Below are 52,733 nucleotides of genomic sequence, written 5' to 3' on the forward strand. Positions count from 1 at the left end.
TTCCACTCAACTATGACTTATGGTGGTATTCTGTGGGGCAATTCGCAGACGCTGACAGGGTAATGCGTATACAAAATCGAGCGTTACGAACTATGGTTGGCATAACCCAGAGGCAATCCTGCAAGGCGCTGTTTGGTGTACAACGAATAATGACTCTCACTCTCACTACTCGCAATATGTTTTTGAGGTCATTATGTCCACGCGGAAACAGTTAGCGCAGTTGGGGCGAGTGGAGGTGATGGGTGGGTGCCTCGGTCCGATCAGTACCGCGTCGTACTGCACTTCACGAAAAAAACCCGCTGGTTATAGGACCGATCTACTAAGAGCACCTACAGGCCAAACTAAACAACGAATGAAGAACCTTTTATTGGAAAACCCCCTATACTCAGTGTCAAAGTACCTACTTAATAAATAATTAAATTATCATATTTATTAATGAATTTAACATTTCACCGTATTATTATACTGTAGTATAGATTGATTAGTTATTAAGAATCCATATTGACATTTCCTGTATTCACTTGACTTTGTTAGTTTTTTTTATTTATTGTATTAATTAATTACGTTGATTTTGTATATGTACACTATTGTGTACTTATGACTCACTATTACATAATTATTTCTTCATTATTTTGTAACGGCGCTGACGCTCACTTTTCGAAGAGTATAATAAAATGACATGTAATTGTATTTGTATGAAATTGTAATGTTGAGAGAAATAAACTAAACTAAACTAAACATTTTTATACCCTACGAAATTCCTCTTTGGCGTCTTGGGGTTTCATTCTTTAGAAGTAAGACGCAATTACGGCCTACGGACTTTTGCTGATTATTAATTTGATAATACTATCTTTGTAATAAATTATCTGAGGGCGTGATTATGTACACTATTACAAGTAGAGTACTTAAAAAAGTTAACGTTGCGAGTACAAAAATTAAACTAAACCAAGTTTTGTTACGTGTGCGGACAGCATGTTGTCAAGTCGTAAGGAATAAAAGTATCCGAACAATTACGAAACGCGTATTTGGATTATTTTGGACATATTATACATTAAATAGTCCTGGACTCGGTAACTGTTTTACATATCGTGCTGTGCTACTATTTTGTCTAGGCTAGGAGAAGAAATAGAACTCACCCCTTTTGCAGTAACCGATACTGTGGCGTGAACGCAATAATTACTACGACATCATCAGTTCTTCTAACATACAGCTGTATCCCAATACCAATACTTATTATATTCTCAAATTTCAATGTACGGTTTGTGCTGACAAGTTGATGACGGAGCCCGGCGGTGTGGTTCATTGCCTCTGCGGTGGGATCACGGAAATTGGCTATTCTAGACTAGTTGAAAAGAGATCTTCGTGGCCTTGCTCTAAGAACAAGCAGGCCGGAAATCGTACGCCCTCCCCGAGTACTACACCAGCATGATTGCAAAACAAACAGCCATCTGCAGCCAATAGAACAGAATAGGAAACCATTTACTCTGTATAGACACAACAACACATATTATATTACAAAAAAATACATTACAGTTTGCGAACTCAGAATCAGATACAAAGCAAGATTGAAAGCACAGTATAACTTATTATTACAAACTATTTAACAATTTACGAAAATGAAAGAAAACAAGTCGTCAACCTCCTTCTAATACCTACTGACCAAACTGTTACACCGGGTGGGGACTCCACCATATTGACAGAAATAGCGCAATTAGCAGATAAAATTGCACCTCTTGAAAATTTATCACACGCGCTTAAGTCACGAAGAGAGAAGAAGACTAGCATAAAATCATCTGTGCTTGAGTTCACCAACACCATAAAGGAGTTCAAAGTTAGGATCGAGGGGGTCGAGCCACAATTCACCAGAGTAGAACAGTCAGTGGAGCAAATCTCTGACATGTGGCGGAAATTAGACGTGCTCGATTAAGAACAATGGTCGCGAATGAACAATGTCGAATTAAAATGAGGAATGAAAACCTAGTCCAATTGGTTACTATGTTGGGTTCAAAAATTGCAGCACTGGGACCGACCGCTTATTATACGAGAAGTATATATATGTAAAGAAATACCGGCAGTTGAAAATGCTTACTACATTACAAAAAAAATTGTAAAGCAGTGCAATTATTTAAAATATATTCGGAAATGCAAACAAATTGACTTCTGCCTTCACATACTTACTTAACATAGCCTACTAAATCTACTACAAAATCGAAATTCGGAAATAGCATATTCGTGTTAGTTAGTTGGTGATCGGTTACCCTGAAATATCGTACACAATATGTCCTCTCGAAGAGCCGGATTACATCCTCCTTTACGTTAAAAAACCATATATAGTACATCCACTAGGGTGGGAATTAAGTACGTCTTTTATTACGAAAACAACACACGAACATATTCTTAATACGAAAGAAAATGTATCAACAGGATAGCATTACGTTCTCTCTGACAATAAAACAACATATATAAAAAACCGATTACGAAATAAGGCCAGTGGTTTGAAATGGGGTTCATTCCAATATCGCTGCTTAGACGTGCGGGATCGGAGCCTGTATCGGAGAGGGCTTGCGCACAACGCCACGAATTTATCGAAAAGGTTCTTATATAAAATATTATAGACTAACGTACCGTTCTTAAACAGGCACTTTGTAGGTATTGCTCGGGACTGATTTCGTACGTACCTACCTGCCGTTCCTACTCAGGAATTGGTTTGTTCAATAAGAGTATTTCACTGTGTACTAGTATTTGTGTTCTTGAAATTGCTATTTGTGTAATAAACTGACGCGGAGCCTCCGCTGGTAAATGGCGCTTGTTCCGTTGCGTCATTGTCGCGCTATTATCCGTGTACCACGTCGCAGGCCTGTCACTCCGTGAGACGAGGAGGGTATCGACAAAGGAGCCGTTATTGTGTGCCGAAACACGTACTCGCTTCTCTTAGAACGGACTCTACAACTTTCCTCCAATCACTTGTACGATCAAAGAAGCCGTCCATCGATCCCGGCATACCCCTGTGACATAATTATCTGGAACTGTTGGCGAGAGCGCAGGGGTCCCGCAAGTCAATAAAATCTATGTTTAAATGTGGCGAGATTGCGTTACCCTTTCGTCATTTAGCCCAGTGGACCGACAAATAGAATGTTAACCGACCGCCCCCGCCGCCGCAGTCGCCGCCCGCGCGCCTCACACCCGCTTAATAAGGTGAACGGGTGCTTGGAGTAGGTTCCGCTGTGATATGTAAATGCAAGCGCTTTATAGTTCCGCCGCCATAAAACGGCCGTTCGCTGATGCCGATGACGCGTTTCGCATAACGTTTACAGCGCTTCAGCCATTCCCATCTTTACGACACCCATTCGCACAATAAGACTTTATTCCACATATAAAATCACATAATGCGCTCGTATCGCGTGCTCGTTGCAATATATGGCAAAGCCCATCAAGTATGTAGGAAAAAAGGAGTCACGCGCGGGACGGAAGTTGGCAAAACATTCCGAAACGCGATTAGCGAGCCGGCAGCGGTGGCGGGCCCTCGCCGCGAGGCCACTTGTTGCGCCTGCCGGGCGGTTGCGGGCGGGCGTGGGCGGGCGGTGCGCCCTCGGCCGGCTTGGCCGCTCCGCGCCTGAGGCTAGTGTGACCCGCAACTAGCCCTCTGTAGGCTGACTTCGTGTAGTCTCATCTAGAACCACGATGACGCGGAGTTTAATCCAACATGTCTGTCGTCTCTATGCATGCTACGACTATTAATATAGGTACCAGAATACCACACGGAAAAGCAATCAAATATTGAGTAGACACTTAGACTGAAACAACTGAACCATTGCTAGAATTGTGTATGGTCGTTAAAGTGCAACAATGTACCTACTCATTTACAGATTTTAATATCTTATCTAAAATAATGAGTATGAACTTCCGAATTTCGTCGTCTATTCTTGGGAAATCATTCGAATTTAATCAAAGTTCTCAGTCTTTGTTGCTATCGAGAACAAGTTGTGCGAAGAGCGAAAAGTCTCAAATTAAGTCGGAAAACGCGCACGACTGAGGCAAGTTCGACAATTAATGTCTGAAAGTGCTTCAGCCGTGATAGTCTCAAGGAAGACATCGTAATATGATTGCTAGCAGGCGCGGGGTGGTGAGGCGCGGGGTGGGGTAGCCCCACCCGTAACGTATGAGATATTAATGCGGCTCGTTCAATGTAATTACTGCATCTTGTTTTGTTCCATCGCGTCTGCCAGCAGCACTCTCCCCGCCCACCCCGCAACGAGCGCCGCACCCGCGATCTAAGCAATTCCTTCGGAGAAGCAACCTTGCCTACTGGCAAGTGCGAATGATTGTTTTTTACCTTCGCTTGTTTTAGACCAAGGATCGTAAACCTTCCACCGCCGATACCTTCGCCAAGTGATTGAACGCTTCCATTGTGACCGTAATATTTTTCACATAATACGGTACATTCAGCGGCCTTTGCAATTTTTTATTGTTAATAGCTTTTATTAGTAGCCGTTAACGGTACAGTTGCAGTATTTAGTGATTGAAATGATATTTTTTTACTAGATAGCAGATCGAAAATGCCGACTAATTAACGCTTGGCTTGATTCTGATGAAAATCGGTCTTATAATTCCAATACCAATACCAGTCATATAATATGGCATAGGTTTAGATAATAATTCTCTATACATGGTTTTAGAAAAAAGAATTGTTGTTATAGACTTATTTCACTCAAGTCACAATTTTAAAAGCTTCTTAATTCCAAACAACATAATTAAGTGTGATCTTAAGATTTACTCAAATAGTCCTTATTTTAAGTTCATCTGTAGATCAACTGATTATTTTTTAGTAATATTGTTTTATACACATCCGGTAAAATCCATTAATACTCTAAAGTAGTGTTCTTAAGTTCTAGATATATTTCATTTATAGACCTTCTGTAATGGTTATACTTATTGACAAACACTTTATAGCGCGTCTTCATTAGATTTTTTTTTAAATACTATAATTAGGGTTTTTACTCTGTACGACGTTGTAAGAGTCCATGTAAACTGGATAAAGTAAAGCATATTAAAAGATCTGGTGGAGGTGGTGAACCTTGGATATTATGTCACATCATACGTACATTAGTCAGTAATTAGCGCGCGAGCCGGGTATGATACATTTTTGTTTGTTGAACATTGTGAAGTAATTCCGTGTTCTGAAGTGATAAAAACAATTGAAATGAGCGCGTAAACTATTGTACTTCAATGTTGTGTATGTGTATTGTACCGTCTATCAATAGAATACAGTGAAATCATTGTGTGGAATGTGGTTGGCGTGAAGAAATAACCTCAATTTTCAAATGAAAATTTTATCACTTCCAACATAAGCTAGGTATGTCATTGAAGTATACCTTATCTGATAGGGAATTTATCCACATTTCTAGACATATATAACACATTCCATATGTGTTGTAAATGTATTGACAAAAATTTATTTCCTTTTTAAAAAGTAAATCTAAGTTGAAATTTTTGTTTTGTTTTGTGAGTTATTTTGTATATTTAAGCTTTCTATAAATATTTAAAACCGAAAATCGATAACTGTTTTTATTGTTTATATTTATACATAAATATTTAAAATACAGCGAGCGCATTAGTTTTATGACAGGTTTTTCATTACTTTTCACAATGTATTTAATTTCGTCACGTCACTACGTCAACTCGCGGTTTCTAAATGATTAAACATTGCGTGAAAAAGTCAGAAGTGTTATACCTAATTTCGCCACGTTGCAATTTTAATAATTTATATTTTGTAAGCCATTAAACTTGAAATTTATTTGTATTAAGGGAATTGCGTCTTATGTTTGTAACGCTTTAGTATTTTGGTTTTAAAATAGCATTACTAAGAAAACTATCATAGACTATAAATTATCTAAAAATTGTCTACAAGACTATCCTCCTAATAATCCTGTTCTACAAATGGTCTTGTAGCATTCTAGAAGGGTTACTTGAGAATAAAAATACGAATCACTCTTGTCACTACCTACAGATAATTTCTCAAAGTACTCTTGTGTTCTACTAATAAAGTTGTGTCCATTATCATTCAGACATACGACGCCCACTGCTGGGCATAGGTCTCCCACAACGATCTCCAACGAACGGTCCTTCTACGACGATTCAACGATTGGTCCCGCATCCATCGACTTCCGGCGACCTCCACCAGATCGTCGGTCCACCTGGTGGGATGCCTACCCACTGGGCGTCATCCGGTGCGCGGTCGCCATTGAAGAACCTTTCCGCCCCAACGGCCATCGGTTCTCCCCGGTCGGTTGTGCCCCGCCCACTGCCACTTCAGCTGAGCAATTCTTCGAGGTATGTCGGTTACCTTAGTTCTCCTACGATTCCTCATTTCTGATTCTGTCACGTAGGGAAATACCGAGTATCGCTCTCCCCATTGCCCGCTGAGTCACCTTGAGTTTTCTTATGAGGCCCATAGTGAGGGACCACGTTCCTGATCCATATGCGATCACTGGGAACACACACTGGTCAAAGACTTTCGTCTTGAGACATTGAGGTAATTTGGACGCAAAGATTTTTTTGTAGTTTCCCGAACACTGCCCATCCGAGCTGGATTCGACGAGAGATCTCTTTCTCAAAGTTGGACTTACCTAACTGGACTGTCTGCCCCAGGTGTACGTAATGGTCAACAACTTCGAGTGTAATGCTCCCAATTTTAACTGGAGCGGGTACAACATGGACATTCGACATGATCTTCGTCTTGTTCATGTTCATCTTAAGACCCACTCTTTGGGAAACACTACTGAGATCTTCGAGGATTGTGTTTAGGTCTCCCAAGGTCTCAGCCATAAGAACTATACCATCGGCAAATCGAAGGTGTGTTAGGTACTCGCCATTGATGTTGATGCCAAGTCCTTTCCAGTCCAGAAGCTTGAAAATATCCTCTAACGCAGCAGTGAACATTTTCGAAGATTTCACATCTCCCTGTCTCACGCCTCGTTTTTTTTTTTTTTTTTTTATTGTGACTCGGCAAAATGACTGCACCGCGCCTGATGGAAAGTGCGAATACAGTCCAGAGATGAGAGTAACGGATGGAAAACACAAATATCTTCACTCCGTCACTATCATTTTGCCGGTCTGGCCAAATGCTTCTTCGTTGCAGTTGGATAGGATTAGAGCTCTGATCCTGTAATCGGACTGACATAGGCGTTTTTGTATAAGTACCTTAACACCTCTATATACCTATAGTCTACTTGGCACCTTTGGAGATACTGCAGCACCGCCCAGGTCTCAATCGAATCAAAGGCCTTCTCATAGTCCACAAACGCTAAGCAAAGTGGCTGGTTATAGTCCTCGATCTTCTGTATAACCTGCCGCAGCGTATGGATGTGGTCTATGGTACTAAAACCCTTTCGGAAACCGGCTTGTTCGGGAGGTTGGAAGTCGTCAAACCTGCGAGCGAGACGAATTGTGATAACTCTCGAAAACAACTTATAGATATGGCTCAGAAGCGAGATTGGCCGATAGTTCTTCAACAGTGTTTTATCACCTCTCACTATTTTATAGCCTCTTTAATACGCTCTGTATTAAATTGGCATATGTCGCTAGTCGAAGACTTCGATATCTGCCTATTTAGCCGCTTATAGTGTCTTGCATCCTCTGAGTTCTGTAGCCTCACTTCATTACTATGTTCCATGAGTTGGAGTTTTTTGTCGGAGAGTTTCTTTATTCTGATATGGTGGGTTTTGAAAAACTTGGATCCAACCGTACGGACAGTATCCACCACCATGTTGTTTAGATCGTCCACATTTATGCAGTTTTCTGGCGTTCCGTTGTCCAACTCCAAATTGCCCCACTCTCAGCTCATCACCGCAACGCTTTCCCAATTTTGCATTGAAGTCCCCCATCACAACCGTGTAGTGGGTTTTGTAGCTATGCATGACTTTTGAGATCTCCTCATACATAGCCTCCACTTCGTCATCTGGGTGTGTCAAGGTCGGAGCATAAACCTGAATGACATTCAATGAATATCGTTTTGATATTCTGAGCAACAGGTATGCCACTCTGGTCGACACACTTCCGATGAAAATCACGTTGTTAACAAGGGATTTGTGGACACTAAACCCGACACCGCCAAGGGACTGTTGGTCGCCCTCCCGGTAGTACAGTAAGTGGCCGGAATTAAGGATTATCGAGTCCTCCCCCTCTCTTCGGACTTCAGATAGCCCAATGATATGCCAGCGTAACTTACTAATAGCTTCTTCCAATTCTGTGAGCTTTGCGTCGGTCCTCAATGTGCGCGTGTTGTAGGTTGCCAGGTCCAGTCGTCGTCGTTGATGGTAGCCGAGTCTCCCCCATGCCCTGTTTCCAAAGCCGCTACCGTGACTAGGAAGACCAGGACTGCCGGGGACTAGGGGCCAAGTCTTTGTGTGTACCATAGAGGGGGTTGTGCCATAATCGCCACGCTTGGCAGGCGGGCTGGCGATCGCAGTTCTGGCCAAGATGGGTAGAAGACGCTGCTGCCCGTCTTCTTCTGACAATTTTCCTTTAGTCGCCGTTTACGACACCCACAGGATGAGAAGGGGGTGGTGCTATTCTAGAATAGCACCACCCCCTGCTGGCACCACAAAGTTGTGTCCACTTTTACTTTAAATTATCTAGAAACTTTCTTCGAGATATCTTGAGGGAGTTTGAACTCTTAAAATGTACAATCGAATTAAATTCTATTAGATATTATATTATACTATATACATATTAAGGTGTAGATGTACTGCTTGGGGTGTTATCGGAACCTTGATGCTTAATTTGAGATAAAACAATTGCTCCATGTTTAATTTTTTTCATTTTGGTATGTTTTAGATTTTTCATTAAACAACTAAATGTTAGTTTATTACAGGTGTATCGTTATCTCAAACGCACAATTCTTTTAAATCCAAACTTCAAGTTGCTCAGGTCAGAACTTCGATAGTCACTAGCCGCTTGAAAAAAGCGGGAATATTATAGTGAAAATAAATTAAAACGTCAATAATTTTGTCATCATTGTTATGTTGTGAAGGAACAGTCACCCAAAGGAAAATTCACTTTAAAACCTACCGTATTATGAATAATAAAACATAATATACCCTACGCCAATTACATATTTAAACAACGCTTACCGTTTAAAAGTGAAAGTTTTAGTTTTGGTTAGTGGTTTAGTTGTAGAGCTCAGCTTGGGGTTGTAACACATTTTCTGGTAGATCACCATAAATTAAATTGAAATCATATTTCTCTTCCATCAATCGTAGTTTTTTTATAAATATTTACAAAATGTCACTTCGACATTGAAGAAATCAGTAATTTGTTTAAACAACACAAATCTGGTGGTGAACATAAGTAATAAAATTGCCACAGACATTAGGTAGTGAACACAAGTCCGAGAATGACCGAATTCCATCACTCGGTAAAATACTCTTACAGTTTTATGGGTACACAATTATAAGGTTACCTTGTGTACACTTAGGGCTAGGACACTGCACTAAGAGTTTCTGACAGTACATGAGTGGCACAAGGATATTGCACCTATACGTCACTGACCTGAATGTTACTGGATGCACAATTTAGATTGCAGCTAACCTCCTACGGGAACAGCGCTGGTCCATATGGGTGCCAACCACCCGCTGAGCATACGACACGATGTCGACCACAGTCGAACAAAAGTTGTGAAGTTTTACGTTTTCGCTATTTATTGAATGGTGAAACTTGAAGCCGAAGACTTTATGAAATTTCTTATGCAGGAACCACTTCACTCGACGTCGCAGAGCAGAAAGAAGGCGCCGAAATCCCTAATTTTGATTGCCTCTCCCGATCGGAAACTGTGTCTCTTCCGAGTCTGCCAATCGGAAACTTTTGACATTTCTAATCGGAACAATAGTTGATTTAAATAACAAATTTGAAAGATGTAGTAGGAATCAGGTTTATCTTCTCGCTCGGAAACCTATCCGAGTCTCGAAATCGCACGGGTTTCCAGCTTTAATAAAAATGAAGCAAACGAGGGTAAATTCTCGCCGACGCCGCCTGCGCCCGCTGCCGTACTGAGTGATCGGGCTGCCAGGGCTTTGGCGCGCAGTTTCCGTCGAGTCACCGCACCGCCGCGGAATCTCATGATTAAGGATCACGAATTGGTTCGAAACATGTCGAGCAAAAATTCGACTTAAATACGTGAGTTATTCGTTATTTTTAGTTACTATTGTTATTATTATAAAATGCTCCTGTGTACTGTGTTTCAAGGAATAAATGATTTCTATTTCTATTAGTTAAAATGTCTGCTTGGCATTGTTCATCAGAGGAAATACTGGATCAGAAACTGGTGGTACTCAGAAATATCTTCCCTGTTAAATAATAATATTAATAAAAGTGAATAAATCATTTATTTAACATCCAAGGCCCACTTGTTAGTAAATGCAGACATTTTTAAACTTACGACTATTCATAGTGAACACAGAGACATCGCTGGAGGCGCCGCCGACTACCCCATCACCTCATCGTAACCTGCACGCATCGGCGCATCGACCTTAGCCGCAAACGTTTCCAGGACGCTGTTAGGACTAGAACGCAGTCGATCACATCGAAATCACGTCGCATCACAGCAAAAAGTCGCTAGAGCACACATCGATGATGCACTACAATGTAAAATGTTAGCATATTTTTGTACGTGTATTGATGTAATTAAGTTGGTTGTTGTGTAATTTGATGGGACATGTAGTGTATTGACATAATGTACCATGAACAATAGAGAATGCAAGTCACATTGCGTTCCAGGCTGTTCCCGCCAGCATGACACGAGACAGTGGCGTGAGCGCGCGTGTATCGCACGTGTACGTGAAACAAACAAACGTTGTTTCATTGAGCTATCCCTGTACTAAGTCGTGTGGCCGCTGCAATGGCGACTGACGAATGGCGAGATTCAGTTTTGATTCAAAACAGAAAAGAGAAAAAAGAAATGGAGATACATTATGTATCACGATTTCAAATGATCAGAATCTATTTCACTTAGGCATACAAACGTAATATCTGCATATGGGAAGTATGTGTTATGATTTCAAATGATTTAAGTCTATTTAAATAACATATAAACATATCATCCGCTCATCATCGTGTACTGCACTCGTGTCGTATTTTATTAGCTCGAGAAATGAAAAAAACGAACTGAAACCGTCGTCGAAACTATTAAAAACACAAGTGCCTCCTGCTAATACTTACCAAAATAAATATTCACGCTGGTGTGTGTGTTACTCTTAAAATGACTTAATTTACTTGCATTGTAAATTAAGTCACTTTAAAAACTACAAATTAAGTAGGTACAGTCAAGAGCACGTCAAGCTTGACACTTTGTACTTTGGACCGTTCTTATCGTAGCGGCATAGAGTTGGATTTGTCTTAAATGTCAAACTTGACGTGCTCTTGACCCTGTACTATGTTTGCCTACGACTACACATAATATGTGAGTGACCGTACAGGAAAATTGATAATCAGAGTAGATTTGTTGCTTAAAATTTAAGCAAAATAGATCTAAAAAATATATTTAAAAAAAGTAACAAAGTCGAATATATATTGACCAACTTTGTGAATGCAGCGGGGCACACCCTTTCTTTGCCAAGTAGACATGAACTGCAAACCGCATTTTTGTGTAAGCACAACTCACATTTATTTAACATCTAAGTAAAATTTCGGACTAAGTTGAAATGGCTACCAATCCGACTTCGCCGAGATATGCACGTTCTTTGTCTCCTTTACAAAATTTTACATTACCCCCAGCTTCCTCATTATCTATGTTCCCGTTTTTCTCCCTTATCCCCCAGTTCCCGCCCAAAACGTACCTGTGGCACTAGATCACTAATAAATCCTCAATCCAACTCGAAATTCTTCCACAACTCTTTCACGGTAAGTGCAACTCGTATGTGGAATAAACTGCCTGCTGGCATTCGTGACAGTCCATCGGTGGCATCTTTCAAACATAAATTAAAAGAGCACTACCTGTCGAACGCGTTAGATAGTTAATAGGTGACATATATTATAAGTACTAATTTGTTTAGATTATAATATATATTCTGCTTATGTTTGTATTTATGTATATAAAGTTCATGTACGTGTGTATGTCTGTCATATGTACATATATTATCTCATATCATATCATATCATCATCCTTTATATGTATATATATTATTTTTATATATATATATTATTAAATTTTTTTTTTTTACTCACATTTAAATTTTAATTTTATTGTACAATAATTAGTCCCGCAGACTTCATTTTTCACCTAGGCTAGGGTTGGCTGGAAGAGATCTCTTCTAGAGATAAGCTCACCTTTGTATATGTCCTTTATAACTTGTGTTTCATGTATCTTTTCTTTGTGCAATAAAGAGTTATTATAAAAATTTTTTCTCACTATATTAAAATACTAATTACATACCTACTATTGAATGAGTGGTTTAGTTTGTCCTTTATAAAACTGATTCCAGCGTTGTTGACAATAATACGATTATCATTAAGTCGTGATGTTGGCAATAATAAAGTACAACCTACAATATCTAGAAATAAAAATGTTTACAACTGTAGTGTATAGACATAATGTACCATAGACAATTGTCAATATAATTATGTCACACTGCGGCCCGCCGTTCCCGCCATGATGACTCGAGACAGCGGCATGAGCGGGTGAGTATCGCAAAAAAAAAAAAGGTGTACGTGAAGCAACAAACGTTGTTTTATTGAGCTAACCCCCAACAAACGCCACAATGGCGCCCCTGCCAAAGAACGTGAGTAAAATTAATAATATTTGACACACCTCACCTCACACCCACGTCAAACACGTCACTTTGAACTATTTGCACTGCGTATAATTTTCGTAATTTATATGTTATACTTTGTTTACGGCTATAATTTTGGTACTACAGTGATTACAAAGCTTGTGGAAGTTGGTGGTGTTGTTATTTTACTGGAGATCAAAGTAAAACAAGTGAAATTTGCGATTGTTTGCTAGCTAAACCACCAAAAAATATTTTTCTACCCTCATTATTGACAGATGACAAATCGACCATAGACAAAAGTGTCGCCATAGGAAAAAAGTACTTCTGATTTGGAAGAATAAATTCTTGACTCCAATATGAGCCCAAAGAATCTTGTGAGTGTTACATGTGGTGGATGTCGAAATAAAATAACCGAAAAAGAGCAAATGAAATGTTGTACCTGTTCTCTAACATATGATATATTATGTGCCGGCTTATCTCTTATGCAATACAGTCGCATGACTAAGGACGAGAGGGGTGCATGGGAGTGCATTGAATGTGTGAGCAAAAAGCCGAAGCTTGACAACCAGGATACTCCGGTTCGTTCTATGCAACGTGGTGGTCAGTCGAAAAAAGAGAGCCCCGAAATAAGTTACGTAAACACTTCACGCTCTCGGCACATAAGAACAGCTTCTTCTCCGCTGTCCCCACCTGCCGAATTGTCACAAAAAACCTGTGGCTGTGTTTCGGAGGAAAGACTTCGATCAATTATAAAGCAAGAAGTTACTGATATCCTCAACATTGCAATTGACCGTGCAGTTAAGGATAAGCTTACTTCAATTCAAAAGGATTTGTCGACACTCCAGGACTCAATAAGTTTTGTGAGTAAAGATTATGAAGACATGAAAGTACTTATGGAGCAAAAGTCTGCAATCATAACTAAATTGGAAGCCGAGAGTGCCAGGACGTCTTCAATTATTGCAGATCTTTCTCGAAGGCTTGCTATGGCGGAACAACATCAGCGGGACAATAATATTGAAATCAACGGCATCCCCGAACATAGGTCAGAGAATATGTGTAACGTTTTAAAACAATTGGCGAATACTGTTGGTAATCCACTAGAAGACAGTGATATAATGCATGTCACTCGAGTTGCTAAAATTTCCAATGATAATAATCGCCCTCGTGCTGTAGTAGCAAAGCTTAGAAGTCCTCGTTTACGCGATACTCTCCTTGCTGCAGTGGCTGTTTTTAATAGGAAAAATTCAGAAGATAAACTTAGTTCTAAACATCTTGGTATAGCTGGTGGTCGTGTGCCCATCTTTGTGGCTGAACATCTAACACCAACCAATAAGGCAATTCATGCTGCGGCGCGCATTAAGGCTAAAGAGCATGTTTATAAATTCATTTGGGTTCGTAATGGCAGAATCTTTGTACGTAAAGATGAAAAGTCCCCAGCTATTCAGATACGCAACAACGAAAGTCTCAAATTAATTACGTAAATTAAATTTCCTTTTTTTTTTTTTTTAGCTTCATATTATGTCAATGCTGTGGTGATGTTTCTGTACTCAATGGCTTTGTTAGATATTTACTACCAGAATGTGCGTGGACTGAGAACCAAAACAAATGATGTGTATAATAATATTATTCAATCAAATTTTAAAGTGATAGCCTTAACGGAAACTTGGTTAAATTGTAATATACGTAGTTCTGAAATAATGGACTCTCGTTATGTAGTGTACCGTAAAGACAGAGTTATTACTGCTACCTCGAAACAAGATGGGGGAGGAGTTCTGATCGCTGTCTCTAGAGATGTTAAGTCTGGGCGAGTAGAGAACTGGGAAAGTTCTGGAGAGGATCTATGGGTCACGATCGACGTAGATATGAAGGGTAGACTTGTGAGGCTTGCTTTGTGCGTTGTTTACCTACCGCCTACATCTAACATGGGAGTTAAGTTGCAGGCCATGTCTGGTTTTCTTGACCGTGTGAGTCACGTTTTAATGCAAATAGAGAATGTTATTATATGCGGTGATTTCAACTTGAGTTCCATTGGTTGGGAACCAGATGGAGATGGTTTGCAGTTTTTGCCTGTTATTCATAGTGGTACTATTGGTTATACTTTCGTTGATTTCATGTTTTCGAGTGGCTTGAGTCAGATGAATGGTGTTCGAAATTCTGATGGTAAAATTCTTGATCTGGTTCTAACCAATGTGTCTGGGATTACGGTGGCACAGTCTCCAGATTTGTTGAGCAGATTAGATCCCTTACATCCGAGCTTAGACATATTTACTAGTTTTTCATCTGTAGATTTTGTGCCATCTGGATTGAGTGAGTGTTATAATTTCGGCAAGGCAAACTATGAGAACATACACCGGCTCTTGAATGGAATCGACTGGCAGGAAAAATTTAATCAATGCGATAATGTTGATGATATGACCTCGGCTCTCTATGCTGAGTTACACACTACCATAGATGCACATGTCCCTAAGAAAAAAGTTAATGAATCTCGATCTGATCCTCCCTGGTATACTAAAAACCTTAAAAAAATACTTGCGGAAAAGAAAAAGTTGAGAAAACGACATGCCAAGTATAATAATCCAAGAGACCGATTAGAGTATAAAATTATGAGAGGCCGTTGCCACAATTTGAATAAACTGTGTCTTGCCCAGTACAAAAGTCACATTGAAACGAAGATCCAGAAACAACCTAAAGATTTTTGGCGGTATGTTTCTGAGAAGCGCGGTAATGGAACTTCCATTCCGTCGGTGATGCACCTAGATAGTGCGTCGGCGGATTCAGGACCATCCATTACACAATTGTTTGCAAATCACTTTTCAGCAACTTACACGGATATACAGCCTATCGCAACGGTGGCAGAATCTTCTTCTAAACTACAATATTCAGAGTTATCATTTGGTAACTTGTCAAGAGTACATATCTCTGACAAGGTAGTTGAGAAAGGCTTAAAATCATTGGATGGTTCAAAGGCTGCCGGCCCTGATGGAATACCACCTGTATTTTTTAAATTGTGTGCACCTGTTTTGGCTCTACCTTTAATGCTGATTTATAATAGGTCTCTTCAGGATGGTAGATTTCCCCAAGAGTGGAAAAAGGCTAGGATAGTTCCTGTTCACAAAAAAGGAGATATTAGTGATGTAAAAAATTATCGACCCATTTCTATTCTGTCTTGCCTCGCAAAGCTTTTTGAACAGTTGTTACGTCCTATAGTGACAAACTTTGTAAATCCCTATATTTCTGTACATCAGCATGGTTTCAGGACTGGTCGTTCAACTCTTACGAACTTAGTTGAGTTTGTGAATGATGTGATGACTGAGGTTGATGGAGGTCTCGAAGTGGATGCCGTGTATACGGACTTTAGTTGTGCCTTTGACAAAGTCAGTCACAAATTATTGGTATTGAAGTTGCAACACATAGGTATACATGGCAATCTGTTACAATGGTTTGGCTCTTATTTAACGGATAGACAACAAGTAGTTAATATTAGGGGACATGTATCAAATTATTACTGTGCAAAGTCAGGGGTTCCTCAGGGATCAATCCTGGGACCGATTCTTTTTTTACTGTGTTTGTAAATGATATTACTCAAGAAATACGACATTCGAGATTCTCCTTGTATGCCGATGATTTAAAACTTTACAAAACAGTAGATACTCTAGAAGACGCTGAGTTGATGCAAAACGATTTAAGCAGAATTAAACGCTGGTGTGACGCTAATTGCATGGTGCTTAATGCAACCAAATGTCAGCACATAAAATTTACTAGGAAAAGAGTTTCTGTTGCCACTAGTTATCATATTGATGGTACTATGTTGCAAAGAGTCACACAAATACAGGATCTTGGAGTTGTCATTGACAGCAGATTGAAATTTGATATACATGTTGACAGTATTGCCCGTAAAGCAGCAAGGATGTTGGGTTTTATAAAAAGGAATGCTAGAGATTTTAGATTTCCGCGAACCAAGCTACTATTGTATGACTGTTTGGTTCGTAGTATCTTGGAATATGCGAGTGTGGTTTGGAATCCGGTATATACCGTTCACTCTCAGAGGCTTGAAGGAATTCAGAGAGCCTTCACTAGGTATCTGGCCTTCATGTCTCCGGGAATTTCGTGTAGATGTCCTTACAACCAGCGATTGGCTCATTTTAATTTAATTAGCTTAAGGGAAAGACGTAAATTGCATGATCTTGTATTTCTCTATAAAATTGTAAATGCTTCTACTGACTCCGCGCAAATTTTAAGACGAGTAAATATCTCAGTTCCTTATAATATTCCTCGCAAGCCTTTGTCTAACCTTTTTAAAACATCGTGTAGCCGAACTAATTTAGGTACTCATTCTCCTGTGAATAGAATCAGTACCGCATATGGGGAGCTTTGTAGTAGATTTCCAAATGTTGACATTTTCAGTGACTCCTTGCCCTTGTTTAGACGTAGTGTATTGCAGTCGCTTCATTAAGTAGCAATAAATAATTAATGATACATTGTGTCGCAGTATTGTGTATCGTTATGTAGTATTATGTGTTAAATTATTGTATAAAACCTTATTATATATCCCTAATTTTTAAATGAATATTGATCATGATTCTTATTCTAATTATTTCAATTTGATATTGTTTTTAAATATAATGTGACATATAATTTGCGAATGTTGTGTACTCCTTAATGGAATATGTATTAGAAATTAAAATAAGTATTTAAGGTTTTAAGAAAGTGTAATATGTATTCTGTGGATGTACCTTATTAAATAAATAAATAAATATTTCACGGTGTAGTCGCGTTATAAGCTTTGGTTAAAATTTGTTTCAAAAGAAAAAAGAAATGGAGATATGTACTACGATTTCAAATGATTAGAATCCATTTCATTAAAGCATATGAATGTAATATCTGCATATTGGAAGTATGTGTTATGATTTCAAGTGATTTAAGTCTATTTAGACAACATATACACAAACATATTATCCGTATATCACCGTGTACTACAACCTTGACATATTCTATTAGCTCGAGAAATGATAGAAACGAACTGACACCGTTGGCGAAACTAGTAACACACACACACACACTATAACACTATAACACAAAATATATAAAGTAAAAATACAAGTGCCTACTAATACTTACCAAAATAAATATTCTAGCTGTTGTGTAGTCGGTACTGCCTTTACTGAAATTGCTGACTTGCATTGTAAATTAAATCATTTTAAGAACTACAAATTACCTTGCTTACCTACGACTACACATAATGTGTGAGTAACGGTACACGAAAATTGATAATCAGAGTAGATTTGTTGCTTTAAGCAAAAGAAAGTTTAAGCAAAATAGATCTTGAAAATATATTAAAAAATAATAATAATTTAAAATCGAACATACGTTTATGATGAGTAACTTTACATTATTAGTGCAGCAAAGCAAACCTTTATTCTTTATTGGAAAAGAAGGGTGGACATGGTCTGCAAATCGCATTTTTGTGTAAGCAGCAGCTCACATTTGGGTTATTTTAAGTAAATATTGTTCTCACTATACTAAAATACTAATTACATACCTAACTAACTTCACCTAAAGAGTGGGTATTCTGTCCTTTCTAAATCTGTAATATGATTATCATTAAGTCGTGGTGTTGGAAATAATAAAGTACAACCTACATCATCTAGAAGTAAAAATGTTTCCAACAAACACAATATTGGTAAATCCGCCTACACAACAACAAATAGCGCCTGTATATATTAGGTAATTAGAACAACAAATATGAAGGAGTGAAAACTGTATGAGTGCCACGTAAAGTGGAAATTACAACTGGTGTCAACTTAGGCTATCGATATGCAAAAGCAAGAAGGACCGAAATGTCTTTGACTTACTCATAGGCAGTGATTAAACCTGTTTATGAAATTCGGCGTTCGATCCTATGTGGTTCTATCCGATGTATGTGGTTTGTACTAACAGAACACTCACTTCATTATAATATTTATTATAAAAACTACATGTTACAAGAGTATACAACAGAGTTCGTCATCATTCGATAAGCGACTGCATACATCTAAGTATGAAGTGCTTACGTACATACATGTACATGTACATAACATACGTAATATATTGTTGCAATTAACATGAGTATAAAATTTATATAAAAATATGTGCCAGGTCGCAAATAAAATTGTATGTACTTATGACAATATGGTATTTAGACAGTTATATTTATTGCAGTAATCTTAGTCAATATAAACCATTACTTAGTGTTGTTTTACAAAAACCTATTGCGTGCAATTAAGTACATTTTCATATTGTATGATTATGATTACACAGTATGCGTTCAAATAACTTGGAAGCAGATTACAAACGTATACGCTTACTCCACTTTCATGTAGCAAAACAAAATCCCGGTTATTTTCTCTTTGATCAGTACCTACCTGTAGGAGGCACGCCGTGCACCTATGTATGTATGTATGTATGTATGTAAACACTTTATTGTACAACACAAACAAATTACAAATGTTTAACAAAGAAATAGAACGTTACTGCACAAAGGCGAGCCTATCCCATAAAGGGATTTCTTCCAGCTAACCTTTGAATAATTGAAAGGAAAGTTGGCTCCTGAGTCGGCAATAAAATCTAACAAATCATGAAATTGAATGCTACATAAAGAATAAATTTATTATCTCAAATGTACACACGAATACGTAATATAAAAGAAATGATGATACACTAATACATGTAAAATATATAATAAAATAAATGTATAAAATAACACTATAGCTAAATATGTGAAGTATAAATAAATATTTCGTAAGCTCTAACATGAGGAGTCTGAATAATCCCAAGTTTTCATAAGGGCACCTCTGAAAGTATAGTCACCTGCATAATATAAACTTGTACTTAGGTGCAAACAAATATGTTATCTCAATGTTTGTTCTTATCGACAAATAGAAATGACACACCTGAGATTGCCAATCGGTAAATGAAAACTGCCAATAATTATTACCTGGCTAGTTGTTGTTGACAGTTTATCGCAGTAAGCGATTTGAGATGAATAGTGTCATATTTTTTGGTGTTATGCAGTTAAGGTAATTCGAAATAATTATAAGTTTTTCATTAATTTCACTATGTAATGTATATATAGTGTAGCCACTTTATTTTACATATGGATTGTAGTGGTAGTACGCAGAGAAAGATTTGAAAAGGAAATGGTAAAAGTATATTGGCATAAAATAAAGGTGGTATGGTGGCAAATCTTTCCTTGATGGAGTGTATCGGTGAACAGTTGGTAACGTACTACGTCTAGATAGACTGTAAATTACATGTTTAAATAAAAGTGTGGCACGTATTAAAGTAGATCGCCACGTGCGCAGGGTTATCCCGAAGAATATATGAAACCATACATTATATTTACATAGTAATATATGTATATTAAAATAAATAAACAAAAAAAGGCTACTGTTGTCTAACAAATATTAAGGTCCAACAACTGTTGAGGTAGCACAACACAAGAGATTAGTTAGGTTTACCAAACAGTAACTGGAATAATAAAAATAATAAAAAATCAAACAAACCTTATAAATGTTAGTTTGACTAAATATTGAACGGTATCAGAAATATATTGTATTAAAGGTAGGTTAGAGAAATCTGAACGGTACCTACAAGGGGAACTTTCATTACAGGTAACCCCAACAAAATGTCGCAAATAACTCCGTTGGAGTCTTTGTGCCAACTTCAATTAATCTAAAACAGCACAAGGATATCTTAGCCCAAAGTCCGTATTAAAGTTAATCTTGTTCATGAAAACTGGCTGATCAAGTCATATTTTAACTCACATGATGATACCTTCAAGTGTTTTAATTCACATAATCATTTCATATTTCGGTGTGAAGTGACATGTAATAATGTACCTAAATAAGATCGAATAGAAATAGAAATAGAAATATACACCATTTATTGTAACGCCACATTATAAAAAAAAACACAAAAACAAAGACTATACATAATATAACTAAAACAGAAATAACACAAAGAACAGCGTAAAAACGTTTCAACAACAAGTTAGATAATACTATACTCCCATCCCATTCAGCTAAAGTCACAACCAAGGCTAGGTTGTGACGCTGGTTTTCAATGGGCCCTAGTCGAGTGAGTGAGAGTGACGGACGTATGCGTCCCGGAACAGATAATAAAATAAAATAAACTACGTAAATACTTAATCATGAGTGTGTATAGTGTTATTGCAGTGTGTACTCTTATATCGAATAAATACTTACATAATCTTTGCAATATATGTATATGTACATACAGGTATAAGTGTGTGTAGTGTGAAAACAAATTAATAAGATATTTAATACATATTTAAAGTACATTACTTCAAATATATTAAACAAGATTATCTATTTTCGTAAAATAAAAATTCTTTGCCTTCAACATTAAACAACTCTTGTTCTTACGCAGTTACTATTTCGAATATTGCTATGTGAATTAACATGTTAAAAAGTTTATGATTTTTAAGTTAAATAAAAATATACAATTAAAATAACGTATCACTGTTTTAAATATCATTCCATTATCATATTTTATTAGAAGTAATTCAATTGACTCTAAAAAAATAAAAATAAAAGACGAGCGCAAAATCCGCCATATTTGACACTAGTAATAAGATGTTGTGAACTTGTGATCAAGAAGGAAATATTAACATGGATGTTTTTATTGTGCTTTGAAGTGTAATTTACTAATTTATTAACAAAACTACGAGTCGTAACATGTTTTGTTCATGAATCTTTTAGCTGTACGGGCGCCGAACGAGTTACGGGAGACGCGCGGTGAGGGGTCCCTACTACTTTACAAGTAGCTAGGTATCCCTCATCGCTTAAACTAGCTTTTCTTGATAGTCGTCTTCACAAAGTCAAACAATCATTTAAGGGTCAATGTATACGCTTCTATAACAAGATTCCGGTTGATATACAAAATTTGCCTTTCACGAGGTTTAAAACTATAGTGAAACAAAAACTTTATACTAAAGGTTATTATACAACTTCTGCGTACTTGGATGACAAAAATCCGTGGTAGTAACCCGTTTAGCTCATGGAGGTAGTCTCAATCTGATGTTTCAAATAAAAAAATATTGTAAATGTTATTTACAAAGAGCAACCCCTAGAGTTTCTTGCTCATTCTTCTCAGGGGAATCTGCCTTACGAATGAGCGGTAGAGTTTAACCATTGTGACGATTTCAAGTGTAATAATGCTTACCTATGAAATAAAGATTATTTTGAATTTGAATTTGAATTTGAATCGGATCAGGTCGTGACCATGTCGTGACATATCCAATATTGAAAATTTACTTAGTTAGCTGTTTAGAAGAAAATGTAAAAGCTACTACTGTCATTCCAATAGATGATACTTATTTACCAGACATAGAGAATATGATAAAAAATGCTGAAGTTCAACCATTCAAAGGCACGTTACGAGTCCACCAAATTGCATGGCATAGAAGTGAACCTCGAATCCTACACGCCAGGAGTTGAGTTGTGTAGCTTGTCCAGCCAACGTTGTGTGCTCTTTATGAAATAGGACACATTTCTATAAAATCTGCTCACTACGAATCGAATGTTGAAGATGTTTTAGATGTGGCATCCCAAGGAAAACATAAAAAAATATGGAGGTACGAAGATATCTATTCTCCTTCTGATTCTTTTGAGGAAAATGTTCCCTGGGCAAAATTGGCTCAAGTTTATGATTCTGACGATGATCTGAAAATGTTTAGTTAAGAAATTGACCACCGAAAATGTATTTTTGGTGATCCTCAAAATAAAAGCTCTTCTTTACATAAAAAAATAATATTTTTCTTAATAAACTAGTTGATTTATATGATAAGTTTATTACAAAGTTGCTTTATAATTAATATATCGTTAAAAGTTGTTCCCGTTGGTTTGTTTTGAAACTTTGTTCTTTTTAGTGGTCAAGACAATATTTTCGGTGGCCCTCAAAAACATATTGTTGTTCCTAATTACGTAAGATTGATCTCATTTCTTATCTCTTAAGATAAATTATTAAAGTACCAATTAGAAAAATAATAAAACTTACACAAATTGAGAACTGTTTAATTTGAATCGCACAATCGCTTCGGCCACAAAATGACAATCGCCCGTTTAGTTGAATTTTGGTCGCACTTTGACAACCCAAATTGACCCCCCATTAAGACCGGCAATAGCAACAGACGCCGTTCGCTTTGTTTGTGGTGAATTGGCACGAGTTCTATCGACCCGGTCCCGGTTCTATTGACTGTCGACACGTGAGATCTAAATTGGCTCAGTAGCCACCTACTCACTTAAACTAAAACAAGCCATCTTCATTTGGTATGGAAATTAACTTAATCACATTTAAATTATGACGAACTTTACTTAGGAAAACCAAGAATATGCGAACTTTTTCACTCTTTTTTTGTTTATGATATCAAGTGACGGGACTGGTACGTCATGGGCCTGGTGGTAAGCGACACGCCTGTCTATAACAGTTGCAGTGCCACTCAGTGCTACAAATCGCAAAGAACCGAAGGGCACCCTGAGATTACCAGTTTTTATTTATTTATTCAATTTCAAACATTACAAAAAACGACAATTTTTTATCGCTAGGTAAAAAACTTAATGGTTTAACCACCTAGCGATGAGCTAATAAGCTCCACACTTAAATTAACTTAATTTACTATAATATTAATTAATTCTAGAGTATAGGCCTTCATTTACATAAGTACTATAGATAATATGCTACACACCAAGATAGTGTCTCTTTATCACAATTATCAAGTCAGTGCCTATAATTTCACCAGCAACCTTGTCCTTCCTGTGTACCGGACACTCGGACAGTAACACTTGCAACTTCTGCTTAGCAGCAGGAATAGTACCTATTCAATGAGTCTTTGAAATATATTTATAACAACACCTATACGAGATAATATTTATTCCGCATTACTTAATACTTGGACTATGAGAAAATAAAATATGTATATTCAATCAAATAAACGACTGGATTCACGCCATCGTCATTTCCTTCTTCCTTTTTATAAAAAAATTCATATCGTATCGCGTACAAAACACGGGAGCAGAAAAAAATTATGTAGTACTTTATCATGCCGAGATCCTCATTTTAAGTGGCTATTTGTAATATGCCAGATCCTAAAAAGTGACACTTCTACCCTTAGGACTAAAAACGACGTTTGTCTTATACGAGTTTGTATAAGACAAACATCGCGAGTTTAGGAGTGTACACTACTTCAAACGGCTTTCGTTGAATCCGCATAACAGTGAAAGTGTGGAATCAACCACTTTGGAAAAAATATGTAGTAAAATCGAGGATATGCGCTGATATTATACAATATAATGATATTATACTTGTACACAATGCTCACTGCTACACGGTGTGAAAACACGATTCTTAAAAATTTTCACGATAGGAAAAAACACACATACTTGAAATTTTACAAGAAAACCGCTGTATCCAAAAAGTAGGTACTTTATATATCGACTGTCCCTACGTAAACAACCGAAACTTAAAAAATACACTTTTTTTACTAGCCTAACCTGCATTTAATAGTTTTATCTTTCGATTGAGAAAACAATAAAACAAAAATTTTTATTAGTTCATTTTAGCAACACGTAAAGTATCAAATGTCCGCCGCTGCTCCCTTCTAAACTCGCGTATTTCGTTTACGCGGGAACTGAAAGCGCGCGTGAGTGACGCGGATGCAACTAGGACTATCGATTATTTACGCAGCCCGCGCCGTGCCGTGCGTCCGCGCGACAGTGACTCGGCATTTATTTGTTGTGAATGCGCTAAAATAATGATTATGCGTTACATATTTAAAGTAAATAGGTGTAACTACTATCTCAAGATGCATAAAGGACATACAAGATCATCCAACATATATAATTTTGTCAAAAATGAAAGTAATTCCAACCAAATCCAAGCACAAAACACTGTTCCAGGTAAGTTTTGTAGATTTAATTTGATTATAATTAAAATGAAAACCCAGTATGGGTATTTATATTACGCGTGTATTAAGTAAGACAAAGCTATACGCACTAGATTTGTGAGAGTTTGTATTTTCATGTAATAATGTTTGAATTCTCTTTTTTACGTATTAACCGAGTAAACCATCGAAGCCCGAAGTTTCTATTTTATACAATGGAGTTCTGCCAATAAGTTATATCGCAAGTCGTAGTTTCAATACTTTACTATGAAAACCCTTTTAATGTTTTAATCGAAACTGTTTGTTTCGGTTATTCACATTGCAACATTTTTTTGCATCATTTTTTCATCATCGGAAGTGATTGTTTCGATTATTTACGTAGATAAAAATGTTTAAAACATCACCAGAAATACCAGTTTCGGTACTTAATGTTGGTGAAAACGTATACAATTTTGTAGGTACACAAAAAAAGTTTGCGATCACTTCGAAAAACTGAAATCTTTTTTGTTACTGTAGATTATATTATGTTTTTTTCTTCTTTTTAGATTCTTTATTTAAAAATAAATTAGAACATAAAACAATGACCCCGTTCAATTGTTTTTTCATATAAAAAGGCTTTCAGTCCTAGCTTACGCTCATTCAGAAATCTGATTTAGTCAATTATAAGCGATTCAAGATATTTTTCGCGGAAAGTTGTGATTGAAAAAATGCCAAGAGGATTATCAGAGGTTTTACGAGCTAGAATAGTAACTTTGAGGGAAGAAGGATACACCACGAGAGTAATAGCACGCAGACTTGCTATATCCCAATCCTGTGTCGTGGCTACGTTGCAGAGGTATCACGGAATGGGGAATTTAGCTGACCGACCCCGCAGCGGTCGCCCAACTGTTTTGACAGCTGCCCAAAAGCGCTATATTAGATTGCTGGCAGCCCGTGATCCAACAATCAACGCCACTAAAATAAAAGCAGAAGTCAGGGCCGCCTCTGGGCTTGAAGTTAGCACGCAGACCGTTCGCAATTGCTTGCACCAGGCTGGATTACGAACACGGAGGTCTTGGCGAGCTCCGCTCAATTCCCGGCAACGTCAACAACGAAGATTGCAGTGGGCTAGACTTCGGCAAAATGAAGAAGGTGAGGACGAAAACGTTTGGCAAAACTGTCTCTTCGTTGACGAATCCCGAATCAGTACTCATCCAGATAACCGACGTGTCCGTGTCTGGAGAAGACCAGGCGACCGTGAAAGACAAAGAACTGCCACTGGAACAGTTCAGCAAGGCGGAAAATCGGTGTCCTTTTGGGGTGGCATTATGATTGGAGCTAGAACGCCTTTGATCCCGTATCGGGGCTTCATGACAGCAGACAAGTACAAAGCAGTTGCTATTGATGATATCGTCAGACCATTCCGAGTAAACCATGGGCACCAATTTGTACTGGTCGATGATAATGCGCCCGCACATCGAGCTCAACGAGTCAATGCTGCTCTTCAAGAATACGATATCACACGATTAGACTGGCCTGCCGGCTCGCCCGACTTAAACCCAATAGAGCACGCGTGGGATGCTCTTAAACGAGCAGTATGGAACCGTGAGCCACGTCCCCAGACAGTTCCAGAGCTCAGGGAAGCCGCTATTGAAGAATGGGATAGGTTACCCCAGGAAATGCTGGATAACTTGATCCTCAGCATGCCCAGGAGGATCTTCGCATGTATTCGAGCCAGGGGAGGAGTTATTTTATATTGAATTCACACCTTTTAATAATAAATTGTTGTTTAAGTTTAATTAAACAGTCTTTTTCTTTCTATGAAATTTCTATCACTATTACATTATGATTAATGGCTCAATTTTTTAAAATAAATAATAAAAAATAGTTTTATATTTTAATTTCAAACAGGCTATTCCTATTTAAAGAAAGCATACAACATAGATTTTTCTTGATAAAGTTAAATTTAAAGAATTATAGGAGCTTATGCTATTGATCGCAAACTTTTTTTGATGTGTGTACTAGTAGATTCTTCACTAAATTTTTTGTTTTAAATTTAATATATTTTTTAAACAATATAATTTATACAAATAAACCATAGGAGATACCTACAAGGAAACTTCTTAGGAACCATTAACTGCCTCTGTGGCCGAACGGTTACCATGCCGGACTGCCACGCAGAGGTCCCAGGTTCGATTCCCGGGCCGGCAGAAATATTTGTATGGCCTACATTTATTTCTCCCGCGAGTTTTGATGTAATTTGTGGTTGTCTATGTGTGTGTCCATGGCACCCGCGACACAGGGTTTGCCTAGTGCGGTGTTATGTCGTGAATGTGTGCGTTATTATATTTTTTTTTAGTAAGAACAATTTTGGCATAGTAAATCTTTTGGTAAAGCGTGAGTTCATTTTTTTAAATTTTGAACGACTCAGGTTTTTGTAAGGATCATTTAATTGTACCGGAAGGAAAAATCGTGACTGCAGAAGCGACCAATTTGAAATGAAATGGTCTTCACAGGAAAAAGAGTACACTTTATATTACATACTTCTAATTCTGATTCATCAGTACGAACTCCGCGAGAGGGCGCTGTGCATGTAAACAACAGCTCCGTGCTTCATACAAATTAATAAATAGTAAACAATAACGATCTTTAAATTACATTCGATAAAAGTTAATAACTTGAAAGTGAAATGATAAAAACCAGGGCTGAGGAAAATACATGCTACATCTTAATTGAAATACAAATTACAAAATACTTCCTTAAATGTATTTAAAATACAAAATACCAAATACTTTCTTGAGGTGTATTTGAAATACAAAATACAAAATACTTTATTAGTATACCTGTCGCGACATGTGGAAACCAAGAATTTCCTTCAAAGCTTTTTCCTTCCACAATACATATCTTGAAAAAGAAGTTTTAAATATTCAGTTTTATCAGACACAATCTGTTCAAAACCAATCAATACAACCATACTACAGAGCACGAAGTACGTGTAATTATTATTAATATTCCCATACGTGACGAATACTGTATATACGTGTAAATGCCGTTCATAACACGTTCACAACACAAATGAGGCGCGCACGCGACACGCTATCCCCATCTAATCGGGCCGTACGAGTAAAGGATGCAAATGTGCAATTTAAACCAACCGCAAAATGGCGACTATCTGGTTTCGCAAATTAGAGGAAAGTATTCAGTTTAAAAACAAGTTTTTATAAATAAAAAATATTATTCTGCATTGCTAAATAAATACCCTCCGTACTAGCAATTAAAACATCTCAAATAAAATGCAGTAATACACCGCAAATCCTGCTTTTAAAAAGCACAAATGAAATTTTTGGTGTACTTGGATAAATATGGTAATATTCCGTTTGAGTGGTTCTAACGTTTACCATGAAATTACTCCTTAAAGTATAGTTTATAAACATTTATATTCAGAGTAAACTTATGACTATTCCTCGAAAAATAACACAAAAATACGATGGAAAAATATTACATCATTTTGACATTTCACAAAGACGTGATCATTCCCTTGTATGTATGATAATTAATATTTCGTGATTTCGTACCTTTTTACTAGAAATATTAACAACAGTAGTAACAAGCTATCTAACCTACCTATCAGACACTAACACAATATGAATAGATTTAAATACCTGAAAATCAGCTTTCAAAATGACTTAACTCCCTTTATCACTAGTGTATCAACGACGTCACATTTTTATTTCACATCGCACCCACATACACCATCACTTAGATTTTTGCGTTAATCGAAAGTTTATGAATTATGCGTACAATTACATATGTAAGTTCTAAAGTAACACTTAATAATTATATTTTAATTTCGTAATAAAAACCGGCACGCGTCAGCTGTTTACAAGAAATCGCGCTACTAAAGTTGCAACCAGCCATTTGCAGTCTTACTACAAAAGATTTAATAATCACCGTTTTAACATGCGTTTACTTAGTCAGTGACTAAGTCTTTAAACATTGTTTAAAACAGTGTTTAACGTGTCGTACCACAAAACCATGTTTAACGCCAGTCTTTGTAGACAAAGTATAAACACAGAAATAATATTCATCTATGGCAGCACTAGAATTCATTCATTCAATCATTCGCCGTTTGTCCCCATCTTTTCTATTTTACGCAGATCCAACAGTGGTTTATTAATAATTTTAAAATAACTAGCAATGTTTTGTCATAAAATAATATAAAATAATTTGCAAGTTGTACAATACAATGCAAGAATTTGTTAAAATGTATTTTTTTTATTTTACCTTATAGCCTGTTTTGTTAATGGGTAAAGCGTAACGGAACGTAGTTTTTACCTGAACCTAAAAGAGGACTGATAGTGCGTGTAGTGTTAGTGATCGTTGGTTTCTTTTAAAAAACTTTCGCCTTTTCTCGTGCGTTTCGTATTTAAATCGGTAAATAGTATCAAAACTGGATAAAAACGCGAGTGTGGTGATAACTCGATTCAAGACGAAAAATTTTGTAGTGTCATCCTACACATGGGAATTAAATACCACGAAATTATGAAAGTAAGTTCCCTTTTGGAAATTTTCGCCCTGATAAAATACATAGAAATTGCATATCAATGCACTCTAAGACGACATCATAAATAGTTAAATATTGCTACGGATTCTAGTAAGTTGTAATTAGCTCTCGGTTCTCTTTTGTTCAATTAGGACTCGGTTGAACAAATAGATAAACCAGCATTTGTTGAATAAGTATTTGTTACTAAATAAATGATGAGGAGGTAATGCAGTTGTACTATTTTTTAGCTACAGATTTTTATTTCGGCATTTAAAATAATAATTCGTAAATATTCCGGAATGGCACGTAAACTACTACCCAAACGTCTTATTAACAATATAGCACAAAAACAAAGCATGCCATAGAAAGGAGGAAGTAAAAAATGCAAAGTTGAGAGAGTAATTCGTAAATATCTTATTTTATGTTTGCACATAATTTACTATACTTAAAAAAGTTCTGCCTATTTATTTCAGATTAACCCAAAAAGTACTATTTTACAAACAAACAATGAAGTTAAAGAACCAAAACACCGAAATTATGGGAGAAGGAGTACAAATTGAAAATAAAATACCAAACTAAAGAATTGTGTCACTAGGATGTAAGACACAAGCTACTAACTGAAGTATTGATGATCGAAAAAGAAATAAAGAAAAAAAAGTTGGAGAAAAAGGAATTTGAAATATTATTGTTGAATGATGAAAAAATGGCATAATTTTGTCCAAATTTTATTAATAAATTTGTTATATCAAAAATGTTATTGTATGAAATTTCTTCTTGCAATATTTCCTATTAATGTAGAAGGCACCTGTCAACTCTGCATTCGTGGACGTCTATATTCTACAAAATCGAAACTTTCTTTCATGTTCACTTTCTTTCTTTCTTTACAATCACTATGTTATGGTCCGAAGATTGAACCTTTTCCGAAATTTCTTTTCATCGTAATACTCAAATGGATTAATTCGCTCACGATGTATTCTGTCTCGAAACATATCCATATAATCCACGTCGCCCATGTCAATAGAATCAATAAAATTGAAGACATCCATAATAATCACCACAAATAAACGAAAAGAGAAATAAAACACAACAGTAAACGGTAGCTTGCAATGACCCTTGAGTATTGGTGATCTGTAGCAATGGCTAAAACACGCGTTAAACTAACATCTGGCAGTGGTTTAAATTTAAACAATGTCCAACCGCTGTCCATCCCAAAACAATGGTTAGGCGCGAATTTATGGTACAACTTTTTCTAAACATCTGGTGAACAACTGCTTAAACGTTTTTGTGGTAAGACTGTGATGTTTAGGCGCTCCGCAAACAAATTTTAAGTATTGCTAAGGGGCGCCCTCTGGGGATTAAAGTATGTGTGTGTTGTGTATTTGCTGTGTATATATATATCTGTTTGTGTATGTGTAATAAATTAAATTAAATAAATTAATTTAGATAAATTAAAATATACCATAAAATTATTATATTTGTTGTAAAGAAGAACGTAACTACAATACGTAATCATAATAGGTAGGTACTAAAGTAACACAATCTTAACATGCTTAATGGTGACATGCCAAACACAATTTTGTACTAACCGCTAATAAATCACGAATTGTACAAATTCAGAATTTGAACAGATGGCGACGTTTTCCGAGTACACTGAATACTTCTGAGAAACTTTCATAGTATTTTACGTTTTAACTCTTAACCACTTTATATATTCATTATATTAAGAAACAAAATATATTTAAAGGTGACGAGCATTTAAATACCTATCGATTAATACTAGAATCATATGAAAATATGTTTTTACTATGTTTAAAATAAATTAAAAACACTCGCGGGTAGTGGCGGAATTCGCGGAAAATGTAACGTTACGTTTACGAAAATGTAATAAAATGTGAAACAAGTGCAGGTCGCGAGGAAGAAAATTGACGAATCCTACCAAAATTCACAATGTAACAACCTAAAAATGGTTTTAATACAACTTATATTCAATAGTTTTGTTTGAGTGATATTTTACTTACAAAATTAATTTAAGTACATTAAATAGGTCGATTTTTCATCAGCTTTGTCTGGAAATGTGTGAAAGTCTTTGATCATAAGCACTGTTTGTTCGACGGTAGTAGGTATACCAAGCAATGGATGAAGTGAGAATAGGTGAGGTAAATAATCAAGACAAGCAATACAGTAGCACCATTCAGTACCAACACATTTATTACAACCACTATTCTGCCCTGCTAAGCTGAAAGGCGCTATCTCTGAGATATGCCTTTTTTTAAGTTAACAGTGCGTTATTTTCAAACTTACATAACGGATTACAACCCGTCGCTTAAAACCTATATATGGACTTTGTACCCTAGGCGCCATTCAGCTCCCACAGTTTATACGTAACGCCATCTAGTGAGGAGTAGCTGTGACATCCAAAATAATGATTCGAAAGTCATCAAAAGTTCAAAATATTACCGCAAGATGGAGTGTGCGAGATGTAAATCTATTATTCCAGACAGACAATTCCTTACATGTTTATATTGCGAAGACTAATATGATTTGATATGCGCAAACGTTTCAAAAAAACGATTTTACAATACCATGACAGCAGACCACAAACGTAACGAGCAGTGTCAAGCCTGCAGGTGTAAAATCCCCATACAAGATAATACAAATACTCCAGTGCGAGCTTATACTGAGAAACAAGATGACAACATCACTATTAGAAGAAAAGCATCACCAGCTCAAGACAAACATAATGTGATTAATTTTCATACGTCTGTTGACGATCAAAAACAAAAAGATATTAGTATAACGGGCGATACGGTGTACCTGTGTAAACCTTCCCCAGAGAGACATCTGACTAATACCATGAATTATGAACAATTACGTGAGCGTTTATTTCAAAAACTCGATAGTAATAAACAATCAATAATACATGAAATAAAATGCACTGTCCAACAAGAGATAACAAACGCTATCTCAAAATGCAAATCAGAATTTAGTAAGCGAACAGATACATTAACTTTTGAACACAAGGAAATACAAAACAAAATTACAAATATTAATGGAAAAATAGCACATCTCGAAACGCAACTGAAAGAACTCCAAAATAGGTCCTCCCAAACTACTGTTACCGAGAATGCACATACAGGTACCATTAAAACTGAAAATGATATAAACGATAATAGTAAAAAGATTGTACTGCATGGCCTGGAAGAATATTATGAAGAAACGGAGGACTGCGTACATAATCGCGTAATTCAAATTTTCCATAACATATTAAATGTTAACCTAGTAGGCTACATAGAAGACTTGAAAAGAATAGGAAGGAACAGAGAGCACAGGCCATTAGAAATAGAGCTACTGAGTAAAAAAATGACTAGATACATATTACAAAATAGGCAATATTTCAGAAATTCCAAGTGTATAGTCACTGAATAACTAGATAAAAATGAAATGAATAAACGAAAAGAGCTAATCAAAGTGCTTCGAGTCGAGAGGAAAAATGGAAATCATGCGGTTCTACGAAACAATAGATTATATATCAACGGAAGAGAATACACAGAATATGTAGGTACAGAAGATGGAAATAAAAAGCAAATGTCGTACAGCACCAGCGTACTAAGCAACACACGGGAAAGCTCGTGCGCTTGTAACAAGCCAAAGGAACAACCTGTGCTGCAGCCGACCGTTGATAGCAAACAAACCTAAAGTACTAAAAACCTTTTTTCGAGAATTTCAACATACTAACCCAAAACATGTGAAGCCTCAAAAACAAAATGGATACTTTTTTAATACAGTGAATAGTGACATCTCTCGCCAGGACTGGTAGCTGTAAAGGTACTAACTGGGTGATAAATCTGTCACAGATTTCTCATACATGGCGCTACGACTAAAAAGTCGTTGAAAGACCAAGTACAAAGACACGACGCAAGCACATAGAAAAATTCGTGAGGTCCGTTGGTTCGTTCCGTGGCTTAGTTGGTATAGCGTCGGCACGGTATGCAAGAAGACGTCGGTTCGAATCCGACCGGATCGAAGGAATTTTTCTGAGTGTTTTTTCTGAGTGTTCGATCTTTGTATGAATAATTATAACAAACTAGTGGAGTAATTTCATAAAAAATAATTGAATATCAATTCAATAAAAATTTAATTAATAAAATGGATACTATTGAACTAACTCTACAAGACCACAACTTTGACGCAATCTGTATATCTGAAACCTGGATAAAACCGGATCAAAAGGACTACATACGTGTCAGTAACTATTCTTTTGCTGCTGCTTATTACAAAAGGCAACGAAGTGCAGGAGGACTGGCAATATTGTTGAAGGAAGATATTTCCTACACAGAAATTTATGAAATTAAAAACTTGTCCGTGGATAGCATAGTAGAGTGTTGTGCCCTAGAATTAAAGTTGAATATTATAATAATAACAATTTATAGAGCGGACCGTGAGATTAATACGTTCTTTGATTTCCTAGACAAACTATTACAAAAATTGAAATATAAAAATAATAAACATATAACTGGGGATTTTAACATAGACAAATTACGAAACTCTAAAAATTACCAAATATTTATAAATAAAATGTTGGAATATGGTCTGCATCAGATAGTGGATAGCCCCACTAGGATTACTTCTACTAGTTCAACATATATAGATCTCTTATTTACAAATAGGAAAAATATTGATGTCACCATTAAAGATCTCGGGCTGTCAGATCATCATGGTTTAATAAGTAAGCTCGAAATAACGGGACAAAATAAATATAATAAGCAATTTTATAAACGAATTTTTAACAAAACAAATATCAATCGATTTAAACAAGTAATATGTAAAATAAACTGGAATAATTACATACCTCATTTTAATAATAATAGTGCAAATGAAAATTTAACAAATTCACGATAAACTGCTTGAAACTCTAAACGAATGTATGCCAATAAAATTATTGAAAAGCAGAGTAAATCATAGTAAAACAGCTTGGTTAACAAATGGTATAAAAACTTCTTGCAAAAACAAAAGATTATTGCAAATATTGGTAAATCAGTCAAGTTATGAAATAATCCAAAACCACTATAAGTCATATGTTAAAATATTTAAAAAATGCGTTAAACGATCGAAAAATCGGAGTTACATAAAAAAAATGAATGAATCACAAAATAAAACCAATGGTATGTGGACTGTGATAAAGCACGTAACTAAAAACAAATGCACCAATAGTCATCATAAAAATGTACATTCAAAATCTGGCGATATCCCAATAACGTGTCCACATTTAGTAGCAAACGAATTCAAAAGGTTTTTTGCTTCAGTAGGTAACCCACTACGTAAAAACCAAGTGGACCAAGGACTTGCAGTACTTGAACCTACAACAAATTCAATATTCCTGAAGCCAATAACAGAAAAAGAAATGAATGGCTTTATCAGAAAACAGCTATAAATACAGCTACGGGAGCGACGAAATATTAGGGGTTAAAGTATGAAATTGCCGTTTTATTGCAATAAGTTCTTTGAATTTTCATAGAATCTTCATGGTTTGAGGTTTTCGAATGAAACTTTTTTCAAACGGTTTCTGTGATTTTTTTTTTAAATTTGAAACATTTGAATATCGACTTTCAATTGTTTTTGTTATTCAATTTAGACAAGAAAGATGGATACTGCGAAAATTTGAGTGATTTTTGAATACGAGTTCCGACGCGGAACTAACGCGGCAGAAACAGCCCGCAATATCAATGCTGCGTTTGGAAAGGGGTCTACTAATGAACGCACCGTGCGATTTTGGTTTAAACGCTTTCGTGATGGAAATTTCGACTTAAAGAACGAGTCACGAGGAAGACCGCCCACACAGGTGAATAACGATGAATTAAGAGAGATAGTGGAAGCCGATCCTAGTCAAACTACCCAGGAATTAGCGGCATGGTTTAACGTTACCTTACCCACAATATTGACTCACTTGCGTCAAATCAATAAAATAAAAAAATACGAAAAATGGGTGCCTCATGATTTGACTGATCTGCCGAAAGAAACGCGTGTTGAAACTTGTGTTGCCTTGTTGAACCGGTACAGAAATGAAGGAATATTGGATCGAATTGTAACATGTGATGAAAAGTGGATTCTTTATGATAACCGGAAAAGAAAAATGCAATGGCTGACCCCAGGTCAAATGCCACAACAGTGTCCTAAAGCAAAACTTACCAATAAAAAGGTAATGGTAACTGTTTGGTGGTCTCAGCATGGTGTTATTCACTATAGTTTTCTCCGATCTGGTCAAGCAATAACGGCAGATGTCTATTGTGCCGAACTCCGAACCATGTTGACAAAACTAGCAGTAAAACAGCCCCGACTCATGAATCGATCTTCACCATTATTGCTCCACGACAACGCGAGACCTCACACAGCACGAGAAACCATTTTGACCCTTCAGGAACTGCAGTTAGAAACCATTCGTCGTCCTCCGTATTCACCAGACCTTGCTCCTACGGACTACCATTTATTTCGTGATTTGGACAATTATCTACGTGACAAGAAGTTTTCTTCCCAGGAGGCAGTACAAAATGCTTTCACACAGTTTGTGCAGTCTAGATCGTCGGAGTTCTATCGCAAAGGCATTAATAACCATCCCATTAGATGGCAGCATAGATAATAATGGCAACTATTTTGATTAAATAAATTTGTTAAAAATTTAAAAAATAAACAATTTAGATTTTCAGTACAAATCGGCAATTTCATACTTTAACCCCTATTACCTATAGTTTTGATAAAATCGCGATGAATTAATAATACCTGTACTCACCGCTCTAATGAACCAATCGCTTGATCAAAACATTTTTCCAGATAGGCTAAAATATCAAAAATTAAAACCTATTTTAAAAAAACAAGGCAAACCAGACCAACCCAACCAGTACAGACCAATCGCATTACTTCCCACACTTTCCAAATTGTTAATTGGAAAAACCAATATTCAATCGAATGTATTCATTTCTGGAGGAATATGAGATCCTGGATAAGAATCAGTATAGCTTTCGCGAAAAACGTTCGACAGTCCTCGCCACATACAACTACATAGAGGAGATTCTGGACCATATAAGGGAAAAATGTCACGCAGTCGGCTTACTCTTGGACATGTCCAAAGCCTACGATAGGGTTGACCACGAAGTGTTGCTATCAAAACTACATGGAGTTGGTATCCGTGGAGGTGCACTAAAATGGTTTCGTTCTTATCTACACAATAGACGACAGTTCGTGCAAATTGAGTATTTTAATGATCAAACTCGGGAAATTAAACCTATTAAATCAGGAACTGTAACTATAACTCATTCAATCCCACAGGGAAGTGTTTTGGGTTATGTTCTCTTCCTAGTATATATTAATGACTTGCCAAAAACTATAAACACAAAGTGTATTCTTTTTGCTGAAGTCTCTGTCCTTTTTAAATGCCCCAAAAATGTCGATTATGATCAATGAAAATGGCTTAACACACACAACCGTGAAATAAACAATAATAAAACTCACCATCAACTCATACAGTTCCGTCTTTATCAAAAATCATCAATAAATCTAAATAACGTTAAAACCAATGAAAACACCAAAGAAGTACCCAATATACAAATGTTAGGCAGAACCATCGATTCGCATTTAAACTGAAAGGCTCATGTAGACAGAATTGGGAAAAACATTTCCAAATTTATCTATGCTCTTAGCGTCCTAAAAGCCAATACGCATGCAAAGTGTGCCTCATCTGCATTCTACGCGTATGCGTATGCATGGTTGCGCTGCGGAATTATTCTATGGGGACAAAGTACTCAAGCGCATGACCTGTTCATTCTTCAAAAAAAATGTCTCCGTATTATAGTAAATAACCGTCAGCGGGAAAGTTGTAGACCACATTTTATTAAAGAGAACATGCTAACTCTCCCATGCCTTTATATCATGGAAATAGCATTGTTTAGCCGTAAACAACCAACATATTTTGAATTTAATCAAAATCCCCGCCGTCAATATTTTTACCCAAATTAGAAATGTTTAAAAAAGGTCCTTTGTATAGTTCAATTATAATCTACAATAAAATCCCAGTATTTATTAGACAAGAGGATAATATTAATGCATTTAAAAAGAAATTGAACCAATATCTTATTCACAAATCGTATTATTCGATAAAAGAGTTTATGTGTGAAAAATTAAGGAAAAACTCACGGAAAGCTCACTTCATTCAAATTAATTAAATTTTATAAATAATTTATAGATTTAGTTTTTAAGCTTCTACTATTTTTCCGGATTTAAATCGCGTATATTTGTTTTTTCAAACAAACTCACGTTTCGGGCCCTTTACAGGTCCCATGGTAACGGTTGACTGAGGTGGTACAGTCTTCAACCAGTTATGTCTAATATTGATGCAAGCCACCCTATTTTTTCACTATAGTTATAATAGTTATTAATTAAATACCTTATTTTTAATTTTTACTAGCCAGTTAGCTACCGTGGGCAAATCTTTGTTTCAGAGAGCACATGTAGTTGGTTTTTATTATTTACTTGTTGATATCTAATAGAATTTAATTCGACTGAATATTTTAAGAGTTCAAATTCCCTCAAGATATCTCGAAGAAGGTTTCTAGATAATTTAAAGTAAAAGTGGGCACATCTTTATTAGTAGATCACAAGAGTGCTTTGAGAAACTATCTGTAGGTAGTGTTAAGCGTGGTTCTTATCTTTTTTCTCAAGTAACCCTTCTAGAATGCTACAAGACCATTTGTAGACAGTTTTTATTTAGTCTAATACATTGTGAAACGTGATGTAAAACCTGTCATAAAAGTAATGCGCTCGCTAATTTTAAATATTTATGTATAAAATATAAACTTAATAAAAATACAGTTATCGATTTTCGGTTTTAAATATTTATAGAAAGCTTAAATATACAAAATAACTTACAAAACAAACCATTTCCAAGAAGTTGTAGGCTTCTTCAAGCTAATTTCAACTTAGATTTACTTTTTAAAAAGAAAAAAAAAATTCTCGGCTACTTCATAGTCATTCTTTATAAATAAAAATGGCGATAAGAATTTAAAGCTTTTTCAAAACAGTGTTGCGAGCATTTTGTCTATAGCTTTATCTATAGAAAAACTTTAAAATACGAAAATATTGTTTTTACTTGCGTTAGTGTAGTTGATCTTGTAGAAGAATATTCACTCCTATGATTGTCTACAAAAAGCTATGTTTCTAAGCGATTTTTTCTTTTGACAGTATTACTAAACCTTTTAAAAGTTATAGAGAATAATGAGCGTATTATGCATTAAAAAATTTTTAAAACACTAGGTCAAAAACAATTTAAAAAATCCAATTTGTCGTAAAAAAAACGTTATTCTGTATAATCATAGGGAATGTGTTAAATATGACTAGAAAGGTGGATAAATTCCCTATCATATAAATATAAAGAATATTTTAATGAAATACCTAACTTACGTTGGAAGAAATAAAATTTTCATTACAAAATTGAGGTTATTTCTTCACGCCAACCACATTTCACACAATGATTTCACTGTATTCTATTGACAGACGGCACAAGACACATACACAACATTGAAGTACAGTAGTTTACGCGCTTGTTACCGGTGCTAACCCTTCAATAATGATGAAGCCGCATGCCAACAGTGATTGTGAAAGACCAGTGAATCATTAGTAAAATTCCCAAAAGTGCAGTGTCGAAATTAAGGTTAATCCGTGAAACGTTTTAGAGAACACTCCCGCTCAATCGCTGAAGCGAACCGGTCTCTTAGCATAATTAGTTTTAAGGCAAACCTATGTAATACTTTCATTAATTATTCATGAATATTTCATTAATATTGTAAGACTTGGAACTGAAATTGCTAAAAATGGTCAGGGAATTTGTAACCTAATGTCTAGTTATTTCTCCTCGGTATTTGAAACATCAAACTCACCTCGCCATACCAATCCACTAAATGAAACTAATGATACTCTCTCTAATATAACAATAGCTAGTTGCGACATTTTGCGCAAAATTAAATGCATAGACCCAAATAAGGGTGCTGGTCCAGATGGGATACCTCCTAAGTTTCTGTGGGAATGTGCAGAGGAGCTATGTTTGCCGCTGAAACTTATATTTCAATTATCTTTGAACCTTGGTATTTTTCCCCAGGAATGGAAGGTCGCGCATGTAGTTCCAGTTTTAAAGTCTGGTGATCCTTCTTTATGTACTAACTATAGACCTATTAGTATCTTGTCTAGTGTAGCTAAACTTTTTGAGAGTGTCATTTATGAATACGTGTACTCACACGTTAAACCATTTATATCATGCCAACAACATGGCTTCATCAGAAATAAATCTACAATTAGTAACTTACTGGAATATAAGCACTATCTCTGTTCAGTTTTCGCTCGTGGGGGTCAAGTGGATTCAATATATACAGACTTTAAAAAAGCATTTGATAAAGTAAATCACAGCCTTCTTTGTATGAAACTAACATCATTTGGTATTCATGGTAACCTTTTGCGTTGGGTACGATCATATCTTGACAATAGAAGTCAACTTGTATCTATTAGAGGGTTCTTATCCCCACCAGTTACAATTTCTTCTGGCGTGCCCCAGGGCTCGCATTTGGGGCCTTTATTTTTCATTTTATTTATTAACGACCTGATTGCAAAACTCCATTGCCCCTGTATCTTGTATGCAGATGATCTAAAAATTTTTAATACGATTACTAATTACAGTGACAGTATCATTCTTCAAAATGACATCGATACTATCGCTCAATGGTCCCAAACAAACCAAATGTACCTGAACGTTGATAAGTGCTTAGTTATAACATTTACCAACAAACGTAATAAAATAATTTATGAGTACACCCTAGAGAGACATGTCCTGCAACGCCGGAAAGTGGTTAGAGACCTCGGTATATTATTTGATGAAAAATTAAGTTTCAGAAATCACTTTGATTGCATGGTTGGCAGGGCTTACCAGACACTGGGCTTTGTGATCCGTGCTACTAAGGCTTTCAAGAAACCATATAGCTTTATCCATCTTTATAGCTCATTGGTAAGAAGCGTTTTGGAGTATGGTACAGCGATTTGGTCACCTTACTACCATGTACATTCCAACAGAATTGAGGGTGTGCAGAGGATGGCTCTTAAATCTCTCTTTTATAGATTGGGTCATAGTCGTCGCCAGATGCCTGCCTACGAAACCAGATTATCCCAATGTAATCTGGTATCACTAAGTGTCCGTCGAACAATGCATGATTTAATATATCTCCATAAAATCTTACACTCTCACCTTGACTCTGCTAACTTATTGTCTAGTATCAATATTAACATTAGATGTAACCTTCGGTGTCCTCGGGCTTTTGTCCTAAATGTTTTTAAAAATAACACGTCATTTTACAATCCCATAACAAGAATGTGCCGCACCTATAATGACTTAATTAAGGATAACATACAGTTAGATATATTTAATTCTAAGTGTCATATATTTAAAAAGTCTGTTGCGGGTGTCCTCAAGCAGTCTAGTTGAAGTCTCGCAATTTTATTTTAACACTTTTTCTCTATGGTCTTTTCTTTTGCTCTATTTGTACCAACACAAAATTTGTAATTTATAATTTGACAGAAACTTTCTAAACATGCTGTACGTACACGCTCCTGGTTGGCATTCTGGTCCAAATATAGTTTTAAGCAAATTTATTTGTTAAATCTTTCTTGAATGTCGACTGTTGTGTTCGTCTAATAAATAAATAAATACATTAAAATCTTATAAAAGGACACAAATCGCTTTTTAAAAAACCTCCTTCCGGCAGCTAGTTCCGTAATTGGCGCTGTCGGTAGGATAGTCGCGAATCGGACCGAGTGATCCGAAAATCGATCGCGCGCGTCTGATAGTCGTTTCGTCGACTGTGGACTATCTCTACAGATCTCTATGGGTGAAGTTATGCAGCGACTACTGTAAGTCATAGATATTAGTCACACTTTCATATTGGTTGCTATTCCCGATCCTGGTAATAGATCATCCTCTATATCACTATTAATAAGTCTGTAGAGTAATTACGTAGAATTTTAGTATAGTTTAATTAATAAAAATCAACATTACTCGCACATGTAGAGAAAGAGAGGATAGGAAGCCTCATCCTCGTCACCATATTCTAGACATTCTTAAATTTGATAATTTGGGACATATCCCGGAAGAGCCCGACGAAATGTCTCAAAACAACGAGAAAATCCACCAAATTTGAAAGGCGTTCCGGAACGGACGGAAATTCCCACATATTAGTTAGATTTTTAGACATATGTGACACACTAGTTTCAGAATATACAAGTACGGCCCCAGAGCATACGGTCTAACTCGACTTTGCTTAATGGAATTTTAAATAAAATTACTGGATCCGCAGCCCGTACGTTAGCTGCAAATGGTATTCCTAACAGTTAGGCAGGAATTCGCCAAACCTTGATGAATAGTTTTTCGGATCATAGAGACGAATGTTCACTTTATACAGATTTATCCACACTTACCCTAGGTACCGACAGTCCCCAAATCTTTTATGAAAAGGTGCAGAACTTGCTCAGTACCATAATGACGTATGTCCAATTGCACGAAAATGTGAGTATCACAGTCGATGTTAAGCGGCAGCTATACAATAAATTAGCGCCACAAACTTACATGCGCGGATTGAAAGAGTCAATAGGGTCGAGAATTAGATGCATGAAACCAAACACACTTGAAAAGACTCTTGAGTATACACAGGAGGAGCTGAATGTCGTTTACTTTCAGAACAAAAATTGTCAACCCAATAATGCAAAGAGACAAGCCCCTTTCACTGTGAATAATCAACCACTTTTCAACCCACCTCAGACTTTTCAAAGAGAAACAAACTCTTTTCCACAAAGTCCTGTAAATGAAATGACCCCTAATGTCAGTCCAAACAATTTCTTCACTCCACGCGAGAACCGTAACCAACCACAGTTTATACCTAGACCTCAAGATTCATTCCAAGGACTAGAAGGACAAGAAGTACTCAACAAACAATGAGAGCCATACCTCGTTCAAATATGTCCACTGGATTCAAAATACCCCCTCGTTTTAACCCCCAAGGTCCACAAAACCACTCTGTACCCATGAGTGGAAAAGATCACCCCACTTTTCGTCCTCTACCCATAACGAGACAAATCAACATGAATGAGTTCCAATCCGACTATTACCTGACTTACGAAGCATATGATTACGACTATGAGACGAACATCGACCCCAATCAGTACTTGCCCACTGCATGCTACCTCGAAACTGAAATTTCAGAAAACGCCGAAGAAAATGATAATGAAAATTTTCAGTTGGATACAATTATAGATCCCAAAAATAGAACTCAATCTACAAAGTAAGAGAAAACTACCGCACATTCAGATACAACACCCTTTAAAATTGCTTATCGACACAGGCGCTAATCAATCGTTTGTTAGTCTTGGAGCTGTCGAACAATTTTATTCTCACATGCCATTGCAATATGATTCCTTTATAGTCACAAACATACATGCATGTATGTTACCTTGTCAAAATGATTATTCTATAAGGATCCCTTGCTTTTCCGAGTTTAAAGATCAAACTTCCGTGAAAATGTTCGTTCACAAATTTCACGATCAATTCGACGTTTTGATCGGATGCGACCTTTTAGAACAATGGCAAGCGAAAATAAACCTTCAGACATTAAACACCAAATTTGCGACGAACCCAATTCACATGTATGACTCACATACAATAAATACATTCGAAATTAATTATCCCAGCGCAATCTGCCCTAATAATCGAAGTGCCAACTAATATTTCACAAGGAGTTGTACAAATAGATCAGGAATCTATTAATGGTTGTAATATGACGGCATGTCTATCCACCGGACAAAAAATCAGATAAAGATCGAAATTACTAACCCTACTAATAACTACATAATAGTGAGCTTCGACAAACGTTTATATGTACACATCTACAACGAACAGATATATAATACCGCACCTGCTGACAATGGCAAGGGCGCGCAATTCCAAGAAATCTTATCGCGGCCACATACCGATCAGTCAAACATGGAAGAGAAGGCAAATCTTTTTTCTATCTATAAGGAATATTCGGACATATTTTATTTGGAACGAGCCTTTGACCTTTACCAATGAAATAAAACACGAAATTAACAACCTACACTTGTCTTCAATAATAGTTAATATTTCTGACTCTGAATCGACAGTGACAGCCCCGGACGACAGATCAATCAAGCCCATCCTCAACCGATACCGCGCCGAGCCAGCGAGCTCTAAGTAGTCCCGTCCCTGTCCTTAACCCCGACCCAGATACACACGTGACAGAAACAGTACATACATCGGTAAAAGATCCTATACTCAACATACCCATAACAGAAGACCCATTGAACAAATTTAAACGACAGTTTTTAATAAGGCTAACTAGCAGCCCCGTTAAAGCCAACCCTAAAATTACTCATCCCTTTCAAACATTTCGAAGAACCGAAGTAGAAATTTCTGAGATGTTGATCCAAAATTACGTACTGCAATACTTATACACCCCGTTGACAAAATGTACGGAATTTCTTATCTTATGAATTCCTCAAAGGATGAGCATGCAATACAATATATTAAGACAATGCAACTTTTCAACGCAATTTCTGAAAATATTCAGGAGCTTTCTTTAGAAATAGATAGACTACAAAATATTTTAGCATTTAGGAATGAAACTATTTTTCCGGATTTAAATCGCGTATATTTGTTTTTTCAAACAAACCGACGTTTCGGGCCCTTTACAGGTCCCATGGTCACGGTTGACTGAGGTGGTACAGTCTTCAACCAGTTATGTCTAATATTGATGCAAACCACCCTATTTTTTCACTATAGTTACAATAGTTATTAATTAAATACCTTATTTTTAATTTTACAAAGAAAACATTCCAATTTACGCTACATTAAGTTTTACAAATTATTTTATTGAATGAATTTGTTTATTAAGTTTAATTTATTATTAATTATTAATAGAAATTAGATTAAATTAAAACATATTAATTAGTACTGCAGTCTTATGTCTGTTTGGGATTACATCATGTCATTCCCAGAAGCCACAAAAGTTTAGATGTTCTGCGAAAATCAAGAATATCGCTCACTGAGCGGCAGTTATTTTGCAACGGTACCCAAAGATTGCACAATTACAACAAAAGATTTCACAATCATTAATGCTGATGACAAAATTCGTGGTAACGCCGTCGAACTGATGTCAATCTCAACAATTACCACACCACTTATTAAGAATTTGCCACACTACAATTTCACAACGATTAATTTGGACAAATTGCACAATATTCAACACCAAGTTCTTATGGATGCCCCGATAAAGATTGATAGTGTTAATCCTTCAGATATATATCATACGACAATACCGTTGTACATCGCTCTATTAAGTGCAGCTGTACTTAGTATTTTATATATACTGCGACACCGTCGCCCCCGTCAGATACAAATTACTCAACAACCCCTGAATCCAATATAAGGACTACGGAGATCCCCACACCCATGGAAGCTGAAAGGACATCTATGGAAGATCGTCAAACCGCAATATTTGCTCTCAACCTTTGCAAATAGTTGCTTGTCTAGGAGGGAAGGTGTTACCGGTGCTAACCCTTCTCAATGACGCCGCACACCAACAGTAATTGAGAAAGACCAGTGAATCATTAGTAAAATTCCCAAAAGTGCAGTGTCGAAATTAAGGTTAATCCATGTAACGTTTTAGAGAACACTCTCGCTCAATCGTTAAAGCGAAACGGACAATTAGCATAATTAGTTTTAAGGCAAACCAATGTAATACTTTCATTAATTAAAATCTTATAAAAGAATACAAATCGCCTTTTAAAAAACCTCCTTCCAACGGCTAGTTCCGTAATTCGCTCATTTCAATTGTTTTTATCACTTATTTGTCAACAAACAAAAACATGCCGGGCATGACCGGCCCGCGCGCGAATTACGACTATTGTATCCAGTGTTGCCAATTTGTGGGGAATTTCCCAAGTTATGGGGAATTGCAACTAGACTGGGGATTTTGTGGGGATTGGCGCTATGTGAGGAAAATGTGGGGATTCTAACACTATATCATTTTGTTTAATGTTGTTCAATCAATTGCTGATGCATCGCTAGTTTGATCAGTTACTGTTAGAAATACTGTGATGGACTATATCGACTTGTTTTTCAACATTGCACACCCCTCGTATTATTAACAAGCAGCTTAAATAGAATTAATAATAATAATAATAATAAGCACAAATGCAGAAGGCGGTCCTGCTCGATACGGCACGTATTGTTCGCCGATTCTTGGACCTGAGTCCCTGACCCCGGCCGACTGTGCCATTGCCGGGAAATACCGCCTCTCCCATTTAAAAATTCAAAATTAATTTTTTAGGCCTTGGGAGAGGCGAGAGTTTAAAATAAATACGAAAATAATAATAATAATAATAACGTTTATTGCGAAACATGGTGTTACATAATAGTTCTTATAGTAGTTTACAGTATCAAACATGTACCCTGCAAGGGCGTAGCAATGTCAATTTTTAAATACACATTATGATTACCATTAATTAAAATATCATTATAATGATAATTAAATCTAAACAAAATATTTTCTGAAAAGTCAATGAATTAATTGGAAAATGAATGTCAAATTGAAGTCTAAAGTATTTAAAAAAAAAAATTAATCGTCAAATTATTCTAGAATTATATAATAATAGTCATAACATTTGTCATTTTATTAAATTACATAATTATGTCATATTTTTTATAAATACAGTTAACATATCAAAATTCCTTTTTTAAGACGTTAGGAACAATTTTCCTTGTCATTAAAAAAATCTTGCAATGAATAGTAGCATTTTTGAGATAGATGTTTACTAAGTTGATTTTTAAACATTTTTACGCTATTTATCAGTTTTAAAAAGTGAGTGACATCGAATATGGCCCCAAGTTGACCATTTGTAATTTTGAAACTGTTGTTGCTAGTCTGCATTTGGGTCTTAATTTTACTGAACGACAATATAGAGGATATGCATTCAAATTATTCTTGACAATAAGACACATTTGTAAAATATATATACATGGTAAAGTCAAGATATTATATTTAATGAAATACGATTGACAGCTTGTAAATGAGTCTATATTAGCGAGTATGCGGATACATTTCTTCTGTAACACAAAAACTTTTTTTGCGTCAATGCTGTTGCCCCACAATGCAACGCCATAGCTAAGCCAGGCATAAGCATACGCGTAGTAAGCGCTAGTTGCTGTCCTAAGGTCAGTAGATTTTTTGAGCTCGTTCAGAGCATATGTGAAACTAGACAGTTTACCAACAACTTTATTCACATGATCCTTCCAATTTATATTTATGTCGATATTTATTCCTAGAAGGCAAAAGGAGTTTACCGAATCAAGCGCGATGTTGTTAAATTTATAAATTAAATTTATAGGGCGTTTTTGATAAGGTCTAAACTGCATTAATTTAGTTTTGTTAAAATTAACTTCTAGATTATGGTCATTAAGCCAGCTTGTCATTAATTTCAAATTTAAATTCAAAAGTTCGTGAAGCTGTGTAATATTGGAGCGGCAGAATCATCGAAATGTCATCGGCGAAGAGAATGCAAGGAATATTAAATGAATTAGGCAAGTCATTGATATAAATTAAAAATAACAAACATCCCAGGACGCTACCTTGGGGGATAGAACGATTTAAAATTACTTTGTCAGACCTGACACCCCTAATAAATCCCGTGCGGTGGTCGTAGAATTCAACGTCGACGAATTGTTATTAGAGCACTTGGTTCTGAATTGTAAAATTACCAGTCGGTGCGTGTTGAGTTCGTGATTCTTTCTCCCGCTTAGGACGCGGACGGTCCCCGGTATGAAGCAAAACGAAATCAGCTATTGATAAACAATGCCGAGCACTTAGTACTTCCACACCACAACTTACGACTCGTCAACTTTAAATATTAAATATAGGTCGAAACTCATTGATTATTTCTAACATTAACATAGTGTCACCAAATGCACAACAAATAATCAATTTATTTCATTTTGTAAGGCAAAGAAAAATGATTTTTTTTTCAAAGACTGATTACAGATTAATGTTGAATATAATTAAAATAAATATACGATTTAAGGTCATCTAATTTTATAATTAGTTTTACTTTTTACATTCTGTTTGCATTCACAGCAATCGTAATAGATTATTACATTTTGAGTTTCTTAATTCTTTATTATATTTTTAAGCGATGTATTTCTAATAAAGAATGAAATCTCGAGATATGGGTAATTTGTGGGGAATATGAACTTTGCTCTCCCCAAATTTGGGGATTTTAACCGTGATTTTTGGGGATTTTAAACAATTGGCATTGGCAACGCTGATTGTATTGAATGATGAGACTTAATATCCAAGGTTCACCACCTCCACCAGATCTTTTAAGGCTTGAACAGTCGCGAATGACTTTGACGATTTGACCTCTAAGCAGCAATTTCATACGCCATCTATCGACCTCTCGCTTGTACTTACACAAAGTCAAATAAAGACAAGTTGTAAATGAGAATACAGAAGAGACATAAGTGTTTTTTGCAATCTATACCTACGTTGTTGTTCCCTCAGAGCCATTCGAGAAAAACCATCGTAAAAATAAACATTATTTTCGGGTCAAAACCGTAATAACATATTATAGTATTAGGTAAATCGTGCAATGATTCGATCGTTAGTTGATAGGATCAATTAACAACTAATACTACTATTTTCAACTAGAAAAGTAGTAGTATTAAAATTAAAACAAATACTTTTATTCCCTATATTTTAAATGCATTTAACAAATTTCAATATTTACTAATTAATTATGCGTCATTGAAAGTGTCACTTTTATGTATTATTTATTCAATTTGTTTTATACAATACATACATAAATAAACACTTAGATTAATAATAAAAAAAAATAAAAGTGATTACAACCAATACGACTAATTTGTTTTTAACTGATGGAAATTCCAACAATAAGAAGTACACAGTACAGTATAACGATACGTACTTTGCGCGAGGTTAAATAAATATACATTAAAATGGGCACCTTATTAACTAAATTGTTAACATTAAAAAGCGTCAAAATCTAAATAGCGAGAACACGTAGTTTAATTGAAGTTGGAGCACTATTTTCTGGTAGAAGCATGGGTTCGTCGTCACGAGAGCAAATATTTGCGATGTTTTCTGGATCAGTGGTGGTTTTATTTTCTTTGTTTTCTATTTTCTTTAAAACAAAACTGCTGCAAGCGGTGGTGGGCGGAAAATACAATGCAGTATAGTTTCATTTCTATTAAATGAAGTGGTATGTCTTTGTGTCCCGCGGTGCAGCGCGGCGCAGCCTGACGTCACCAGCTTGTGCCACCACGGGCACTACAAAGTGTGACTGGGCTTCTCAACAATAAGGTATTTTTCTGTGAAAGGCAAACGTTGGCTGAGCGACGTCGGACTGCTTAGGGCGAAGTTTTTGGAAATAGCAATACAATATAGAACTTCAAGTGTGTTAAATAAAGTGGATATTTCTTCTCACGGGAATATGTTGTGTGTGTGGTCGTGTTTTAAGCGATTTGTAGATTTTACATAAAGCATGAGAAGATTCCGGGTGCGATTTCCGACGTTACCAATTAGGGAAATGAACTTTTCTAAAATGATTTTGATCTAGGTGTTCGGGAAAGTGTCGCTGAGTGAATTTCGTAGTTCTTGGTCCTGGGTTTGCTTTCCGGTAGAACCAGGTTCGGAAATAAAATTTCTAAAAAAATAATAACACGTAACTTATGAACTACATAAGTTAAAAACGAAGTCAACAATACATTCTGTTTGAAATTAAATTATTTATTTTTTCGTGTAAATTTTATAAACAGCGGATGTTTGCATGCAAAGAGAAATTGTTTTGTATTCAATCTGAAGGACGTAACTGTAAATTTTATTTCATAAAAAGAGCTTAGCAAATTGTAGTTTTGCTCAATATATTCAATTATTTAAGAACTAGTAGCAACCATATTTTTTTTTGTCATTATTGGACTATTATTATTATCAGGAATTTAATTTAAAAAGAGCCTAATTCGTCCTCTGGCATTTATTCCAGTCTTAATATTCCTTACTTTATTCATTTTGCGTGAACTCTTACAACGTCCAATAGAGTAAAGACCCTAATTGTAGTATTTTTTTTAATAAAATCTACTGAAGACGCGCTATAACGTGTTCGTCAATAAGCACAAACACTACAGAATGTCTATAAATAAAATATATCTAGAATAAACTTAAGAACACTAGTTTTAGAGCATTAACGGACTTTACCGGATGTGTATAGAACAATTTTACTAAAAATAATCAAGTGTTCTACAGATGGACTTAAAATAAGGACTATAAGAGTAAATCTTAAGTTAGATTATACTTAATTAAGTTGTTTGGTATTAAGAAGGTTTTAAAATTGTGACTTGAGTGAAATAAGTCTATAAGAACAACTTCTTTTTTCTAAAACCATTTATAGAGAACAATTATCTAAATCTATACCATATTAAGACTGTTTATAGATATAACAGTTTTAAGGCGTATAAAGTGTGCTCTTTGGGCCATGTGCCTGTAATTTCACCAGCACCCTTACCCTTTTAAACCGGAACACAGTAAAGCTGACATTACTGCTTGGCGGCAGAAATAGGTAAGGAGTAAAAGGTAAATAGGACTCTTTCGGCTATGGTGCGTTTTGTCGCTTTCAATATCCGGGCGTTAACAAGATTGGTTGCAGTTGCTGGACTTCCTATTTCCAAATTAAATTTCGCACAAAAATCTGAGAAACTCAGAGGTGCGAGTTCCGGATTCAAACCCACGACCTTCTGCTTGAGATGGGGTAGACCAAATCTTTACGCTACCATGGCTTCAGGTAATTTAATTACTAAACAAAATATTTTGCTTTTTGTTTCAATAAGCTGTATTAGAAGAGCAATTTGTTTCAATTCATTGATTGTTCTTTTTCTTCATGATAAGCATAATAATGCTCATATTATTTTATTGCCAATTTTGTATTAATAATTGAAATACCTGATACAAATAATTATTAATACTAAATGGGTAATTTGATATACGTTTCTTCTCTTCCACTTAATTCTTGAATACATTAATTCCTTTGATATTAATTGGAATTACAAGTCTTTGATAACAGTTTCCGTAGTCACAGTTTAGACAAAAATATACAGCGATGTTCATGTGAACTGTTGAATGCATCACATTTGATATAATTAATCATTTAAATCCCGACGAAAGTTATCGAAATTGCAAGTTTTGATCCAATTTCTTAAGTGTATTCCAACTCACGGAATCGAATCTTACATATCTCAAAAACTACGAATTTTAATATAAGTTTGATTTAAGCAATCAAAGCCTACCCAAAATTTAACACAACATCCAAAAATTTCAATCTTATGATCTAAACTTAATGAAATATCGCAAGAAAATACCAGAAAATATTTCAAACCGCCGTTCTGTAAAGTAGTGATACAGATTTTCTACACTTTACGTAGGGACAGTCGATATACTAATGATTTTTTGACCACAGTGCACAGTTGTTTACGTTATCGATGGAACATTTGCATCGCAAAAAACTGAACTCGTTTGTTAAGCGTAGAATCATTAACGATGAATCAATGTAAAAAATAAATATTTTATTGTGACATTCGAAATTATAATTGGAATTTTATAAATAATAATTTGGACATTAATATTAAATTTAATAAACTACTGCAAATTTTGACATTCATTTCGCTATCAAACGACTTCGATTACACAATAAAACCAATGTTCCATAGATCTCTCCCATTTCAGTAAACAATACCCCGAAGACCGTGGTATCTCTAATTGCATTCAGTACTACTCCGACTTGATTAAACGTAAAGTGTTAGAAGCCAGACAGGAGTATACACAGAAAAAAGGCTGAAAGATTGTGGAAATCCCTCCAAAGAAATTTGGAAAATAATAAACGAAAAAATCTCGTCAAAATAGGGCAAGAAAGGTATAACTCTGAAGACCTGTAGCGCAAATAATGTAGCAGAAAGAGACATACCTGACCATCTAAACTCGTATTTTTTAAGTGTTGCGTCCAAATTTAACATTGGGGTGGATGAGCGGCGTTCGATGCTATACTTGAGTGACAACGTACAGAGTGCTGGTGTGCCCGACGTTGACTTACCAGTTGTCACTCCTACCGACCATGACCGCGTTGTTAAAGCCATGCTGAAGACCCGTAACGCTCTTGACATATATGACATATCCGTCAACATACTATTGTCTATCTGGCCAATACTATCGGAGATATTGGTAACCCTAATAAACGAGATGTTTACCAATGCTATCTACCCCGACGTGCTTAAGTATACAAGAGTGTGCCCAGTATATAAAAGTAAGGGTGACAAAACGTCGGTCGACAACTATAGGCCAATATCGGTAGTACCTAACATCTCCACAATTATAGAATCGATTTTGTCACAGCACTTAATGTACCACCTCGAAACCAATACTTTACTGACTGACAGACAATTCGCATACCGACAACACATGTCCACTACAACAGCAGCATTTAAAACAATTGACTGTATCACCACAGGCATAAATGGCAAGTGTAAAATAGTTGACATATTCTGCGACTTGTCCAAAGCTTTTGACGTCATAAGTCATGACCTACTCATAAAAAAGCTAATGTGCTACGGTCTACGAGGACGTGGTAGTGACCTAATGCGATCGTTTTTAAAAAACCGAACACAAACGGCTGAAGTAATGTCGGGTGGAAAAACGCTGAGGTCGGAGTCTGGTAGCGTGACGGTTGGGATTCCACAAGGATCTGCGCTAGGGAATACCCTTTTTATGACCTTTGTAAATGACCTACCATCTGCCGTATCGGAAGGTCGAATAATTCTATATGCTGATGACACAACAGTAGTAGTCAGTGCGTGCACACACGAGTGTAGTATAGATAGACTATATTTATAGTCTAACTGCAACATATGGTGCGTATTGTTTGGTTAGCATTTAAGTTTACATTTTATTTTATATTGTATTATTTACTTACTTATATTCTGGAGACCGAACAATAAACATGTCTCTTTAAATCAACGTATTTCACTCTACCATCTACGTCCATCCTTTTTAATAATATGAGACGAGCAACTCAATAAAAAAATCACTACAGTATGTGAACAACTAGATAGATGGTTTTCAGCAAATGGTTTGATTCGTGAGTATCCAGTGTCCTATTCCGATAAGTGACAAATGCTAACTCTTGGGTTTTACGTGGGATCCTACCTTGAAATGGAAACACGTAGACTCTCTATGTGACAAGCTGAGTCGTGCGGTGTTTGCTCTGCGTAAACTAAAACTCGTAATGCGTAGAGACAGGCATACTTTGCACTGTTCCACTCAACTATGACTTATGGTGGTATTCTGTGGGGCAATTCGCA

The 52,733-nt window shown here is 36.1% G+C and overlaps 1 protein-coding gene across 1 annotated transcript; it reads left to right on the forward strand.

Moving 5' to 3' along the window:
* The first annotated feature begins 14,461 nt into the window (after window positions 1-14,461).
* Window positions 14,462-42,242, forward strand: LOC113239029. The gene is made up of 3 exons (XM_026475893.1): window positions 14,462-15,757; window positions 16,010-16,138; window positions 41,985-42,242. The coding sequence occupies exons 1-3, from the start codon at window positions 14,462-14,464 to the stop codon at window positions 42,240-42,242; spliced, it is 1,683 nt and encodes a 560-aa protein (XP_026331678.1).
* Window positions 42,243-52,733: the final 10,491 nt, after the last annotated feature.

This window comes from Hyposmocoma kahamanoa, unplaced genomic scaffold (assembly GCF_003589595.1).
Source record: "Hyposmocoma kahamanoa isolate Upper Pololo Valley unplaced genomic scaffold, ASM358959v1 99214, whole genome shotgun sequence".
NCBI lineage: Eukaryota > Metazoa > Arthropoda > Insecta > Lepidoptera > Cosmopterigidae > Hyposmocoma > Hyposmocoma kahamanoa.

Bases quoted from the DNA above. Each gene is read 5' to 3' on its own strand.
- LOC113239029 (XM_026475893.1), top strand. From the start codon at position 14,462: ATGGACTCTCGTTATGTAGTGTACCGTAAAGACAGAGTTATTACTGCT. The intron at 15,758-16,009 runs GTATTTTTTAAA...TCTGTACATCAG, and splicing joins GCCCTGATGGAATACCACCT to CATGGTTTCAGGACTGGTCG. The intron at 16,139-41,984 runs GTCAGTCACAAA...GTTTACTTTCAG, and splicing joins TTAGTTGTGCCTTTGACAAA to AACAAAAATTGTCAACCCAA.